Source organism: Leiobunum rupestre, chromosome 2, assembly GCF_980474605.1.
Source record: "Leiobunum rupestre chromosome 2, qqLeiRupe1.1.hap1, whole genome shotgun sequence".
Taxonomy (NCBI): domain Eukaryota; kingdom Metazoa; phylum Arthropoda; class Arachnida; order Opiliones; family Sclerosomatidae; genus Leiobunum; species Leiobunum rupestre.
This window is the reverse complement of record NC_143385.1, coordinates 42,733,475-42,805,563: the sequence shown is the minus strand read 5'-3', so window position 1 is coordinate 42,805,563 and position 72,089 is coordinate 42,733,475. Positions and strand designations below refer to the sequence as shown.

The window sequence follows — 72,089 nt, the reverse complement described above, 5'->3', positions numbered from 1 at the left end:
ATTCAGAGCTTTATTTTATTTAGAACTTTAATTTATTTAGAACTTTAATTTATTAACGCAGTTTGTAGTTTTGTAAAGTCACTGGAATTCCAAAACATTTAATAAAAGTGTACACTGTTAAAAATAAAGGTTTATAAAACGACCAAAATTGGACCTTTTATTTATTTCAAACCATGTGGTTTCTAAAAACGGTCTAATCAATTATTTTAGACCCATTTTACTCTTTCATGTTGAATACAATACCTTTTGGGGTATTGAAAGGGAACGAGCACTAAGAATAAACCTTTTCCAGTCCTGGTGGTAAAGGTATAAAAAGTTATGTTCTAACATTTAGAACTTTTGAATACCCATTTATTTCCCTTAAACGAAGAAAAAAATGATATGGACCAATTTCTTTTAATATTTTCTTTAAAATAACATAATGCGAAGAAATTCCAATCACCAGGAATATTTCACTAAGGTTAAGTCTATAAAAATTTGATAACAGATTTTAAATATAGGCGATATTGATTAAGGCGTCAAACTATGATAACCCAAATATCGGGACCAAGGAATTCTTACTATGTGTATATCAAAAACTTCAATGATACCTTACGTGATAATCTCCTTTCGTTCAACGATTACAGAACGCTCATTCCCCCGAGCGAAAAGTAGCCTAATCTGGCCATGTTAATGGTTAATATATTGAGTCGTATTGAATAATAAAAAAATTAATCAAATAAGGGCATATAAAGGACTGAAAATAAAGTTAAAAAGGATTAACTTCTTACTGTTTATGAAGTAAAATGGATAAAAGAGTGTAAAATAAGTACTTAAACACTCCACGAAAGGACTGAATTTGGGGAGCAGAAGGTTTAAATATGTTTTATGATAAAACCCTGAATGGTCTTAAACATTGGAAAAAGTGTTAACCCCTTTAGAGGTCTAAAATGAAACCTTTATTTTTAACAGTGTAGTTTTGATTTACACCGTCTCGAATCTAAAAGACCCCGCACACGGCTCTTTGGAAAATGGCCTTCGGCCAATTTTTCTAAAAAGTGTTTGCTGGGCTCAACGACCAAAACTCCACATTTCAACCGCTAGAGACGCGCTATGGTATATCAAATATCGATATTGTTTTTCTATGATTTAGAACGCGAATTTCAAATCAAAACTGATAATGAAAGGTTTTATAGCGTATCCCATTTAATAGGCCGTGTGCGGGGTCCTTTATCATGTTTGAAATATATTTTTGGCTTATCATTTGATCATCCAGTATATTTTTGGTTTACTACTTTTGGTTGTGCTTACCAAATTGGAAAAGGGTTTGATGAAGAAAACGGCGCTTTCTCCGCTTTGAAGGGCAACTTTGGTGCAAAATGTGACGGAGTCGATGATGTAAGGGTGGGAGAAACCAACGACCTGGAAACGGTCGTACGTAATCGAAAATGCTGAAAATGAAATATCAGTCTCCTGCGAAAAATTAAATAAAATGAGATTAACAATTAAACATAATAAAATAAAATAAAATAAAATAAAATAGCTATAAAATTAAAAAAAATCAATGCACAGGGAATAAAAATATATCACACGGAACAAAATTTCAAATAAACTAAATTAGTTTTTAAACAAAACTGAAATAAAAATGAAATATTAAAAATAATAAAAACGATACATTAGGAACAAGGTGCTACCCGCTTTAGATTTTACTGTACATAATTTACAAAATGAGTGTCCGGCTAAAGCCAGTACAAAATTATTGAGTAATTTCGAAGTGATATCTGTATAAATTTTAAATAAAGTGTAAACTAGTTACGCCAATTGGTGAAGCTCTCGAATTCGGTTTGGAATGCGTAAGTGTCTACCAGTGCCAAATTTCGCTTTGTGCTAAAAGTTTTCGAGAAGGGTAATAACAGGGCAACAGTCTACGCTTTTCTGCCCTGTAATTTGTGGACTACAGTTCTTTAAATCTAGCACTATAGTCTGCTTTCCAGAACTACTAGTATTTTCTGTAGTACCTAAAATCATGCAATCGGAAACCGTCTGCTTTTATAAATGTATTCGTGAAAGCTTCAATTAAACTCCTAAGTCAGTTCGTGCATCATAAATTATAGCAAAATGTAGAAAAGATGAGATCACGTTACGGTTTATATTTGAATGAATAATGTCAGTGTGTATTAATCTTTCCAACTAACATCAAAATGGTTTTAACACAAAGGTTTATAATTTCCCAAATTAAATTACGAAAACGTAACACCCATTAGATTTCACTTACATTTTCGATCATCATTCTGATCATCCCTGTCCATTCTCCGTCGGCGTGTCGTTTTATTCCAAATTGATTATCCGCAGGAGAGTGAAAAACCAACCTAAAATTGAAAAACAACAAACACAAATGTGAAGTTCCTTAATAACACAAAGAAAACCGTTTCTTTTTCAAAGAAAAAACCATTTTTTTTTCTAATTTACATAACTTCATGGGTTTTGATTTCAACTAAATATGTCAACATTATTTAAATTTAAACATGAAATTTTGTTAAAAATAGAGTTGCTTCAATCAATTGGAAATAGTTTCACATAGGCCATTTAGATTATGGATTTATCTCATTTTTTCGAAAATGGTAAGAGATTAATAACAGTGGTTATAAAACAAATATTGAGTTAGAAATAGCATAACAAAGTCAGATAATACCTTTGACCCAGGCGCCTGATAAGATTTTCCAAAAAAGTAGATTCATAACCAAGGGCTCTCTCGAACGCACCATTTTGGTTGACACGAATTGTGGTGTAAGGATTCTTAATTAACAAAAAATATAATATATTTTTTTAAATTTGTGATCTTAAACATTAGAATAAATTTATACTAACGTGCCTTTGCATAAGCTACACTGATATTGGAATATTCGCAAGGACAATTCATAACAAACTCTTCCAAAACTTACAAATACGATTTTCAAATATGCTGACATGCAGTTTCGTTAAGGACATTATTGCTTAGACATTTCCTAACAAGATTAAGGTATAAGCTAGATTGAATAGTGGCTTGATAAAAAAATATATTGTCGGTGTTGCTTTATCCAGGTAAATATTGAAATAAAGAAAGAAAATTGTATTGTTAAAGAAAACGCTAATGACCGAGAAAGTTCTATAACTTCATACCTATATTGCATTTTTTATAAGATATACAACTGTTTCTTATAAACATGCGTCAGCAATCATATTATGGCAAATAAACAACGAAATTGCCTTCCATCGAGGTAAGACCAAATATTCGAACGTAAAGACTGTACTAAATAGCTGTTTATGTAAAGAACACATTTAGGATTAAGTACTAAGATATCTCATACAAATGCATTATCTAAAACTACTTTCTTTGTTTATTTGTCTAAATAGCATTGAAAAATTCGAGATTTCATCGCGTGTTTGCAACCGATAATATTTAAGCATAAAAAACCGCGTTATGTCAATATAGTGCCCAGGGTTTTGTCAACATTTTGACAGTAATCGATACGTTATTTTAGCCTTACATCAATTGAAATCTCACAAAGTGAAACCAATTAAGGCTAACAAGTAGCTTCGCAACCTAATTCGATCTTTTTTGACATAAAAAAATGTAGTTAATAGAGAGGTTAATCCAGTGCCCGAAAACATGTAGGGTGAAATTGTGAGTTATAAAACGGTACAGTGAAAAGTTAAATAGAGTAGAAAAAAGTAACCCTCACAAAACATTATTGAAAAGATTTCGAAAAAGAGTTGACTGTAACAAAACGCGCCAAATCTTAGGGAAGGCGAGACGAATTTACGGTACGCAGGCAAAGGACTCAAATTTGTATTTATAAATATCATAATAAAACTGTCAATGCTACCGTGTGCTTACTTATGTAGAGTATAAAGTATAGGCAGGCTTGAACAGTGTTCTGCAAAAAGTTAATGGAGAAAACTTCACCCCCTCTTTAGCAGGGCCATGAAACTTTCAAATGCTGTTGATTTTTTTGTAGAAAGTCTGTAATAGCTTTAATTCCTTCAGACTAATGCAGTCCTTTTACTGTTTTTAAATCCCGATAACAGACAATCATAAATTATTAACAAACATTCGAATATTGGCAGTCTACTTTGATTCATACGGATGGAAAATCAAGCCCAAAATTGTTTTACGTACTGGTTAATGTTAAAAAAGGACACATATTTCTCAAAAATTGACTCTTAAGAAACGAACCAGCAGAAAGAAATAATATCAATTTCTTAAAGTGTGTGTTTTCTCTATTTGAATAGCCTTTGTGTTCTATACATCTTGGAATAATTTCTAAAAGCATTCATTTCGAAATGTACAGAAACCGGATCAACGCTTATGTAAATTTTCTTTTATCTAGTTTTTTGGCGAGAGAAACATTTTTAAACATTTTACCCTTGACTCTCTTAAATCTCTTATATGTCCGAAAATATGAATATTATACAGTGCTTGATTATGTTCAGAAAGGGTTGTTATTTTATAAACTACAATAGATAGAGCTTTAGTACTTATTGTAGCGGTCGCTACTATGTTTTTTATCGTTTGGAAATATTATTTGTATTATACTTTTTATTACCAGTTCCACCAGCGTAAATAAACCGTTAACATTTGAAATAAAACTCAGATTTTAAAAACCACAAAACCTTCTCGCTTCCTTCCTCCTACGGACGTCGCAATAGTATAAAGTAGAAAATAACTTAATGTTTTCAAAAATTGTTTGTTTTGAGCAATAGATAATAGGCAGAAACCGTCAATTTAACAGTTGTAGAACAAACTTAAAAACGTGCAAACAAAGTTGGTTTGGTTGATATGAGATAATGAAAAATAAACAATTTTTCATAAGAAGAAAAATAAATATCCAAAAATGTTAGAAATTTATTTGGTGTGTGCCTTATTGCACTTTGTTGTGATGAAGTAATACCCAGTGATTCACTCGACATCAACAGAAACCTACAATAAGCTCATACGCATTTCCTATTAAAGCTTGTTCAGGAGCATGAGCATGATAAATGAAATTAAAATTAAATGACTCCCTCTATATTTTACTTCATATTTTGCTCCTTCGCTTATCTGCCTCTGTATTTTACTTCATCGTTTGCTCCTGCCCTGATCTGCCTCTGTATTTTACTTAATCTTTTGGAGTAAATACCGCAAGTGCTTCGTATTCAACAAAGTGTATATACCAGACGAAAAAACGTTTCATAATATTAAACACTTTGTGTCTGGTCCTTTGCTTTCCAAAATTTGACTTAAATTAAGCGCTTTTTTAACAGTTGAAAACAGGAAATGACACGATATCGTACCATCAAAGGACGCGAGATAGCAGTGCACTTTTGAAGGTGTGATTTCGCTCGTTTTGTTTCCATAATGCTGTTTTAAATAAAGGCGTTTAACCTTAGGTTAAGGCATAAAATCTTAGTGATTGTTAAAAAAAGAAATAAATTTAAAATTAACCCAATTTCTATAAAATAAACACGATTTGGAAATTTCCTTAAATGCTAAATGATCACTACATTATCGAACTTAACCAACAGTGCCGAATATGTTTGTGTTTTAGGGCGAGTATAAGCACTTTGTGTAGCAAGGATTAAGTTCGGGATGGGGCGCATTTTAGAAAAAAAAAGTCAACGTGAAAGGGAACTAAGTATTAGTGAAACCAAATACACTTTAAATGGTAGTATTACGAGAAACAAATCAATTTAAAATTTTACTGAATTATCTTAAGAAAATATCTTTAAAAAGTACTTAGGTTTTTGTACTTAAAAAACAACATTTCAAGATTTCCTCTTTTTGAAAGCCTAGTTTCAAAATTCTGTTTTTAGTAAAAGCCGTGCTTTTGCATTTTCTTAAAAATAACGGCCCCATTAAGATGGCCTGCTCTTTTTTTTTCGGGAAATTTATCTTTATATCTTGTGCACCCACAATGCGACAAATACGAAAACGAAAAAAAGAGATGTGACTTAACCATTATCTAGATAAAGTGAAAAATAAAGGGGGATGCTAAGTTAACGACAGCCCCTATAATTTCGTTAATCACCCTTACTATATTGAGAGGTCATGGCAAATTAATGCGACAACCTTTAATAATAATAATAAGACAAGCTTCTTTAGGAGATAATAGATAAAAGAAAAAAGGGGGATAATTTCCTGGCAGCCCCCGAATATAAAAAATAAGAGATAAAAAAATTACGTCAGTTAACTCGGACTAAAGCGACAATCATTCTTCAAAATGTGACTTCAATAGAAAAGGTTCTTTGTAACTAGAATGTAATGTAACCAGTAAAAGATAACAAGTTGGCAAGCTTGCCATAATATACCTCTCCTCGGAAGAATTTTCCCTAGGGTGTATTAACTACTGAACACGGTACTCCATGATATTCCGCCATCAAAAGCGGCCCCCAAAATATTATCCCGGTGCTATCCCAACCAGCAGATTATTTTTTATTTTGATTATAAATATTACAAATGTTATTGTATTAAACAAATTTCCAAAATCAATAGAACAAAAAACCAACTTTAGACCCAAAACGTTATTAAATTACCAAAGCAACAAAATGAGAAATAGAAAATACAAATTTAAAATTATTAGAACGCTCACGAAAGGTAAAATATACGTGCAAGAATCTATTTCACAGAGAAAGACAACCCATTGTATTAAAGGTCTTAAACAATCAAATTTATATGAAAAAACCAAAGTTAAAGCGAAAACAAAAACTTTAAGTGAAAGCACTAATAAAAAATGCGTGGGCTCATGACAACAACCCAACGAAGCCGATAAAAATTAATGCAAATAAAAACTCCAATAAAAAATAACCAATAGAATACTTAGGAATCAAGAAAAAGTCAATCTAAATACCCACAGTAATAAACATTGTATTAACAGAAATATGCAATAAAAAATATTATAATAATAACCCAATCGAACAACAAGGTAATTCAAATTCTTAGAAATCCAGAAAATGCCAATCCATATACCCACGGTAATGAAAATTGTAATAGAAAAAAAAACAAAAACACCTTACCGTTATCAATTCCCGGCTTATAACGCACACAAAAAAACCTTAATAATAATAATAATAATAATAATCAGCTAGGCTAATACCCAAGACACCACCTTAGGCCTAAGTGATCAAGCGACTTTTGAAGCCTTTAATTCAGGTGGCCGGATTACAATGCGTAGGAGGGTGGTGGCAAGCCATCATGCCACTCAAGCCAACAGCTCTCTACACTAATTATTACCGTTAACCTCAACAAGTTTTTATGGAAGGGGAATAGCGAAGGTTAAACCACAGCGCATATCTCAAAATATAATACCAACGTTACCACATTAATGAAAATGCATCACACATTTAAAGCCGAAAAGAAAACACAAAAAATTAAAAATCTCGTTGTATAATTCTTGAAATTGTATTCATAAATGACTTTTAATGGTTCAAAAGTACTGGTAGACAAAAAACTGCTGCTTCAAGGAGTTTTCTGCTGTGTTCAGAAGTAACGGGCCCACCATTCAAGAGCTGTTCATTGAAAATGGTACCGCATGCGTGAATCAAGAGCTCCACCGGATAACAGCAAAAGAAGGCCTAAAGCAATTTCAAAACCGTACATACCAGTTGAAACCGGAGTGGCTTAAAGAGAGAAAGAGACGTTCATGATCATGGAGTCTGTTCGAGCCATCTTACAGACCAAATCATATTATATTCTCAAGCCGTATAAATACCACGACATATAAACCGCACAGGTCCGTCACGTACCGCTGTTAAGACGCTTTTTGAACTGTGAACCGGAAAACAAAATCCTTCCATAGAGCACTTGATAATCTTTGGGACCAATTGCTTCCGTCAAATCCAAAGGGAAACTCTCAAAGAAGGAGTATAAGGGAGCCCTTGTTGATTACGAGGCAGACGCTGCAACATACCGAGTCAATATGTTACGTCAGGTTAAGATAGAAGAAAAGTACCACGTCAAATAAATCCCCAAACTCTTGATGAAGATAAGTCGGAGCGAGCAAGTGTCTAACGTCAACCACAAAGACTCTGAAGATGTGTCCATCCATGGTGAGCAGATAATCGAAGATGTAGCCTTTTTTTGTTCCAGGAACTCCCAACACTTTTTGTTCTCTTGGTTACAAGGTCTTCTTGTTTTGAGAAGACCTTCCAATTACAGACAAATATTACCCGTTTACGCCAGGGTTTGAGTTCTCATGCGCACAAAAAAGTCGTCATCGAGAGCAAGTGTTGTAGATTAATACGATAATAACTTTTCAGTATGGCTCGGAATATCTATAAATTAAACTTATTTTATATTGTTACGTGATATATGAAGAGATATGCTAATATTTGAACAAATACAGAAGATATTAATTTAACTTAATATATATTTAGAAATAAATATCTAAGAATATTCGATGGCAATGTTGGGTTTTTTTATACATTATTTTATATTAGATAACGATGAATTATACTACAAAATAAAACAAACAAGTGTTTTAATACTTTTAATAACTTTGTGGTGATCTTTTGTATGTTTTGTGAACATAAACTTAGATCTACATATGTATATTTTGTAACGTTTTGAATAGACCCCACAAATATAACTATCTCTAGTCTTAACTTTATAAATGTCCCCTGCTGTGTTGGCTCTCTCTTCCCCTGGGTTTTACCCTAGTACGCTCTCTGGTACAACCGCGGAACTCCCTGGCTCTCTGGTATTGCCCAATGTTTGAAAATAAACTTTCCATTTCATCGTGCGAGAACCGATGAAACCCCGTATACCCTTTGACCAGGGTCAGTTGATAAAAAAGGGTGACACGTGTTTCTCAGGACAGACCGTTTTGAACGAGAGACGTCTTCGGACAGTGGGCCGGTTCCTTTGGGCTAATTCAGCCAACAACAAGTCTTTTGCTTTCTCGTTCGCGTTCGCTCGCTACGGAGTCTTCAAGAAGACCGTGACTACGTTAAAATGTTTCGCGTCGTGCCTTGCGGACCCTCCAGTTCATCGGACATCACCGACATCCTCGACGGCATCGCCATTCACCAATTTCGTAAGAAATGTATTATAAACGTTTACCAGAGAGGCAAAACACCCCCCTTTTTAGTTAACTTTAAGAGAGAGAGTTAAGTCTTAAATTGTTTGACCAGTATGCTTTGCATTGCCATTAAATTCATTTATATATATATAATCAAAGTGCTTTAATTTAATTTGTTAGTAATGTGACAATTTAAACCTAAATATAAATTAATCCCCTAGACATCGAACCAAGAATTAAATTAATTTTCCCTTATCATAAAAATTGTCACAATTTATTAAAGGAAAAAATTCAGTTACGCTGATAGTGAGAGCGCATGGTTACAAAAAACAACCGAATGTTCGGAATTGGTATACAGCTCTGAAAATTGGTATACACGTGCTTTGAACTATACTCTTGACTACCTACTTTTTATTTTTCAAAAACCTACTGGAAAACGTTTATAAGCAAAAAACCCGCTTGTTGCCGAGGACGCGCGCATCTTCGTTTGTGAGTGGTACGTGTCATAGTACTACATGAAACCTGATATGGAATCACATCGATATATTTCCTTACTTGACGTTTTTTTACGATTTTACCTTTTTCTCTAAACGGAAAAATGATAAATCTCCTGTAGCTTGGGTGGTAAAGGTGATAAAGTTATGAATTTTTATGGAGATGCGTGTCAAAATTATTTTAAATTAAGGTTAAGAATAATTTGAAGACTTATCTATTTACTTATAATTTCAAAAAATTTACAATTGAAGATAAAAATATTGCAACAATTTTTAAAGTAGAAATTTCGTCTAAAATTTTTAAAAATCAAAAGCTGAAAATCTAAAATTTGTATTTCAGAATATTAAAAACATAACTTTAAAAACAGATAAGCTATAGATCTAATTAAGTTAAGCAACACTGACCGGGTAATTCTTTAAATAAGATGACGTGTACTCCTAAACATTATTAATATTTATTTGTTTGCAGACACCGGAAGGTGAATGCCGGTATCTGTATAAATAAGTACTTAAAATATCGAAATATCTATATTTCACCATTATTCGGGGATAGAATTTGTGAGGGTAAAAAACACCGATATCAAGCTAATTTACTGACTGAAGTCTGTGCTTCCAGTCTATTTGTAATCAATATACAATGCTCGATTAGATCAGATTTAACGAAAAAGGAATAAAACTTAAAATTTAAATAGTTCCAGGGTGTTTATATTCTATGTTTATCCCTTATATTTACTATTTTGAGGAACACTAAAGTGTCAACGAAAAAGCGAAAAATGATTAAAATTAAACCCAGACTATTTATCACGTTTTAATGTTTTTATTTGCATGTCAAAGTGTGGGTATTTTTCAATTTCGAAAGCTTTACTAGTCACTCATTCTCGTGAATTCGAGTTCATGTGATGTTTACGCTATCTTGACAGTAATTTGCCATTTTAACAGTACATGAAGCGTCAATCCTAGGTTTCGTGCTCCAGAGATTCAAAGCGTCGATAAAAACGTTAACATTTATCAATTTCACGGCTTTATTTAGACAGGCAATCACTTTTGAGACGAAAATATTATCCTCTTATGCAAACCAATAAAAAAATTCGGCTTTACCATTAGTGTTCGTAACGGATGCGTATCCGCGGATCGGGTCCTCTACGGATCGGGTCTCTTACGGATCGGGTCCTCTACGGATCGGGTCCTCTACGGATCGGGTCCTCTACGGATCGGGTCCTCTACGGATCGGGTCTCTTACGGAGCGGGTCCTCTACGGATCGGGTCTCTTACGGATCGGGTCCTATACGGATCGGGTCTCTTACGGATCGGGTCTCTTACGGATCGGGTTCTCTACGGATCGGGTCCTCTACGGATCGGGTCCTCTACGGATCGGGTCCTCTACGGATCGGGTCTCTTACGGAGCGGGTCCTCTACGGATCGGGTCCTATACGGATCGGGTCCTCTACGGATCGGGTCTCTTACGGAGCGGGTTCTCTACGGATCGGGTCCTCTACGGATCGGGTCCTCTACGGATCGGGTCCTCTACGGATCGGGTCCTCTACGGATCGGGTCTCTTACGGAGCGGGTCCTCTACGGATCGGGTCCTATACGGATCGGGTCCTATACGGATCGGGTCCTATACGGATCGGGTCTCTTACGGATCGGGTCTCTTACGGATCGGGTTCTCTACGGATCGGGTCTCTTACGGATCGGGTCCTCTCCGGGTCTGATACACGACAGGTTTGCTAAGTGTGGCCCAACGAACATTCTAGATTCAAATGGGCAACCAACCTATCCGATACTCAATTCTCTATTGTTAAATAAAAATAAGTGCAACTAAGACAAAATTAATGGGATTAAGTAACAATCGATGCAATTGAATGAAAATCAATGCGGTTAAGTAAAAATTAATAGAATAAGGTAAAAAGTGAGGCAATTGAGAAAAATTCAATGCAACTCGGTAAAATTCAATGCAGTTGAGTAAAATGCAATGCTATTAGACTAAAATGAGTTCTAATGTAATATTATTGCTTATATTAATGTTTTAGACACAAAAGAATACCGATTAACAAAGTCGGAATAAATAATGTATTACAAATCGATACAATTAATCTTAATTAATAATAAATATATGAAAATGTAACAAAATTAATTCAAAAATTTCGTTGAGACTACTCGACCTTTCATCAGCTGCAATGGCATCCTAATTCATAAAAAATGAATTTATAATACAAGATGTTTACTAACACATATGTATAGGAAACAAGTCTTTATTAACGTTCACAATCATTAATACATCTGGGTTAAATCACAAGTATAAATTTGAAATAGATCAATAATCAATGATCTAAAGTGTAGCATAAATCTCGCCCCAACTTTGCTGCGACAGCGCCACCAAAATTTAAAACGCTTCTCCCCTTCATCTTTAACCACATTTTAAGGCACATTGACTTTCTTATCGACGACTCTGACAAACACTGCCTTCGTGGACTTAATAAATCCGGTCCACCAGAGAAAAACGATTCCACTGGGACCCCTGATCCAGAAGCACTAAGATAATCACGTGCCATTTTAGACAGGTTTGGAAAGAGCACTCTCTGTGCCTAAAGTAGAAAATATTATCATCAATAAGTCATCCACATTGAAAATATGCTAATATTTATTTTCAACTAACTTTCCACCATTCTAATGCTGTGATGTCAGGATCATCTAGAGCATCCTCTTTTAAATAACGCTCTAATTCATCTTTAGGTGCTCTGTTGGTCTCTTTCATTTTTCGAGCCCACAATTCTCTTGGTTTTGACTTCGGTGGTGTAGGATCTTCATTAGACGGATCTTCAAGATGGGGTTTGTAGAATTTATTCCAACATTCTGCAATTCGTCTGTTCATTAAAATATTTATTACAATTATTATTTACAAGTATTTATAAAGCAGTAAAAGTTGGGCATTGAAAAGATAGTTTGATAATGGTTTCAGCCTTAACTTTTCTTTTGAACCAATGCATTTTGCATCTTGGATCCATAACTGAAACATAAACATAACTTTAAAAGACCTAATTTTAAATTTGTAAAAATAATTTTAGCTAAAGAAATTGTGGTGTTTACCAGAACCAGCAATGTAAACAAATCTGTCCGTTGAGGGATAATAATCATCTAACTTTTGATAAGCTGCATCTGCAGCCGTAGTTAGCCAAGATGGATGGTCCAATGTTGCTCTCTTTTTTAGTCGGGATTTAGGATAAGATTTATACTTCTACAAATGTTCGAAAAGGTCCACGTACGTAAGATTGCATGACGAAATTGTTGGAAATGTTTCGTAGGATATTCCAACTGTAGCAGTTTTGAACGGCTAATAAAAATTCAAACGACATTAACAAAATGATTAATCGACAGCTGATAAAAGTTAAAGTGCAAGAACTAACTTTTAACAAATCTCTCATAGATGTAATTACAGTCCATTCAGCATTTGTAAGTACATAGTTTTTTGTGGCATCTTCTTCAGAAAGTGTTGCATCGAACGGCTACAAATATAAATCAATTTTAAAATTTGACAAATGTAATTAAAAATGTATGTCCAACCTACAATTTTCATGTCTACACATCTGTCCATCATATCATAAGTTGAATTCCATCGTGTTTTGACATCCAACACAAGTTCTGCATGGGAGATTTTTCCGTCATCACATGCACGTTTAAACATTTGACGCTTTTGGGGAGACAGTCGTATAGTTTTCACACCTTTTCTAAGCTGGTTTTATAACACAATTAAAAAATATTTCTTTAAATCTTGGGAAAATATTTATATAGGCATTTATATTTAAATAAAATAAACAATTTAAAATAAATAAATAAATAAAGCATTAACATTTAAAAAGAATGAGGAGAATTTAAAGCCTGCATACCTTTGCCAAAATGGGAATATCAATTTCGTCCTCGCTTTTCTCTTGTGAGATATCAACTTCCTGAACATTAATATGCTTGAGCGATTTAAGAGCTGCCTGACAAGATAAATTAATTATGTGGGCCAAGCATCTAACATGGTTTTGCTTGGAATCAAACTGGTAGTTCTACAGAGCAGAGTAAAAATCAATTAATGTTTCTACATATGATTAGATTAGGTTAGATATACACAAGTAATTATTCTTACTTGTTGTTCCATATAATTACTTAAAGAAGCCATCATTGTATCGTTATTTGTGGCGTTATCAGTTGTGACGGGAAACAATTTTTCTAATATTCCAAAATCTTCTAACACTGAAATAAAAGCATCAGCCATTCTGGGTCCAGTGTGAGATCTTCTAATAACGTCAAATCTAGCACTGTTGTCTGCAGATCCCAGTCTGAATTGATGAAGTGCACCAAAACTCCTAGAAAAGGATGCATGTTTCTGGATGTCCAACAATCGGTGATGAATGACACCTTCCCAGGAACATCCTTAAGTACAACAAGGATAATGATAATATATACATATGAAATCTTAAAGGGATAATGCAATCGGAAAATACAGTACCTTCAAGCTATTCAGCTTCCAAACTACACCTTTTTCCACTTTACAGTCATTAGAAAATATTTAAACTCAAATTTAAAAAAAATAAAAACTTCGCTCAAAAAAGCAGACGTCGCCAACGCGAAATCGCCGTGTGTTTTTGAAAATCCCGCAATAAGTTCGGACGCCCAATTACAGACGATTTAAAAGTTCAAAGTCGCCTCTCATTGGGCGTCCGAACTTATTGCGGGATTTTCAAAAACACACGGCGATTTCGCGTTCGCGACGTCTGCTTTTTTGGCGTAGTTTTTATTTTTTTTAAATTTGAGTTTACATTTTATCTAATATGTGTAAATTGGAAAAAGATGTAGTTTTGGAAGCTGAATAGCTTGAAGGTACTGTATTTTCCAATTGCATTATCCCTTTAAATGACATAAAAATAAAAGGTGGTTTTAAGCTATTTTTTAACTTGTACAAACCTTTAATATTTCCTTCAAATGTGCCTTTTCAATATCGTAGGCAGTCATAACTCTGTTCTTCATTGTACCAGCAGAAATATTTGCTGCATTAGGGTTACAGTAACTGACGAATTCTTGAAATGCAGGTTTCTCGACAATCAGAAACGGTAAGTTTTCTGACACTACCAAATTAACTAGTCTTTTCTCATAATGTTCTTGATCCAACTCATTTCTCTAAATACATCATCAATAACAATTAATGCAAAATTCACTACAACAGAAAAATGATATTGATTACAAATTCTTACAATTATTTCGGAAGGAGCACTGGCCCCAAAGCTAATCACATCTGGATGCTTCTTTTTTAAGTGTTTTAGCAAATTACTTGTGCTTCCATCTTTACCCTTAGCGTATGTGTTCCTACAAAATGAAAAAATGTATTAACACAATGAAAGAAACACTGGACAAGATAAAGAAGATCACTTACAGACAGTGCTTGCATTTCAATTTAGTAAAATCCCTATCGTAGGGTTCAAAATGATCATGGACACCCGATTTTCGACGTTTTCTTGGAGGATCACTGTCCAAACTGCCACTTAAATTTGAAGAACTACCAGCGGTTTGTGAAGACATTTTAAGCACAACTGTGCACTTCACAAATTCAATGTTGACAGAAGGAGAATATTTAAACGACTGAATTTTAAGAACCGTTTAAGCATTGGTACGTGCGTACTGAAATAAGACTTCTTCGAAATTCTTAATCCTTACCACCGCAGGTGAGAGATATGTGAAGTGCATTAAATATTTCCTTATTTTAGGTCTTAACCAACAATAACTTTGCTATCTGTTTTTAAAATACGGTTGATAATAAAGTAAATGTTTGGTTTATGTTTGGTTATTTATTCCGACTTTGTTAATCGGTATTATTTTGTGTCTAAAACATTAATATAAGCAATAATATTACATTAGAACTCATTTTAGTCTAATAGCATTGCATTTTACTCAACTGCAATGAATTTTTCTCAATTGCATCACTTTTTACCTTATTCTATTAATTTTTACTTAACCGCATTGATTTTCATTCAATTGCGTCGATTGTTACTTAATCCCATTAATTTTGTCTTAGTTGCACTTATTTTTATTTAACAATAGAGAATTGAGTCTCGGATAGGTTGGATGTCGTATTGCCCATTTGAATCTAGAATGTTCGTTGGGCCACACTTAGGAAACCTGTCGTGTATCAGACCCGGAGAGTACCCTGATCCGTAAGTGACCCGATCCGTAGAGGACCCGATCCGTAAGAGACCCAGATCCGTAAGAGACCCGATCCGTAAGAGACCCGATCCGTAAGAGACCCGATCCGTAAGATACCCGATCCGTAGAGGACCCGATCCGCGGATACGCATCCGTTACGAACACTATTTACCATAAAGTATAATTTGTTATATTTTCTAGAAACTTTATCTGTAACTTTCATAATATGATTAAAGGGATAAAATTTAAATTTAACCATCTTTAATAGGTATCAAACTGTATTTATCTACAAAATCACCGATTATGATAAAATAAAAATTTCTAAAAGATTGAATTGTTTAATGACAACATTGCCGGTGGAACTGGCTGTTTTCAAATGTATATTATTAACAATTTTGGTTCTAATTAGACAACAGTGTCCTATAAACATTGGTCCATAAGTGCTTCGATTCAGAAATATGGGCACCAAACAGAACTTCCTGTTAAATATAACGAAAAATATACTTCCGGGTACCAAATTGTAGTTATAAAATCATCAGTGATAAAACTAATAACAAATGGCAAGAGTTCATTAATGAGTTTTTGAATTCAAGCTGTTTCAAAGTATTGATACTGTTTGGAAAAAAGTAAAAATTAGATTCATCGCAAATGATTTTAATTAACCGAATAAAGGTACATAGAATTTTTTTTGTTCAGAATTTTATAAGAATTGTTTAAAATGTTACAAGACAGAGCTTTTTCTCCAAAAGTATTTTTCAATGAGAAACATTATATTTTGTTCAAAAAAAATTTGTATGACTTAGATAAAGTTATATTTTTACCGACAGGTAGTATACAACATATTTTATTGACTTATTTTAGGGCATACTCTTAAACCAACAGATAATCTTTTTGCAGTCGAATAATGCTTGCTTTATGTTTTACATGATAAAACCTAGGAGCAACAAACACAGCACCCCACACAAGGAGAACGCAACCCGTCAAAAGTCGTGCATTTTCTTGTGTACAGTTTTCATTAGCTAGATGCTTTAGCGCCTGCTGCCGTCGGAAGGGGGAAATTCAGATATTGTCTCCCCCCCCGCCCGTAAAACGTTCAGTGTAAAGAATCGTCGCTTGAAATTTGTACACAACACTGCGTTAGCGTGTTTTAAGACTAGCTGCGTTCTCTTTGTGTTTGTTGTTCCTAGATAAAACAAACCAGTAGGTTTACTATATCTCTTTTTGTAAAGCCTTGTTTAAAACATGCATAACAAACTTCAATCCGACCAATATTAGATTTTTAAATTCCCATAAAAAACTGACAACTGTACAACCTCCATGCAGATGTAAGCTACATAAACAACAAAATAATCATTCTCCGTTTTCAATCAAGGGCATAAATGAAATAACGTTATGATACTGAACTTAAGTGTGAGAGTTATTTAGGTGCTGGAAATTTAACCAAAACTACTTTTTATCGTTGAATCTGTATTGATGGAAACACAAACTGTATTCATTCGCTTAGCTAATAAAAGAACATTCGATTTCTATATCACAAACTACGATGCAATATCAAATAAATGTCGAAACCGGAAAGTTCAAATCAAATAAATCAAATAATTTTATTTTAAATGTGTTACATATTTTTGTAGTAAGAGGGCCAAGTCAGCATGTGACTTATAGCCCGTTCTAAAACTGTATAAAATGGGGTAGAATTTATAATTTTTTTAAAAATAAGTGTAATTTTTCATAAAAATTGGATGTAGGGAATTAGTTTTTTTGAGAATTTGAAGAAACACTTTGAAACAAACAGAATTGGATGCAAACCAAGTTTGTCGTTTTTCTATTTGAAACCCGTTTTGGACCTTCTTAGGTTGATCTTTCTGATAATTGGTTTGAAAAATAGTTTAAAAAAACGTTACTAATGAAAAATTGATGTCCGCTGAAAAACCGGTTTTATAACGCTTGATAAATGTAACTTAACTTACCATTATAACAAAGAAACCACTAATTTCCCGCAACGCATATTAAAAATAAATATGAAGAAAATAAATCCATATAATCAATCCCTCGAATGCGTCAAATCAGTAGAATAAAACTATTGAATCAGCTTGCGCATTACTCAATAGAATGTAAGATGATGACTTAAAAATAGACTCTAACCACTCCAACATGCCTTCGATGATATCAAGACAAAGCTTTTAAGATAACCATCAAATCACTTTCAACAGATTCAACACCCAAATTTTTTAAGAACGAAATATTACATTTAGAGATAACTTGAACAATTGTTTAAACTGCTCTTAACATCAAGTACATGTTTTTAACATTAAAGGTACTACATGTACATGAACTGGTATTAGAAGCCACTGTTCACTTTTTATTCAGAATATGAAACGCTATATAAATTATTTAATAAAAAGTATTTATAAATGCTTAATTTTAAAATAAGTTTCGAAGATTTCTATAAGCTTAAAATTATATGAAAACACTGAATATTTAAAATTGTCGAAACACCTTAAAATATAATGTTATTTGGAAATAAAATAAACACCGGGTTTCTCCGTTTAAGTGCAATTCAAATTGGTTTCGTATTCTCCTTCTAGCAAAGTGTCGCGGTTTAAAAAATTTATATAAACCAATGAGATATTAAAACAATTTAAGCAGAGGTTTTGTTTTATATCTAGGCAACTTAATCATTTTAAATTAAAATGTTTAATCTCAAAAAGCTTCTACAGATAAATACGAAAATATGTATCATTAAAAGTAACTCTGAAAATACTTAGCAATTTAATTAAAAAAAACCTTGAAAATAACGTGGAATAAGCTCTTTTGAATACACGGCTTAAAAAGAAATAATTTAGCTTATCGTTATTTCCGATTATTTATTGTTTTCAAAATAAATTTGGTTTTTAACTGAACGAACTTAACCCCAGAATTATTTAATTTTCTTAAATATTTTATATTAATACTAATATTTGTAACAATTATAACATTTTATATATTGATTATTCTTACGGAGGTCAACTTTGAACTTAATGATGCGTATTGAGTTTAGTGAAAAAGAAACTTATATATTATGGCTAGATGGAAAAATTTATTTCACATTTACTGTTAAGGGACTTATTTTTTTAAGGAAAAAACTATTGACAAGTTTGATCAGAGACTGAATTCTTTTATGTGTAAGGAGAGCTCAAAAGATCCAGAATGCTACAACAAATTTCTAAATACTCACAAACCAGTGATTTTCTACATTCTCGGACATAATGACATTTTTTTCCGTTCCGGAAGTCGATTTAAAGTAAGACTACATCCTTTTTCAATGCGAACCAATGGTAAGTATATTCATTATACCCCAATTAGTTATTATGACAAATTCGTTAACCATGGGAAACAAATTGAAAAAACGCTTTTTATGTGACCAAACTCACTTCTATATCATTTTTAAAGCAACTGGACTTGTTTACTTTTTAGTATATTTTAAATATTAAAAATTACTTCTAAGGAAAGAGTTTAAGATAATAAAGGACAACTTTTTTTGTGCCAACTGTTTAAACAACGGTCGTTTCCAAATGTTGTCAGCATTGAGTTACAGTAGCTCATTTTTAGATATCTCATAAGCTTATAAGACACTGAAACTCTAACCAAAATTATAATATTTAAATATAACCCCATGAAGCGGCTATCGACAGTGTCTCACAATTGTAACACACTGTTCAACGATTTTTGTCTAAATTCAATCGTATTATAAAGTCGGGTTAAGTCTAATCAACGGTCTAGCTGAACGATATTCTGCCTCAGAAAAGTGTTAATAGATTACCAAAAATAGAAATGGAAATCGAATGAAGATTTTGTCACATAATCGTTTATAAGCCACAAGATTAGGCTCACGATTTTTATACCATACCCATCTCTGCAAGCCATACATTTTGTTGTTTATCTAAAGCTAACGTTTCTTCTATTTTATAATAACCTCGGCATGTCTGGTTGGCGTCACTGTCATACGACGATTTCGGAAACGATATTTTAAGGCTGGTAAAGGTTAGTCCATTGTGAAACACACTTAAAGGTGAACAAAATCTAACAAGCGCTCACGACTTAAGTCATTACATTTTAAAGAAAACAGAAAGTGACGAGCCGTTATATTTAAAAATAACACAAAAACTTTAACGTATAGGAAATACAGGAAATTGTTTGAACTTTAAATTTCTGAGTAATCTGATGAAAGGGGATATACTGATTTTTTACTCAAAATAATAAACTATCTTTATTGTGTGAAATGTGTACTCAAAGTTAGCATAGTAGGCTATCCTGACCCAAAACAGCTACCACGACATCAATTCTAGTCACAGATCACGAGACAAACACAACAAGATTAATCTTCTAAATATCATGGAAGTTTTATTCACTTGTCTGACAAACTCTTTAACATGACAAAGAAAAAAGTCCATACCTACGAGCAATTAAAAACAATCATAAACATTAAAGATTTAAAAGTCATGGCTTTGATATGATAATATAAAATTCATAAACGAGACAGGATACTACATGACTATAATTTTTTGGTCTAATTAAAATTGATTTAAAAAGTGATTTAAAATCATTTTAAAATAGAGCCATTTTAAACGTTTTATTTTAAAATGTTTTTAAATCAATTTTTAAATCAATTTTATTTATTAAAATTATAGTCATTTAGTATCGTGTCTCGTTTATGAATTATATATTATAATTAAAAGAACTTGAAGATGTAACCAAGTTCTTAAGAAAAGTATGGCTTTTTTATTTCATTATTTGGATACTTTGATTTACAAGCAATAACTGAATTCAATCATAAAATCTTTCTCGTACGCACAGCCTCAGTTGCAAGAAAAGTTCGGGTCGGATGTCGCGACACGGTACTGTTAACGATATTTTAAGGCGCTCGAGCCTACGGGGCTATCGGGCGATGACGGTAAATGGCCCGATGGCTTGTCGTTGGTTCCGTGGTCCGATGGGAAGTCCTTGGTATGGGACTTCACGCGTAACGACCCCCTAGCTCCTTCATATTTGGCTTCTTCTTCCTCGGCTCCTCTCTGGGCCGCAACCCAGGCCGAATTAAAGAAGAAAGCGAAGTACCAAGGCTTAGAGAGTCGTTATATGTTTAGGGCAGTGGCAATTGAAACTCTGGGCTCTTTTGGTCGGGAAGGGTCGACTCTAGTGCATTCTATTGGTCGACGAATTCGTGAGGTAACCAGTGAACCGCGATCCGTTGAGTACCTGATGCAGAGAATCGCGATTGCCGTTCAAAGAGGTAACGCTGCATTAGTTTTGAACACGTTCCCTCCGGGTGCCTCCCTAGCCGATTGTTTGGCCACTTTGCCTTAAATGTTCTTGTCGCATTGTTAATTACAATGCGACAAGAACATTTAACTGTGTAACTGTGCAAATAAATAAAGATAAGATTTTCTTTTTAAATCATAATTTCAGAAAAATAAAATAGATTTTATCTCTTGTGTTCGAAGTTAGAAAGGGATTTGGGTCAAAGATGAATCTGCAATAGCTAACGTCGATGTAAAAGAGGAGATATTCGATTCATGACGGTTATAATAAATCGCAAACGAGACGTGAAAATAAAATTAAAATAACTGATACTTCATGGCTTTAAAAAGATTATTTTAATGTTATAAACTTTAAAATTGCGAGCTTTCGGGTACGTGACCCCTTGTCAAGCACTAGTGCCCTTTGTGTCCTTTGCAAATGGTCTACATTACTCTCATATAAGTCATCCAGTACTCTTTTCATTCTCACACCTTGAGTCAGTTTATAGCTGCAATCATTTGACTATCTGATTTCGGTATTCTAATATGACATAGTTATTGGTTTGCGTAAATCACGTATTTCCCCATCATTTCCATTATTGATTAAAACAAAATTATACAACTTTCTCCTCTAAATAATCAACATCGTCGTAAAGTTGCAGTATCAAGTTCATAATCTCTGTTTATGCATTACATATCTTTGGTCCTAGGCACCACCCTGAATGTGTATTCCCAGCACTTCATAGAAAATTTATCGTAAAATTATAATTATTAAAGTTTGCCCAACACATAATGAAGACAAGTTTCAATATATGCAATTTTTTCCTCAACTGAACGTATAAGATTGTTAAGAGAAGTTCCTTTAATAAGATTTGTTTCCCATGACCAGCTCAGGGCGAGTCTCTTATCTCCCTACAACCTCTCCTGGTGCTAGACGTTAAAGAAGACAATTCGCCCTTACAAAAACTTTCTTAAGAATTCTTAATAATTTGTAAAGGGAAATTAAACGGAATTTCGTAAGAGATTATTTTGGGAAATATTGGGAAGTTTGACACTTTTTTCCCAAGCACTTCCCAAAGATATTCCCAAGGTTTTCCAAAGATATTCCCACGGTTTCGCACAGAAATTCTCAAGAAATTACCAAGGTTTTCCAAAGATATTTGCAAGGTTTCCCATGAAATTCCCAAAGTATTCCCAAGAAATCCCCAAGGTTTTCCATAAGTAAATGCGAACCACCAACGTGCGTTATTCATATTTCTTCTAAGCGGCGGATTGGAAGAAGCAGACGATAATATAACAGGGCTACCAGACACGTTTAGTTGTTTTACACATAGAAATCAGAAGGTAACCAGAACGATTTTTCTTATGGCGGAATGCCCACCGATTAGAACCGTAGCTTTGGCGAATGATGAATCTTGATATTTAAAGGTAATAAACAATTTATAATTAAATGAAATGTGGTTTTGGATGGAAATTAAGGTTTCGTGATATAACATAAATTTATTTAAAGTTTCTAAAAATCTCTATTAAATTCGGTTAAAACGTACCTTTACACCACTTTATATTCGTTAATTATATCTTTCTTTTCATTGTCGGCTTATGTACTATAGTTGTAAATTTTACGATTGCCATTAATTTTATACTGTCAAACAATGTCCGTATACGATTATCTCATAAGATACCTTGGATTTTATTAATGATTATTTAGAAACATTTTTTCCAAAAAAATTGTTTCCTATACACTTCCCACAGATCTTCTTAACAATTCCTTATGATTACCTAACAGGTTTTTGTTAAAAGTTCCCTTAGGTTTTCCAAAAAATCCTTAAGAAAATGTTTCCCTACAATTACCTAACCGATTTTAATCACAAATTCCATTGGTTTTCCCAAAGAGTTCTTAAGAAATTGTTTCCAAATAACTACTTAAGAGACTTTATCAAAAACTCCCTTAGTTTTTCCAAAGAAACCTTATGAAATCTACATAATGTCTATTTTCAGGAACTTTATTTCTATCCTCATTTAGTTTTTTGTAAAGTAGTATGGTTTTATTAAATTACTGGCAACTTTCTCGCAAAAATACGCATCAACGCTTATATGGTCTTCTGCGTGGCGTTCTGTGGTATTCAAACCAAAGGATTTTCCAATGTTATTTAAATCTTTGGGAACTGTAAAATGTGTCCTTTGCAAATGGTCTACATTACTCTCATATAAGTCATCCAGTACTCTTTTCATTCTCACACCTTGAGTCAGTTTATAGCTTCAATCATTTGACTATCTGATTTCGGTATTCTTGTATGACATAGTTTCACATTATGACCTTAGTGAGTGTTACATTTGTAGATAAGAAGTTTTCCATTTCCAAGTTGAATATACACTTTTAGCGTAGCAGTACATTGACTTTAGAAGTTCCCATAGCTTTTGATTGTCGCTGCCCTAGTGTAGTTTTCCTGTATTGTCCAGCTCTGTTACAGTACCAATACTCAACTTTTTCAGTCTTCCTGTAGCTAGTTTTGTTTTTCAAATGCTATACATAATATTTCTTCTCGGAGTCATCTTTCCATGACCAAGGGTCTGAAATAATTTTTTTTTGGTTTTCGGTGTTTGCTAAATTTAATTTTAAATGTGTATTTCCAGTTACCGGCGTAATCAATAAAACAGTGCTCCTTATCTTCAAAAATTATTTTATGAACATTAGTTAAATGTTTTTTTTAAATTATTTTATGGTTTTAAAGGAATCAGTGCAATTAGACTCCTTACATTTTACTCTAAATTCCTTATTTGCTTCCATATTTAATTAAAGAGGTATTATAAATTATAATAATAAGGTCTAAAATGATTTTTTTACCGAATTAACTATTTATAGTTCTTTTCCTCCATATTTATTTAAAAATATGTATGCAGCATTTATATTCTAGCATTAGAAATTATTATGTATTAATTTTATTAAATAAAGTATTTATAGTTGTAAGTTCCTTCATATTAATTATAAATAATATTAAACAAACAGACATACTTCACAAAAATTGCGCCAAAAAATGTGAAGAACACCTTGGTTTGTATTTTTTTAAGTTTCAGTAGGTTTATATACTTTTACCATGAGTTGAAAAACTTTCTCTTAACATACCAGTAGAAAGACAACTTGAAACGTTTCAAGAGCTAGCGTGATTTGACATTTCACCCTCGCATAATATAAGTGATGTTATATATCATTTTGAAACTATTCAAGTTCGGCGACATTTTATATTACAAGAAGTAGTATAAAATGTCGCCGAAATCGCTAGGAAATATTTTGTAAACTTCTGATGATGATAGGCCAAGCCTATTGAAACCGGTCAGGTCATTATAAATAATTCATCTTTTAATAAAAATAAATATGCAAATATAACGCAGTTTTTTTTTATCATCAATTAATCAAATATATATTAACAGGAAGTTGGCTGCTTGCATAACACAGCCGCCATGCATTCTGCCTACTCCCAGTCAAAAACCGAATAAACCGAACATTAATAATTTTATACTATATAATACTTATGGTATTATTTCAAAATTTATTATTAATTTATTTATTACATTTATCCTAGCCGTGTTTTATTTTTAAAAATTGAAAATTGGGCAGTCAAAGGGCTACAACAGCTTGATATCTTAGCTTAGGGGTTGTTAATTTTAGAAGCTTAGGATTTATCAAATTAGTTAAATTTGGATCATTCATATCCCACTTTTAAACCCGAATAGAATACGATATTATTGAGACCAGCTTTAAAATTTAAGACTTCTAAATATTCGTGTAAATTGTCTCCATCCAAAATCCAGAACTGACAATGTTCTTGATATTGTCCGGTTTATACATCACAGAGTGGCAAACTATTCCACTTTCACTCATTGTGAGGCATACCGGATCTCGTTCATCATCAAATATCCTTAACCCTTATAAATGTATGCTTATGTTATGGAAATGTATTCACGAAATACGTACCTTATTGGCAACTTGCAGGACGTAATTAATCCGGCCTGGGATTCAAACAATCCTTTAAGTAAGACGATGAACAAATACAAGAAAATTACGCTTCCTAGGGCCGTAATTTACATAATGAAATTATTCTTTTCGTAGTAATAGTCTGGAAGAGTGTGAAAAATTGTACAACGAGAATAATAATTGTATTCTGGACGATTTAAGTTAAGAAACTAAGTTTAATGTTTAATAGTGTGTCAAATTAATTGTATTAAAAATAAAATAAATATTATTATCAAATATCTTTTTGAACGTACAAATTAGACTAATAATAAAATGTAATATAATTATTTGTGCAAATTAATTTTACAATATGGCTATTCTGCTATAATTCGTTAAAGCTATATTTTCGACAGGAATTAAGAAATTAATTTCCAAGTTTATGAACCAACTTTCTTAAAAGGTTGCAAAGGGAAACTTTAAAATTTGTGAAATTGATTTTTAGTGTACCGTTTACCAAGATCATTATAATTCACATGCTTACATAATTTATTACAAGGTTTGAAAACTGTTTTAACATGAACTTTGCTGAGTTAATTGCCTATTTAATTCCGATCTTTTTTGATATAAGAGGTTAGCGAAAATGGTTTTTATTTTTGTTAAAAGGGAGATTTGAATTAATTTAAATTTTCTTTGCTCTTTACTTCAGATAAAATTTTTATCTATTCAAAAATTTACAATTAGCTTTTTTAGATTTCATGCTTTTATAAATTAAAATCAATTAAGATGGTTAAAAAATATGAACTAAATCACGTCGTTTAAAAAAACATTTAAACGGAAGTTTCTAATATATTTTTTACGTTTCTTTTCAATGGATTAAGAACCAATTATTAACGAGATTTGGCTTGATAAGAAGAATACTGGAATTAGTTTATCAATTCCAATCAATTAAAATAAGGGAAATAACCCTTAAAAATTATAAATGTATCGCTGACTTTTATATACATAAAAACTTTGAAATCATAAATTGGTTCGTTTAAAGAGTTTTAAAAAAATGCAACTGGGATTAAGGGTTACGGTTTAAAAAACACTTACTTATTAACAAGAAACTATATCTAACAAACAACGAGAGCTTATAATACGGTAATAGTTAGTATAGGGAGCTGTTGGCTTGCAGGGCTTGCCACCACCCTCCTACGCATTGTAACATGGCCACCTGAATTAAAGGCTTTATAAGTCGCTTGATGACTTAGGCCTAGGGTGGTGCCTTGGGTATTAGCCTAGCTTATTATTATTATTATTATTAAGTCTGTGTCGAGCAGCTCCATTTATCCGGCGTTTCTTCCCACCAAAACCAGGTATATGGCGCCACCCTGTGGCCAGAGCTCCATCTATAGCAACCCCGCGGTTTTCGATTCCACAGCCCCAGTCAAGGCCCCCATTACATCATCGCCCCACACAAATGAAAAACCCACGGGTAAGAGAAAAAATCAAAAAAAAACCTAAGCTTAGGAAAACCCAAAAAGCCCCTGTACTCGGTATCACCACAATGCGTCTCTCAATTCCTCAAACGGAGAGCCCCCTACTGCCCAGGCAGAAAAAGCGAAAATTATTGATACTGAGATCCCCGCAAACCTCCGGTAGTGACATAGAAAGCTTACCACCTCAGGCCGAGATCGTAGTATTAATAGCAAATGGATTCAGTGGCAAATCCGCATCCCATGCTTATCATTTCCCCCAGGATCCTATTAACCCGCCCTGTTAGATAAGACTGAGGATGACAAGGAGTCGTAAACTTTATATGGATATGCAAAAGGCGACACACATTAATGTCACTAGCCCACAACCCAGAAATAAACTCTGGACCGTTGTCAGACAATAAAGCCCGCATGATACCATGGCATGGGACATGTTAAACCAGGACTTTGCTGACGGTGATGGACGTGATATTGCGTACAGGAAAGAACTCCACGTAATTCGTAAAGTTATCCACAATCACCAGCATGAATTGTTTCTGATTCTTTGTAACAGGAAGAGTCCCCATCATATCGATTTACACCAGATCCACAGAATACAGCTTCGTGGAATATAGACCCGACATTTTAGTATTTTGGGTTTTATAGTGATGACAGATCTGACATGCTTTCACGTTATCGCGAACCACACTGTAAAGCCCTGTAAAACCACTATCGCCCTGTTCACCCAGAGACACAGAGGACCCCTCTCCTTGAGCTAAAACACCGTCCGGTACCTCAACCACAGACCAAATCAAAGATGATTCTACCCCATCCAAAGATCCATGTCCCCCAGTTCCCCCATTAACAAGCTTAGTAAGCAAGAACGGAGCATCACCCCCCCCCTGGATAAGATAAAGCAACTGAAGCGAATGGCCGCCCAGATATTAGAGTCAATAAATCCCCATCTACCTCCCTCAGCGCAGGATTTACCCCAAGACGCTGTCTACGTAGCTCTAAATCAATCGCCTTCCTTCGCATGGCCTGATAATAAGTATCCCCATCAGACCTAGATGCCCTCGTATACCAGAACCGATCACCATCAGATAATTAGCGATCTCTGCGCCACTGGCCCCTCTCCCTTTGCCCGTTTTCCCCAGGCAGCCAACACCTCCCTCTATCCCGAGATGACCGGGTTCCCCTAGGACAGGATCCCGGAATGGAATCTGCTCAGTGATTCCCCACCCAAATACAAAAGATTAAACTCAAAGTCACAAACACGGCTACAAACCACAGATAAATAATAAAAAAAAACAATAAAAACTAAAACTAAGAAAATTTATTTTAACAAATAAAAGATCAATGAACGCAATAAAACCAACTTCGAGAACAAAAGGACGAAAGTCCTCAAAGCTAAACTCGACAGCCTCGGAGCAAGCACAAGAAAATCCCAACTCACCACCACAAAAACACCTTTACTTACAATCATTTAACGAACAGAAATTTCATATATTTGTTGTCAATACTCCAAAAAATATATTTTAAGGAGAATAATCTTGTTTATATGGCTTAGAGAAACAACTTTATTTGTGATTTTCAGACTGTTTTTCTAAATTTTAGAAATTCTTTACTATTAACTACTGAACAATTTTAAATTACAGATTGAAACATTTTTTTTAATTCGAGGAACATTTAATGTAAAATCAAGTTTTGAATGGTTCCTTAAGTTAGAACACTCAACTTAAGGTGTATTAAGAGGTGATACGGTAGACTATTTTATAATATGTGTAGCTTCAGTCAGAAGAGAACCAACCTGGCTGATCTAGATGCTGTATATCCGTAGTGACAATTTTCATATAATCATTGTTAGAGTCAATTATAGCTCTATATCCCTAACTATAACTCTAAATTTTGTATTTATCAAGTCAGTAATTAATTAATTACCACAGTTTAGTAATGGAATATTATATGTGCCACTGGACATTTTTTTCCGTACGGGGTGGTCCCACAGTGTGGTCGACAAAGTAGAAGGCATAATATAAAAACTTTTGATGCGATGGATTCAAGCTACATTTTCTTGCCACAAAGCGAGCTTCCAAAATTGTTTTCACTTGTTTACTCTATCTAAATTTAAAGAGTTCAAGCCTTTTAATCCAAAGAAAAGTTATGAAATTTAGAAATGAAAGTACGTTGCGGTTTTTCATGTGAAATTTCATTTCAAAATGATAAGAATGTTGTTAAATTCTAAAAAAATCATTTGTTAAAATCTTACTCTTTATTTATTTTCTTCTTGAATAATTAATTTGAAATATTTCGCAAACGGCTGAGATAAAAGAAACTAGAATTCCAAAATAATAAACCTTCAAAAAGTTATAAAACCCAAGGTCGCCGACGTCTGAATTCTCATCGATTTGGAGAGGTTTGTTGGTGAAACAATTTCTCTTTATGGCAAAATTATGGTGATAGATTCCCCCTTGAAAAATATTCATTTCTGCCACAGTACGAATTCTCATAGAAAAAAGAAAAAAATTCAATCAGTTTTTTTAATTTTACCATTTTAAAATTAATCTATATTAAAATACGTAAAATTATTTTGAATTACTTGATGTTCATTTTCTCAAGAATTACACTTTTTACGGTGTGATTTAGGTGCATTTGAAACGCATTCGGATGTTCTTTGATAACAGAAGAGCTTTGATAAAACAGGGGTGTGTTATCGTTTTGCGCGAATGAGCAGAAATCCGTTACGTCATCAAGAGTGTCTTCCCATTGTACGAAAACTAGCTTGCCCAAAGAAACATCAGCGAGATTCACGTAAACAAGAGATTGATCATATTCTTTCTTCCTTTTTATTAGATTCCCTCCAAATTTGCTGGACTGTGACTGTAGTGAGTAAAGGGAAATTTTGGGACATTTAAAAATTAAAAGCTTTTAACTCATAAAAATAATAATAAGACCCCTTTGCGAGCAGAGAAATGCAGACTATAATGATTTCAAGGAGACAAATTTATAACTAGCGCACCCGTCAAAATTCAACGCTGGACGAAAACTACGCAATAGCTTAGGAAGCGGGTTTATTATTTCTGAGAAGGAGCTCTACCTTGCGAAGATTTGTAAATAACAATCAATTGTTTTGTTATATATTGTTACAAAGATAACTGATATCATTATCAATAAACTAAGGAAATAAATAATTAATGACGCGACGCATGTATCGGCATCTAGGCGAGAATGCCACCCTTCTGAAACGCTTAATCGTAAGCGCGTTTTAATCTTTTGGTGCATAAGGTGGTTTCGAGGACTACGTTTATTTTATCCTCTAGATAACTGATTTGAAAATAAGTTTGAAATCTACTATTTGTACTACCCCAAATATGATGATGATCGAATTTATGCAATTCGTTTTGTTAATGAAATGATTATCCCAAATCAAATACTTTAATTACTTTTTGTAAGATACCTGTTGTGTTCAACAAATAATAATTCAGAAATTAGTAATAACGTTTATTACGATGATGGTATATTTACATGATATATTTACATCTATACTGGAAGTAGATAGTTATCCATGCCAGAGTACTGTGTGATCTGCCTGCCGTACAATATGGAGCCGACTATTTATGTAGTTCATTTCAGATAAGGTGGGTGCACTTACAGATAAGAGAATGGGTGCAATGGTTTTTTAGTAAACACAACATCACCTTCTCTTTTCGTTTTTCTTTTATTATAGTCCCAGTCTAATAACTGGTTTATGTTGTCGGTGTGAACGTCGTAGTTGAATGTCTTCTGAGTTTGTGTTACTCTAGGAATGTTGACATGACGCTTCTGGAACCAGCGTTGGTTGCGAAGGTTGCTATGACGTCTCTAAAACCGAAGTTGGCTGCGTTGGACTTCTGGTTGATGTGGATACGACAGGTGCAACTGCGTTATTGTTAGTGGTGCTTGATGAGACAGGTGCAACGGCATTGGTCTGGGTAGTTGTCGATGAAACAGGTGCAGGGAACCCATCGAAGTCGTTCGGAATTGCGTCTGGTAAAGTATCTGTTACTGTGGTGGCTGCGGACTTCGTAAAACGTCGTTTTAGTTGGTTGCGATGTTTACGTACGATCTGGTTTCCATGGGTTACTTCATACATCGCCTTGCCATAGTTTCAAATGAAGACTGCGTCTCCTGTCTGTGCTTGGTGGTTTTTTTCTGGAGAGAAGTGAAATTGCGTGAATTTTTTTCGGACGTGTCGCTGTTTATCTGATTTATCATGGTGCTGACATTCTTGCTTGTTCCATGGCTTGGGCTATGGACATGGCCTTGTTGAGAGTTAAAGATTCTTGCGCCAACAGTCATTTTTGTAGGGAACCATCTCTACAACCACACACCAGTCGGTCTCTCAGCATGTGGTCCAACGAAGCTGCGTAGTTGCAAAATGCGCTCATCCGCCGTAGCTCCGATATATATTTGGCAATTGTCTCTCCTAGTTTTCGATCTCTTGAGTTGAATTTAAAACGTTCTACGATCTCTGATGGTACTGGATTGAAATACTCGCCGAGTACCCGGACCAACTCGTTGTATTGTTTGTGGGTCTCGCAGGTCTTACGGCATTCCGAAGTGTTGCTTACGCTGTCGGTCCAATAACAGTTAACAGCGTCGCTTTCTTTTTCGCCTCGTCATCGATGCTGTTTGCGATGATCTACTGCTCCAACGTCTCTGCATGAAGTGTCCATGACTCTGACTGGTCGTCGAATTGTCCGAACCGACTGGTTACTGACATAGCTACTTTGGTGCTTGTCGTCCAAACGCCTGGACTATGGTAGCAATCTTCTCTTCGGTAAGACTAGCCTTTCGGTGATGACGATGGTAAAAGTTGTAGACTCGAACAATCAGCAGGGTCCCATCCCCGTCACCAATTTGTTGTGTTCAAAAAATAATCATTCAGAAATAAGAAATAACGTTTATTACGATGATGGTATATTAACATCAATACGGGAAGTAGATTGTTATACATTCCAGAGTTCTCAGTGATGTGCCTACCGTACAATATTGAGCCGACTATTTATGTAGTTTATTTCAGATAAGGTGGGCGCACGTAAAGATAAGTGAATAGGTGAAATGGTTTTTTAGTAAACACAAAAATACCAAAATTGACTACTATTTATACAAAGGACTAAAAATATCAATGCAATCTACAGATATAACGCAATAAGTTCAAAATAGTAATAGCAATGGGTAATATTTTACGATAATATATTTTTTTTAAATTTTTTAACTTCTTCAAATGTAATAAACTCATTTTCCCAAAACAAATTGTAAATAACCCCAAATTAAATGCATTTAGGAAAGATAAAAAACATTTCTCCAAATGAAACCAATTTACTCTTTTAGAATTGCATTATCGTAAATTTACTGCCATATTTCAAAACCAAAATCCATTTACCCATATTTATATTAGCAATTTCATTTATAAAAATTACTTGAAATAACAGTTAATATTTTAATTAACCCATACTACTTTCAATTTATTCCAATACGCTTATGAAGTTAGCTTCGAAATGTTTTTAAATCAAATAGTGATTATCTAGCGAGAATCAATAGCAGGAGTTTAAATAAGGAGAAACAGTTGAGTAAACCTAATATGATTAAGTCAGAAAGATATAATACCTACCTCGAAGAATTCATCCATAGCACTTGATTTCCAATGAAAATATTTTAAATTTTCAACTTTAAGTATATCCTCTATATTGTTTATGAAAATTGAGTCACCAAAAATAACGTGTGCAGTTATGCAGCAGAAAAGTAACGAGTTGCTTAAAAAACAGACGACAAACCAAATATTTAGCATGATGGCAGAAATACGGTTGTTTATTTTATTGATGAAATCTATTTTAAATTGAGAAATTTAATTATTTTAATTTAAAAGAAATCAGTACATTTTTGCCATTAGGAGTCTGTTTTGTAAAATATTTTGTAACATATAAGTATATTAGGTTTTAATCATGTTTGCTATGTCTGAAAAAACCTTCATCGAGATATAGTTAAAAATTTTAATTTTGAATTAACAGTGATAATAGTAGCTTTTTGGTAGCATGGATAGAAAATTTTAGCTTGAAAATAAAAAAATCAAAATATACAGGGTGTTAAGAATTGCTCTGACTGGGCATTTTTTTCAAAAACTGCAAGAGATAGAGTTGCGAGAAATTTTCAGGGTAGTATATCTAGCGTGGGATCGCTTTAAATCCTAAATGAGCTGACAACAAGTTATCAATAAATTAGCCTTCGCATTTTTGTACGTAAATGAAAGAAATCACGTTAAAAGATTTAATTCCTTAAAAAAAGTTCATGTAATTTACCAAAACGCCAATTTAGGCCTAGAGGCCTAAAAACGTATCAGTAGGCCAACTACGCACAAAGGTCAAGTTTTCAAGTAGTATTTAATGTGTAATCTTTTAGTTTTCTACCATTCTCTAACGTTTATTGAATCTTATCATCGTGATCAGCGTGCTTTTATGGTCGAGTTATTTTACGGTGAAGCCAATCGTAACGCACAAAAGATTAGTGAATTGTTCACCGTTCAATATCCAGATAGAAGACCAAGACTTCAGACTTACGGAAACGTCAATCCCAGATTTCGTGGGCCAGGTCGTCCGAACGTCAACATGGAAGACACCGTTCTAGCTTTTTTGTTGCGTCTCCTCGAACAAGCGTCAGAGGTGCAAGCGACGATCTCGGATTATCGAAGAACTACGTGTGGACCACTCTTCACAATCACAACTTCCATCTTTTTGAACGACCCTCCCCCAAGCTCTGCACGAAGGAGATATGGAACGTAGATTTGATTTCTGCAACTGGCTAATAACCATGTCTGATGAGAACCGAAATTTCATGAATCAAATGCTGCTGACCGACGAGTGTTCCTTTGGGAGATATGGGCCTTTCAACCATCAAAACACGCTCATGTGGTTTGACGAAAATCCTCACTTGGGTTTTCCTCACCATCATCAATAACAACTCCGACTGAATGTTTGGGCGGGTTTGCTCGGGAATCGAGTTATTGGCCCATTTTTCCTCCCAGCTCGTCTTAATGGACAACGCTACTTGGCACTTTTGCAGAACGAAATAGCAGAAGCTTTAGAAGATATTCCGCTGGAAGCTTACAAACAAATGTGGTACCAACATGACGGCGCACTACCCCACGTACCTAGATGTGTAGTTGAGCATCTTAACAACGAGATCCCTTAGCGTTGGGTTGGCAGGAACCGGTCAGGTTCGATGGCCTGCGAGGTCTCCGGACCTAACTCCGATGGACTTTTTCTTGTCGGGGTTCATCAAAGCACAAGTTTACGTGACGCCCTTTGAGAACATCGAAGATTTGCGTCACCGAATCATTGCAACCTTCAAACTTGTCACTCCTGATATGATCAGACGCTCGTTTCAAAACACGCTTCATCGTGCCCAAACATGTATCGCGGCAAACGGAGGTATCATAGAACTTGTAAAATTCTTATGTTTATTCGAATAAAATGTTCAATTAAATCTTTCAGACATTTCTTTCATTTACGTACAAAAATGCGAAGGCTATTGGCCCCTATGGGCAGCTGTTTTTCATCAGCTCATATCTTCGGGAAATAGTGTTATTTTTCAATGAGACCAACTTCTTTGAACATTTTCGACAGCAATCTACAAATTTATCATTAAAACGTTTTCTCAGCACCCCGATTTTTCTGAAATTCAGAATTTAAAGGGATCCCGCACTAGAAATAATACCCTGAAAATTTCGCAACTCTCTCTCTTGCAGTTTCTGAAAAAAATGCCCAGTCAGAGTAATTCAAAACAGCCTGTATATCTTAAATCTTATATTAGATCTGAAATATTCATAATTAAATAGCTATTTGCAGCTATATGGCCCAAAGCAGATAAATTTTCATCAATTAAGGTGCTTTAACTTCGTAGGCCTCTATTCAAAATGAGTGTGAAAACCCATAAGTCATTATTAAAAAATTATTTTTAAGCATGGGGGAATGTAATCCGGCCACCAGTTTAAAGGCATAATAAGTAGCTAGATGACTTGGGCCTAAGGTGGTGCCTTGGGTATTAGACTAGTATCAAATTGGATTAGGATTGAATGGACACGTTTCTCTGTCTTTCTTTCTAAGTAAAAAATTAAAAATTAACTATAAAATGCAAACCGTATGTTTTACTCACGATTTCTTGCCATATATGTGTAGCTTAAATAAACCTGTAGTATTAAGCTCAAAATAGTTCCTTAATACTAAATTTTAGCACGTGTTTTAAAATAAACGGATAATTTCCTACCTATTTAACCTTATATTTTTATAATATGCATGTATTTACTTACTATTTTGAAATATCGGAGCGCAGTACATCCAGAAATGGGACGTAAAAGTGTTAAAATCTGTTGGTTTGTTTTCAAGCCACGAACAGATAGCTGACAAGGTCACAACGGTACCAGAAAGCCATAGTAAATACTAAAAGAAATAACTCGTTATCATGGTTTATATCTTTGACAAAATGAGAGGTTTGATGTCAAGTAGTTGTATATATTTATTTTTTAAGTGAGGAAATCGTTGGAATATACGCACCCAGGCTGGAATGTGAACTAGTTGGGAGAAAAAACCTTCGTGTCGGACGCTGCAGGGCTTCGAGTAAATGTAACTATTTGAGAAGTACAACTCAGCCGTATGCGAGTACTCTTTAAATCGTTTTTCCGTTAGGGAATGAGGATAGATATTTATGTCATAATTTTCCTAAAATGAAAAGTGTTACTATTTTTTATAAAAATAAAGGGAAAAAGTGTATTTACGTTTCCTCTTTCGTAACTAAAGCTACATCGAAATAAAAAGAAATAATTTTTATCAAGACAATGTTAATAAAATAAATTAAAATCAATAAATTTAAATAAATTTTATAAAAATGGTCTTTTTAAAATCGTGTTTTTGCGCGTATAACAATTTATTTATCTGCATAAAGCTAATAGCAAATAAATTTACAGAAGTTTTAATTTAAAGTCGTTATTCAAGAGTTTGGACTTGTAAGTAGCCCAAAATATAATATTCCACTTTTTTAAAGAAACGGGATAGAAATTTTAATCCGCCATAGCTCAAATAAAATACGCGTTCGTGAGATAATTTTGTTTGTGCTAAACAAATTTTACGATTCATTGCAATAAAAATACTTTCAATGTCTTATTTCACTAACTTGAAAGATGTTGCAAAATAATTAAACAAATCTACAATGAATCCTGCGTACCCTTCAAACAAGGGTGCGGTCTCGTTAACCGTTTTCGTTACGTAAAAAAGTGGTTCTATCTGAAACGAAAACAAAGATTAAAATTAACCCATTCGATTTTCAAGTGGAGCAACAATGAATCTATCCTTAATCTGCGAGCTGCCAAAATCTAAGTAAGATTTTGACTGTTTATTCAATGATTTTATCACCGGTATCTATTTAAAATCTTCCTTTTTTGAGTGACTAATTGTTTATCTTAAGATATTAACTTCATCAATTCGATTTAAAATTCAATTTGGCGCTTAATTTTTTATATTTTATTTTGTATAACGTTTCATTAAAATATATTTCAAGAACTAACTATTGAATAAAAAAACATATTTACTGGAAAATTGCAAAGTAATTTAATGGTTTGAGAAGTTTTCATCATTATGAAATTATTCTGTTAATGCTGAAATAGCATTAGTAATCAAATATATTATCAAGAAACCTTTTATACGCTACTTTGATGAAAAAATCCTTTTAACATATTTAACCCTTACAGTTATGCAAAGTCTACAATTTTCGTAATTATTGACAAATTATAGAAACCACAATTTGGGATTTATTCGAAAATGTTTCTAGTATTGCATTTTAAAGGGAATATAACCTCAGGTATTTGGTGTGGAACACCAACGTTTGCAGCTCTCGCCGCTCTTGCCTTTGGCTTTAGAAATGTTTGGCGCCACTGTACAGGGAAATTTGGAAGATTGAAGGGGTCTTCCATAAAGATTACTTTTCAGGTTATATTCCCTTTAATAAGCGAAACGAATAACGGGTTTACTAAACAGTAACGAAATAACTTTGTACTCACGACTGGTTTATATACCTCGAAGAAAATCTAGTTCTGTAAATATTTTAATAAGGATGTTAAAGAAGAAAACATAAGTTTTAAATATTATGGATACGAGCTATTTTATTAACTTTGTTTCGACACCTTTTAGTATATAAGAAAATCCATTTAATGTAACTGAATTTGAATAATTTATAAGTAATAGTCCAAGAAATAGGAAATGACACAGTCTTGAAAGTTTAAGATAATTTGTTTTATTATCCTTGTAATAACGACGACATCCTTACGAATAAATTAAAAGTATTTAAATATATACATAATAATATATTCTAACTTGTAAGTGCTAAATCTTAATTTCGATTTATTCAATCCTTCTCTTCACTTGTCATTTCCATAGCTACTTTTTGTTACACTTCTTGTATCCATGGATACAATTTGTTAGGCTTCTGTTTCATAGCAACAACATGTTAAAAATTTATGCTTATTGGAATTTAATCCTCAAAACTTTCAAGACAACTGAAAAGTGTAAAATAAAGATCTATTCTTTATTTTACACTTTTCAGGGAAACTGATAAAGTGGGAAAAGTTTGTCGACGCATTTCACTCAAAGTTCGAACAAATATCCTTCTCTTTTTGAGATTTTTATTCTTAGAGCAAACACTACTGAGACCATAATATGCCTCAAACTTTACACTTATAACATAAACTATATACACTCTTAAAAGAAGACGATCAAAGTTGAGCAGTTAAGTGTGCAAAGTCTCACCACACAGGTAGCACACATTTTGAACGCTATTTATTGCGTGCTACATCGCACGCTAAAACGGTGTCCAATGTTGATCCCTTAGTTGTTGAATGTTGCACGCTTAAGTGTTCAATAGTGAACTCTTTGCTCTCCTTAAATTAACGAATTGGTTGACAAATTTAATCGCCGGGTGTGCAAGAGCAAACGAAATGGTTGACAATATTAAACGCATTAGTTATCACAATCAAACGCATTGGTTAGCAGAACCAAACGTGTTAGTTACCAAAATCAAACGCATTGGTTAGCAGAATCAAACGTGTTAGTTACCAAAATCAAACGCATTAGTTATCAAAATCACACGCATTGGTTAGCAGAATCAAACGTGTTAGTTACCAAAATCATACGCATTAGTTGGCAGAATCACACGCATTAGTTGGCAGAATCAAACGTGTTAGTTGGCAGAATCACACGCATTGGTTAGCAGAATCAAACGTGTTAGTTACCAAAATCAAACGCATTGGTTAGCAGAATCAAACGTGTTAGTTACCAAAATCAAACGCATTAGTTGGCAGAATCACACGCATTGGTTAGCAGAATCAAACGCATTAGTTATCAAAATCACACGCGTTAGTTATCAAATTCACACGCATTAGTTACCAAAATCAAACGCATTGGTTAGCAGAATCAAACGTGTTAGTTACCAAAATCAAACGCATTAGTTGGCAGAATCAAACGCATTGGTTAGCAGAATCAAACGTGTTAGTTACCAAAATCAAACGCATTAGTTGGCAGAATCACACGCATTAGTTATCAAAATCACACGCGTTAGTTATCAAATTCACACGCATTAGTTACCAAAATCAAACGCATTGGTTAGCAGAATCAAACGTGTTAGTTACCAAAATCAAACGCATTAGTTATCAACATCACACGCGTTAGTTATCAAATTCACACGCATTAGTTACCAAAATCAAACGCATTGGTTAGCAGAATCAAACGTGTTAGTTACCAAAATCATACGCATTAGTTGGCAGAATCACACGCATTAGTTAGCAGAATCAAACGTGTTAGTTACCAAAATCAAACGCATTAGTTGGCAGAATCACACGCGTTAGTTGGCAGAATCAAGCGGTAAAATTGACAGAATAAGACGTTCTGACGGGCGCATTCGAACATGTTAGTTGGTGAAATAGAACCCTTTTATGGCTAAAGTGAACGCGTGGTTGGCAAAATCGCACGCTAAATAGAACGCTATAGTTGGCGAAATTAAACTCTTAAGAAATTTTAACGAATTCGTAAAACAACGAAACTTCCTTTGACTTTATAAATAATAACGAAAGTTCTAATACAGTCAAAGGCAGTTACGTTATTTTGCAAATTCGTTAAAATGTCTCTGGTAGATGCCCTTAGATTGTAAAATTTAAAGTCTAAGGTTAAATAATTTTAACGATAGGATTCGTTAGATTGAACAGTAGGGGTAAGCATTCATTTTGAACCAAAAATATTATAAATACACGTAATATTAAAGGTATCGATTTACAAATATAAAAATATTTATTAAATTTTACGAAAGTTTGTTTATAGTATTTATGATAGGCGTTGACACCTTTTCACACTCAATTTTAAATACAACTTTTTGCAAATATTCCATTGTCTTCGACAGTTTCTTGGGGTACTGCAATTGGAAAGTGTAGAACCCAGAAAAAATTGAGGCAATTGCGTTTTCTATAGTAGACACTTCGAAGCTGACCTTCTCTATAAGAATTTCAAATGACGATGTGAATAAATCGTCGCTTGAAAATTTAATGACAGGATCCTATAAAAGAATAAGAAATAAAAGTGTTAAAAATTGTATTTAAGCAAATTGAGTAAAAAACATTTTCCTTACATTTTGTGTGTACCAATGATTTACGCACTCGTTAAATAACGTAGGTAACGTTATTAGGCACGCTTTTAGTTCGTGCTCTAAAAAGAAATCGAAATTAAGTAAAATGAAATGATAATGAAAAACGTAGTTTTAATGAGTTCCACAGTTACATACCCTCGAAATCCACTTCAGATAATACTTCTTTCTTAGTTTTCAACGCTTTTAAGATATTTACGCAAGATTTTCGGCTCTTGATAATATTTAGGATCTTTTTGGTTAGGGGTTTAAAGTGATTATATATTAGTTTATCAGCAGATGGTCTGATATTTTGAATAGAATTGAGTTCCTTCACTAACTAGAAAAACAAATACAAAGAATTTATATTAATCATTTACCAAAATTAAAACAAATCCTGCTGTTTACCTGGTTTTTCTGTATCAAAAGTGGAAACCTTTCGGTCACCGATGAAACCGAGTTAGTATATGCAAAATTTTGCCTCCATTGAGCAGTACGAAACATTTTTTCCTCTAAAATGGCAGCATTTGGATGAGATTTCTCCAATTCCTTGGATAAGGCCTGAAGATGAGATTGAACGCTGTAATCATCGTCTGAAATGCGTGCGAGTGCCTTCACACATATTAATAAATAAATATATATATATATATATATATATATATATATATATATATATATATATATACATACATACATATATATATAAATCACGAAGTAATTTAGAAAAAAATGTTAATTTTACAGAAGATGATCTTTTTTGGTTCCAACGATTTTTCTTCTGAATTTTCTACATGTTCTTTTGGTTTCCTTTTACCTCCAAAAATATTTCTCATTTCAACAACTTTTTCATCGTTCGCTGGTAAAGCCCGTCTGTCATGTCTTATTTTTGTTTTAAGTGCTGTAATCCACGTGTCCTACGAATTCCAAAAGATATTTATAAATTAAGTGCCCTACAGAAAAATTGGAAAACCATAAAATACTTACATATCCTCGTTGATTTGGCATGCGATCTTTCAGAAACTTGTGTTTTTGAATTAAAGCCACACCAACTCGGTCCAGTTTACCTCTTTCAAAATACGTGCCATATTGCTGCACATCTTCGAAGAGGATGCTAATAATCTTTGGTTTGTATATATTCCCAAACACGGCGGTATCTTTCGCATCAATCAGCCGCATTATAGACGGTGGAAATTCAGGTACTTGGTAAACCAGCGGCATTTTGCGGCAATTTGAACTAGAACTTGAAATATCAGAAATGCCAGATTCGGTTGTTTCTACAGTTTCCCTTTGATGAGAAGACGTACTAGGAGCAAGCCTATAAAATATACCCAATATGAAAATTACTGGAAAAAAGTAAATGATATATATTACTTACAGATCAATCTGTTTTGACATTTCCTCTTCCATGCAGATTAATAATAGTTTTGTCATAGAAGGCGGTAGTCCTTTATTTAAGTCGTGATCCAACCAATCTTGGAAATCTTCATTAAATACTTGAATGGTCTTGATTTGTTGGTTGAAAAGTTTTTCAAGTTGAGCCAAAAAATCTTCAATAGTGCACGAATCTTCGCACTGGAAAAGCTTTTTGTTTCCTTTACAAGTGACGTGAAACTTTAGAGTGGTCATCTAAAATCATGGCAATTTATTGCTTGTGAGCTATTTTGTGGTTCAGTAATATAACATCATTTTCATCCAATTTAAAACTACTAAGTGCATAGTAATCCAGCTTTTCACCAGGTCGTATTACCTCCCAATCATTTATTTCCCGAACAACATAAGCATTGTAATGATTTAAATATTTGGAGCTGTATAATAATCTACCGCACAAGTGCCAATTGTCATTAAATTCCACAATGAAATATATTTTAAAAAAGAGGGGAAGTTCTTCAGGCACTGTGTTTACTGGAAAGATATATCCCGCTTTGTAGTGAACACCCGCGTAGTTAATTTCTGAAGCAATTTGCTGTACATCAGAGTTTAATTTGATAAATTGTCCTAGTGGTATTCTTAAGAGTTCAGGAAGCTGACTAAATTTCACTTTACTTAATTTTACTAGGTCACCATTTTCAAATCCTTTATCAGAACTTTGCTCCCAGCACTGCAGCATCTGGTGCCTTTTAGATATAGTTGAACACACATTTCTAAAATTACGCGATATAGACGCTACTGTCTTAAAATACTGGTGTTTGGCTTCAAACCTCATACACCATAAGCGAATAAGAGGGCCATATTTTTTAATTAATCTAGGATAGTGTATTATATAATGTATTTTTGGTATAAAGCGCGAATTTGGAGTTTCTTTAAGTAAACACATAAAATCGTTGATCATTTCGTAGAGATACGCTAGCCATCTGCAGTCTATTATTGGTGCTGTTATTATCTCTCCAATCGCAATTAAGAGTAGTAACAATTTCCAAACTTCATCATCTATTGGTACACTCGAACCAAAAAGTAATTGGAAAAGGTAAAGCAAAGTTTTATTTTTGAACAGCTGTACCCGTCAAAGTAGCTGAACCTACTAGTCTTGCTTTCGTAATTGGTACACTTTTGTTTTTAATATGTAATTCGCCGTAAGGAAAATATTCAATCTTTCTATTAATTTCATCGAGTGAAATAAAATGTGAGTTGATCATGTGATTGAAAACTAATTTTAGAATTAATGGAGCAACTCCTTCGTAAAAGTCGTGCATTAAATCGGGCGGTAGACTTTCAGTAACATAAAAATTTTCAAGTATTGAAAACGGAGATGGGCTTGTAACACCATATATTGACGAGTTATCTGGGTTTTCTAGCACTGCCTCTAAATGATAATTGTGTATTTCTTGGGTTCTAATTATCAATTCATTTTCAACGAAAATTGAAGATATATTTTCTTTTTTAATCATACATTGCCGGCAAATTCTACCCGAAAAGAAACATGTTGAAAAACCTCCAACACTGTGACTCGAAAGATTATCAGCAGATATTGTGGCTAATGCTCCTTTAACTTTTTGGTTTCTTATTTCAAAGCCATTGTTTTGAAGTTCTTCAAGGTCATTTAAAAGTGGTTTTAAGACTTTAGAATATCCGTATTGCTTTAAAATTGGATACTTTACTGCTAAAGCCAAGTTAATACTACTAAGTTTACTTCTACGGGAAGGATTAAAATTTCCTACCATGAAATATATTAAAGTAACCTTATGCTTGCCCTTTTTAGAGCCTAGAGGATTGTTTAACTGTACTTCGTCCAGGTAAAAATGAAGCCTTAAAGCATTTGGATCTTTAGAAAATTGTGGATGGTTTTTACATATTTCACCGTCATCATAATCAAATAGTAAATTAGGGTCACATCGTGGTTTTTCTCTTAGATATTCGTCCCATACATCATCATGAGATAAAAGCTTTTTTAAAACAGAAATTATTGGAACATAACTAAGCGTATTTTTAAAAGTTTTACCATTAATGTTTTTGGTTCCTAATATATAATCAACTGGCTCAACATAATTCAAATGTTCCTTGCAATATTTTTCTAATTTGTAATTACTTTTTATAACTCCCACCACAGAGTCTGTAATTACTCGAGCTTGGTTATCAAAATCATTTTCGCTATTATTGAGCTCTATTTGGTTATTTCTATTTAAACTTCTGAATGTCTCTAAACAATTTTCGATTAAGCCTGTTAAACTATTTGATACACTGCTTGTTACGCAAGCTGGCAACTTATGCTTTTCACGAAGTTCTAACATAAAAAGGGCCGCATTTTTATCTAATGAATCTTTGTTCAGTTCAGCTGTTTCTTCTACTTGTTCAAAATTATTTGGATCGTTAAGTATTGGGTTTTCAGCTGGAATTATATCATGATCTTCTTCATTAATCGTACCGTTATTTACAACATCGCCCTTTTTTTCTACAAAAACCCCTCCAGAAAAATGTTTCGTGTATAAATGGCTTCTAAGAGAAACATATTTAGTGAAAGGGCTAGAACATGATTCGTAACAACATTTAAACCTCACATTCGCCTCATGCGCGTGACAAATACGTGTATGTTTTAACCATTTTGAGACCGTATGACGTTTTACCACTTCAGTGCAAACAGTACAAGAATAAACCATGTTAAATGTGACCACTCTATATCTGTTTTGCAATATATTTCTGAAAGTAAAGTAATTTTCCAGTCACCTGACAGCTATAAAAAATGTAAGCTTATATAATAGATTCTTTTTGAGAGGAGTATTCACAGAGGCTGACATTTTCTGACTCCATAGGAGGGGACCAGGTGGGCGGAACGGGAAGAGCGAATATTTCTACAGTGGAGCGGAGTCAGGCGATGTCAACCGCCTGTGGAAATTGTGGGAGGTAAGAAATACGTATTTAGTAAAAACAGAATTTCGAAATCCGTGCTACATTGCATGAAAACACTCGGGTTTGAGTAAAAACGTATTTTCTCTCAATCGTATTTCGTAAAGCCGTTTTTGCTAAGAACTAAAACGCACATTTTTTCACAAATTTTAATTTAAATTAAATTATTTCTCATTAATTAGCAAAGCAACGCTTACTTTAAAATCATTTAAATTAAATATTTAGTTATTATATTACTTAACCAATTTCCTGCATTCAATTAAACATACTGACGCTTTATAATCTAGATATTTAATTTTATATTAGTTAAAAAGTAATAATTTGGTAGTAAATAGTTAGAAATAACGCATTATTTTAACGCTTATTACGTTTAATTTAATTTATTTTTCAACACACTGAAAAATACAGGGGCGGACTGTTAACCTTGGGGGCCGTGGGCTAACACTTATTTGGGACCCAAATTTATATATATTTCTATAAGATATATATATGGTTTTGTTTTCTGTTTATCTTCGGTTAAGCTATTATTTCTTTCGCTTATTACTGTTTCTTCATCATTTATACTCTCATTTTTATTTTCCAATACCAAAAACAAATTGGCACATTTTTCTATTTGTAATTTTCCTTTATACTGTCCACCAGACATTTTTTCGGTATTTATTTATTTTAATCTGTAAGCAATGAAAACATGAAATCGATTTCGGCTTTTAGTATAGCATAAACCAATAATCATCCGTCTTTTGTCATCACGTACCCTACTGCATCAGAAAAAATATAGAACTGTTCCGCTAACGACAACGTTTCGAGGGAAATTAGGTTTAGTTTCACTTTCAAGTATGTAACAAAAAAACTGTTCAACAAAAGGTATTTAACATAAATTATGATACCTAATTAAGCTATGATCAAAACTTTGAATTTACTTTTCGGTAAATATTATAAAACTTAGAAAACATTTTGCATTAAGCTGTTAAGACCACTAACCAGTGTAGTTTTACCCATACAACTCTGGGACTTTTGATTACAAACGCTAAGTTCAGGGTTATTAAACTATGAAAGCCTATTACTTAAGTATTATCAATGCCATAATAAATTAATGGCGTAATAAAAAATACAAAAATTCATACTGTTAATCGGCCAGATGAGTGAACTAGCGAGTATCCATAATTCAACTATTCTTTCCGTTAATCTACTTCCATCTACTTTCACTTTTGACCCGGTCACGGCCCACTGCGCATGCAAGGGCTGTACACGATCGGATAAAATTTCGACGGACTCGATCGGGCGTTCTACATTTCGGTTTTAAATATTTTAGTAGCCATCGGACTCACGACAGCAAAATTAGTATTTGAATAACACTAATACAGATGCATTTATATTATGTTTTATTATTTACTTTATGCATTTTGAAGGGTAAATTTGTTTTTTTTTATTATTTTTACGGCGAAGGGGGCTCTTTAATAGAGCGGTGGCCCTGGGCTACAGCCCCAAATGACTATGCCTAAATCCGCCCCCAGGACAAATAAGGTTATGATTTCAAACCTTTGATGGTTTAAACTTTTGTTACAAACTCAGTGGAAAAACCCTAGTAAATTCTAATGGTTATAATTGAAACCAGATTTGCAAATTAAACCTAAAAATGGTCTAATATTGAGATATTTGCAAATCAATTGTTAATTACACTACATTCACTAGCGACATTGAACTAGTTTAAACGAAGATAAACATCGAGATTTGATTGGACAATTTATTCAAATACCAAATTATTAAACAGTATAGCTATGTATCCACTATTTAAAACGTTATTTAAAAAATAATATATTCCCGATAAAATAACCGAAACATGAATTAAAACTTAAAGTCCACCTGCACCCAAAAATTAAAATTTAATATTTTATTATATTATATTTAGTTGTCAACACTGTCAAAATTCCATATTAAAATATTAATTATTTTTATAAGTTATTCCACGAAAACACGAAATCTTGAATGTATGACGTTGAAGAAACCAAACAAAATATATTTCACTCAAACCGCCAAATTTGCTAGCTCATGATTAAGTATGGCAACGTTTGGCTACACCCTAGAAATTAAAAAGCCAAATATCCAGGGCAAGTTATATCGCGTTGTACGGTGAAAACATACTAAACGTTAAAAAATAGAGGGCTCTGATTACCGTATCATGGTTTTAAATTCCAGGGGATGAAACTATCTTTAGCCCATCTGTATTAAAGAAACATTTCTAACAGGGAATAATTTTTACACGGTTGGCGCTGCTGTAGTCTAAATGAGTACATTAGCGATACGAATTAAATGTTATTTATATTCAGCCTGCCAAATGAGCTAGCATCTGTGCCGTCACTGATGCTACAAATAAAGTTATGCACACTTTTAAAAACGGAAATTAATTATTATAAAAAATAGGAAACAGTGCGGGTCATAGAAATCAGAAGGTAACTAAAACGATTTTTGCTATGGCGGAATCCACCGATGGCGGCCCCTCCCGCTAGTTTTGTTACTAAGAAAGTTTACCTTCGTTAGGAATAATGGATATTGTTAAAAGAGGGGGTTACTGACTAATCCGCCAGTTTCAAATCGGCGGGTGCCAGCCATTTCGATTAAGCGTTCTAGTCTGCCGTGATTTGCACAAAGGCATTAACGACCAAAACGTCATTTTAAGAAAAACTCAGTTTTGTTGCTTTTTTTTATCAATGAAAAACTTTCCCTCAGAATTTTCTGGAAAATATCCTATCTAGTAGTATTTTTTCTGCTCTTTTTAAATTTATAGTTCCTGATTGAAACTAGCGGTTCCTTTATCCCGATTTTTAAGTTAAATTCCGATGTGCATGGTATTTTTTGAGTTTTAAATGTTCACAAAGGCAATAATGCTTTTGCGCAAATTATTTAAAGGTAATCTCATATTACTTAAATTATTCGCACAAAAGCATTTAATGCTGATTGGATAAACCCATAAAATGCTTTTGTGCTAAGTAAAGGATGGCGCTTAATGCCTATTTGCGAAGTAGTTCCGTGAAAGTACCGAAATAATGCTTTTGTGACAAGCGTATATCTTAAAACCTAAGAGGGCTAGAAACAAACTGATTTCAGATTCAGAATCAGCACCACCAACTTACCCAGATAAAACTAAAACATTAAAATGTCAAAAATGGTCGTTAATGCTTTTGTGCAAATCACGGCAGTAGTTAGCTATCCGATTTCTATGGTGCAGGTGGACTTTAAACACTGACGAATTTGAGGTTTCTATTTCTAAATCGTTAACCTTAAGCTCGAGTTATTTAATTACATATTTTTTCAAGTAACATCTAGAAATAAGCGAGTAACATGTAGAACCACGGCCAACTTAGATATGTCCTCGCTCGCTCAGATCTAAGTTGGCCGTGGTAGAACTAAATGTAAGCGAAAGTTTTACATAATAAAATTCATTAACAATAGACAAACAAATAATCTAGAGCTCTGATTGGCTGTTGACGAAAGCTTTTAATTTTAATAAATTTAACTTTGTTAAAAATATCTACCTTACCATTAAATAATAAGACTACTTTTTACTTTTAAAAAAATAACAAATGCAATAACTTACCTTCGATTTAAACTGGGTCTTCTAAAGTTGAATCGAGTGATTCGAGTCGTTTCTTGGACCGTTACTTTTTCCTTTAACCTCGTGCGTGGCTTTGCCGAAATTTCCGTTGACCGTCTTTTCGCGATTATTTGATTTTAACCTTTAGACCCCCGTAGAATATTTTGAGATGCGTGCCCATCGAACCGGTATTAGAAATAAAATATTTTAGTCTTAAAAATATCCTTCTTTGAATAAAATAATTTTATGTACATGTACATTACCTGTAGTTGTAGTTATACGACAAGGCCTAAAAACTAAATTATCGCCACGACGGCACGTACGTACAAGCCGACTTGCCAATAGCTGGAGTAATGTTCCTCATTTTTATTGGGGGACGAAGCGTCGCATAAATAGTAGAATATCATAAGCGCCTATTTTAGGAAAATGTTTGAAATTCTTGGTGTAGTGGGTAAAAACGTATATGCAATATTTTGGAAAAGGTACTATTTAATCAATATTAGCTCCGAAGTAGAAAATTTATGGCAGGAACTAAATTTAATTGGCTTTATTTTGGAAAATATGTCACTTTTGTGGCAGGAATTACATTTACATAGCAAAAATTAAATTTTTTTTTAAAAACATATTGCTATAAGGTGTAATTGTTGCTATTTAAATTAAATTTCTGCCACAAAAATAACACCTTTTCCAAAATAATGCTATTTACATTTAGTTCCTGTCACAAAGGTGCCATTTTTGTAGCAGGAATTAAATTTAAATAGAAATATTTTTGAAAATGTGTAATTGTTGCTATTTAAATTTAATTCCTGCCACAAAAATTACATCGTTTCTAAAATTAAGCTATTTAAATTTAGTTCCTGGGAACGCATTCTTGCACTTAAATAACGATTTTCCCTATAATATACTTCTTTTTCCCCCACCTAAGTCCCCGGGTCCCGTTAGATGATGGAAAAGTTAAAGCATTTTTGCTCTTAAATAACATATTTTCCGAAGATAATTACGCAAAACTCTCGATTATTTTTATCGCTATTGTATCGTCTTAAAACGTTTATTTATTAGTCCGAGTTTTGTGTTGGTTTTTTTAATATTTTTGGTATCTTTTAGGATTAGCTTTTTGCCCCTCTTTCGTGATAGACTTTTCTACTTTTTCGCGATTTCAAATGTTATTTATTAGCCGTATAACCCACTGCATCAAGAATTTAAAAAATTTCTTTAAAATAGTATGATTTAAACCATTCCAATGTATTACTCGTGGTTGCTACTGCACCAAACCTTTGTAAACGATTTTCGTTTTGCTAGGCACGATTTCCATTTAAAATTTTCACACTGAAAGCCAGTAAATAATATACATGTAATAATAATTTCGTACTAAAAAATACTCAAACCAGCATTAATCGAAATAATTTATCGGAATCTGCCTCAACTTTTCTAAATCCATGGCAACGATGCCAAAATCCACTAATTGTGCGACGCTGCTCTGCTAAAGAGAAAACGGTTGCTTGAGTAGCCAATCTAAATAAAGAGCATTACTACGGACAAATACTTTCACGAGACGAGGCAATTAGCCATTTAGGTTACCATAGAGCCTTCTAGCGGCCACAGCAAGACGTTTGCCTAGCTGCTGGATTTCCGTCTGCTAAGGTCGTCTACTCCCATTATACGCAGTATTTTACCAACCTTGGTCTACTCCCAGTCTAGCAGAGGCCTAGTGTGTTTAGCAGACAGAAATCCAGTAGCTACGCGAGCTTGTCGCGTTGGCCGCTAGGTGGCTCTATGGTAACCTAAATGGCTAATTCCAAAGCCGTTTCCGTTTTTCTCTCTCCGCTGTCTGCTACAGAAAGCCTTAGCGCGCGCGGCGCAGTGTTGCCAGACCTTTTGAAAATTATTAACTATTTCCAATTTTACAACGCGAGCGCAGTGCACCCAACAGCCTAAAAATCATGGCACTACCCATAGAAATCAATTTAGGCCGAATTTAAAGCTCAAAACACTATTATTATACTTTAATAATGAAAATTAATTCGGCGGCGAAATATCGTTTAGCCATGTGTCCAAGAGAGGAGGGAGAAAGTGGGGATGGTAAGGAGAGAGAGTGTTCATTTTCGGATGCTGCTACTTTTTTTACTTACGATTGCACACTTCTTGTCTTTTTCAATGAGTTTGAACGCTTGTCTCTGGTTGAACGCTAAAATATGTCGATGTGTCCAACTATGAACGCTAGCGTTCAAAGTTGCACACCCTTTGAACGCTTTTTTCTGAGAGTGTAATAAGAAGTTATGCAAATCAGTTTTGCTTGACACTTTTACCTAACACGGTGTAGCCCCGTAATTTTTTAAGTGTAATTATTTTTGAAATCCAAAATTAAGCGTTTATATTGTCTATTTCAACGTTTGGTTTTCTTAACAAATTTCAAAACTCGAACAAAAAAAACTTTGTAATAATATTTGGTTGTAGCCATCCACCAGAAAACCTGTTTCAGTTTTTGAACTCTTTTCGATCGGAAGCAAACATTCCCGAAAGACGATGTTCTGGCTGGACCAAGCTGGCGGGACAGCTCTGGTTTTGCAAAATCACCGTCTGGCTACAACTCTTCCAATTTACTCAATGGAGGTTGCAGAATCGAATAGTCTTTGGATGTACCGTCTAACATTCAAGCCGATACTTAAACTTTAAGTTTAATTGATTAAAAAAAACCTTTTTTTGTTTATAAATTAGGAAATACGTACTACATTGGTAATCGGGGGGGGGGCTGTAATAATTCTTGCTCATACACACATATATATCCACTACAAAAGTGGCTAGCGACACTTTCCCAAGCTAAACTCAAACTGAATGTTCTTTCAGATACCTTGCTGGGAAAAGAAAACTCCCTGTTAAGGAGAAGGTCGTTAAAGTTTTGGAAGAAAAAGTGGGCTCTTCTGTCCACCGAGGGATTGCGTCCAGCAAGGGGTGAGAAGAATTTGAGAAAAGAAGAACCGTAGCATTGGAATCAATGGCTTATTCCCAGAGAATCCTTGCAGATGCAGTTCAGCACTTCATAGTTGGGCGTCAGCAGTCTAATGATGTACCAGACGAACTCCCTTAACATAATTGCGTTAAATCTTTACTGCCAGTTAAAAAATAGTGCTGAAAATCATTCAAAGTCTTATTCGATATCAAAAACAATTTTCGACCTTATGAATGATACTAGCACTGTTATGCCAAATGTCTTTCCTTGGGGTAATGGGAATACCTCTTTAAACACGTAACTCGCCATTATTTCTACCTCCTGGGTGGTGTGGAATAAAGTATTATAATCATAACTGTTCAGTGATTCTACATTAACTCATCAACCACACCCAGATCTACAAGTCATTTCCATACGGCAATGATTATCATAATCTGCAGTGTTTAGCTCGTCGACAACAGCCTGGCGTTCATTAGCAATTCGTGCAAATTCAAAAGCTTGGGTAAAAAATAACACTTAAGTAGTATATACATTACCATAAATTATGTAACAACAATAAATATGGCAATTAGTAATAATTATCACCAAATTGTTTCTCTGAGTTATTGTGTAATGAAGGTAGGGCTCAGCGATCGGATAACGGTTATCTACTAGTCAATGCACTCCATTGTGGAGTGATTAATTATTTAATACCACATTTAAGTTTAGATAAATTTACCAACTTTATCCATGAAAGTGTAATCGGTAAAGAAAATTTCCCTTTTTATTTGCCACTATTGTTGTGTTGGAATTAAACAAATTGGATAACTTTTACTGTTTCGGGCAAAACGAACCTACTTCCTGACAAACCATAGTCAAATAATTCGATCGTCTTTAGTCTGATGTTTTATTTAAAATATTAATTTGAATTATTTTTTTAAACAGATTTTATAGATATAATCGACTTAGCTATCTTATATATATTTTTAAATCAGATAATTCACCGTTGTCGAGCTTGTAAAGTAAACACGGGCGAAACAAACGTTTTTACTATAATTATCCATTTGTTCGGACGAAGTGTAACGGTTCACCACGCTAGCAGTAAAATATTGTAGAACTATTCTTTGATGTTTGTAGTATAGCCTCTCTGAGACAAGTGTGGGAAACAAGTTTATCCAAACCCCGGTGGTTTCCTTCAACTCTGAACCTTTAATGGGCCGGATTAAGCATTTATAAGTCCGTCCATGGGCATTATTGGTGGTAATTTCCTTCTGCCCACCACTGACAGTTGATATTTGTTGTTTATAAAGTTTATAGCAACATTAGTAGCAGACGATGGCCGGCGTTATCTAAGTGAAAAAACAAGTTTGCTCGGAACGTGCAAATGTTTGAACTGCTCAAAAAATAAGCTAAATTATTGATGGTGTTATTGAAATAATAAAACGATTTTCAATAAATGCCAATAAATGCACAGCCATCTATCGCCTTAAATATTACTTTTAGGATGTTACCTTTCACAACAAAAGGGAGCCTAAATTTACGTCATAGGTGATAGATGTTGCGTTAAGGCATGAAGTCAAAGTACCATCCTGCCGTAATGGTTTGCTTTTTCACTTAACATTATTAGAAGTCACTAATTTCTTATGACATTTCAATACAATATTTTTTATGTAATATAGGTCCCAATAGATTAAAATAGAGATAAAAAACTGCTACGCATATTTTACGATTATTATTTCCAAATCAAATTGTAAATATAGCCAATTATCTGTTCAATAAACATTACGATAAACAAAGATAAAAAACCACATTATATGTTTAACGATAATTTTTTAAATCCAATTATAATGAAATTATTTATAAAAACAATTATCTGTTCCCTAAACAAAACGGTAAATATTGGGTTACAAAACCACATAATATCTTTAAAAATTATTTTTTTCAATTAAATTTTTATGAAATTAATTATTTCCCAAAACGAAACCATTAAATTTAAGATAAGAAACCGCATAATACCTATTACGATTATTTTTTTATTATCAAATTGCAATGATATTATTTGAAAAAAATATTAACCATTCTCCAAGCAGAACGGTGAGAATGCGGTTAAAACTAAGGTATTTTTCGGTTTGCCAAAAATAACCGCGTATATAACGGATAACGGTTGGATAATGCCGAGCCCTAAATGAAGGTTAAGTTCAGCATGGAAACGAAGCTCCTTTCTAGGGCCAATGATGATCTGCTGGTCTCAATGACAATAGGTGGAAGGTTATCTTCCGGAAGGCTATCAAGTATCAACACAATATCTGACAAACTTTTAAGCTACAGTGAACGTGTTCCTACTCAGTCGTGAAAGTGCGCAGACCCTAGGGTTCTACCCTTTGTACATTTAAGTCCCTGGAGTAGGATTTAGGCTCTCCATTAACGTGGATGATGTTGCTTTCTTGATGGCCACTTGCTGCTCGGGCAGCCAAGCCACTCTCCAAATGGATCTGGACCAAATAGTGTCTGGGAATTCCCACTGGAAACTTCAAATGAACTCTAAATTTGCAAGATCATCTGCCTACATCACCCGATGAACCTAGCCTAATAAGTATGGGTAACGGGTTGCTGGGTTGTCTCGGTGTCACTCTCACTCCCCTGAGATGTCCATATTTCGTGGATTGTTTTGAAGGTACACCAAGCTCTTGACTTCCATAGCCTTTATCTCCACGGCTATTCCTTCTTTATGAAAATTTTTGGCAAATAAAATCATTTTCACCAATCTTGAAGCCCTTCTCGTCTGGTCCGGTCCTAAAATATTACAGCAGAAATCCACAACCTTGATATGGTCCTGAGGAAAGCAATCCACTGTGCCACATCTATTGGGTACTAGTCGTTTTATGTCACCGTCACTTGCATTCTTCGCAATTAACACACCTTTGCGTCGTGCAATCGTATCAAGCAGCTTGTGACCAAAACATTGATAACACAAAGCTATTGAGGCTATGTTCCACTTTACCTACTCAAGCACCAAGTGCACGAAAGCACTAATATTTCGAGGTAAGGTACTTCTTGTCTTTCCTCATTTCTCTAAAACTGTTACTTGCGGAATTATCTCCAAAGAAGTAGCCACAAAGCATTTGCTCTTCAGTAAACTTCTGGCAGATGCCGCAATGTTCCATATGTAAGAGTCGTGTGTGCCTCTAGACCATCGAGCAACAACGTCAACAAATTTCCACTATTACCACAAATCTTACAACAAGTACATTAAAAGTCATACACCATTTTTCGAAGTATGGAAAGCTAATACCAATTGCACGTTTATGGAATATTGCCCTTTTCTATCCATATAATCGTGTTTGTTGGCATTAGGCCGACTTTAATGCTGACGTATGTACAATCGATGGCTCCAAGTACGCTTCGCAATTGGAATTTATTTAAAATTGTCATCGGAATTTTTTTATAAATGTTATGTACATAAGCTTTTAATGGGTATCCTTGTTTTACCTTTACTGCTGAAACTTCTTCACCTTCTTGGGGAAATGAAGAAAGTCTTCGCTTTACAATTATTATGCCATTTGTTACTCTTTTAATAGCACGATTTACTGTTGCTTGGCTTGATCCGTGATCTTAATTGATAGCTATTCAATAACAGTGCATTAAGCACTTCTTCCTCGATATACTCATTTTGCAGAGTGTCTTTAAAATCATTGCACACCTTGCGATAGGGCTCGGCATTATCCAACCGCTATCCACCGAATTTGCGGTTATTTGTGATTAATTGTAAAAAGTGGTTATTTTTAAATATTTTTGTCCCATTGCAATAAGGGAAAAGATAATTTTGCTATTTAGCAATCAATCTCTTTGAAATATAAATTCGAAACAAATATATCATAAAAAACATTTGGACTGCTTATCTTTACCTTCTTTTGCGGTTAATCACGTTTGTAAAATGAATATTTTTTAAACGTTTTGTCAACCAACGTCGTGTTCTTAATCGCAGAGATTAATTCCTAACTTTTGATTAGAGCAACTTCGAAAAAACGTATTAACATATAATCAAAATATTGCTTATAGGTCGGAATCTGTAATAAATTAACTGCTTCTTTTGATTATGAACCTCATTTGGCGATTATTCGCGGAAGCTACGGTTAACCACTGTATTAAGAGCTTATCGCCGAGGGTTAACGCGTTCAAATAGCCGGAAGGGGGAAACTGAGCAACTGCCCCCTTTTCATGAGCTTTGCTCTGTAAAAAGTACTTCTGGGCGAGCGACTGTACCATACTAACCTTACATTTATGTGACGTTTGCCCCTCTCCCTCCCCCTGGTTAAATTGTTAGCAAAAATTAAAAGGAAATTTTCTGTAACATTAAAGTGAAACTACCGTAAATTCAATGGTAATATTGAAAGTGTGGTAGTTTCGCTATAAACTGCGGTAATAACGCTTTGTTACAGGAAATTTCCCAGTAGTTTTCTTCCAGTAGCTCAACGGTACTTTTTAACAGCGTAGCACTTTAAGACGCGAAAAAAGACCAAAGAACTGTAAGGAAACCGTATTCAGGAAAGATTTGTCGGTTAGTCGTGAATCCCTATCGGCCGAAGTACAGCGTATTTTCCCGAATTAAACTTAGTTTTCACCCCTGTTTCATTTTTGTTCTTTTAACTTGATAGCGTTTTCAAAGTTCACATTCTTGACCATTGGTGGTATTCGTGTTTTTTACTTTCACAGCATAGCACGATTGCTGTGCTAGAAACAAGTCTTTAATTGGAAGGGACCATAACTGTTTAATTGGCGGTTATTTCATTGTTAACGGAAACTCACTACAAACGTTTTTTCAGAATTAGATTTATCTTTGTGTTTAATTTTCGATGTAATTGTTAGTCCATGGAAGGCCTGATTGTAAATTTATCTTGTATCTTCATTTCTCCACCAAAGCTTCAAAGAAATCATAGCCGTGATAGTTTCCGCTTGTAAACTTCCTCTTTTCGGGGTTACTAAATCAGTACCAGCAGAGAAAACTCTCTCGGATGGTACGGATGTCGCTGGTATCGCGAGATAATCTCGGGCCATTTGTGCAACTGCCGGCTCATTTATTTCGTTTGCCTAGAATAAATTTACTATAATTACCGATTTATCTTTATGGCATCTAAGCCAATAAACTTATTTGAAATAGATTGTACTAAGAACAAATTCAGGTTCCCAAGAATATCGGTGTATAGCAGTGGTCGCTGGTACGCATTCCCTCGGTTTGTAGCGGAAATTCGTCATTTTGTTAACATCCGTCTATACAAATACTATACAGTCTATAGACTATGTATATACGAATTACTAGATAGCTGACGATCCTGCATTATACAATTTGCGATCGCGAGGCCCATTTGCAGTTTGCGAATTTGTAAGATCACTAGATAAACCCTACCAAAATTAAATGTTCTTAGCACAATCTTTCACTAGTAGTTCAATACGTATCTTCCACCATTCTAATATATTAGTTCTAGGTGGTTGTAAATCGTCTTTGAAGAACTTCAGAAGTTGAGAACCACGCGCCAGCCTAGCTGATCGCTTTGGATAAAACGCGAATATTCCTTCAGCGTCTTCAACTACTGTTGTTGGTATCGGTCTTTTTTCATAAAATGTATTGAAAACGTTCAAAACCATAGATTACATTTTTTTCACAGTTAGGTTTCCCATAGTGCTTTTCTACAAAATCCATTTTCAAAGTTGGGTCCAGAGCTGCGTACAAAAACATACGAATACTTAGTTCAAAAGCCCATTATAGATTTTCTGGAGCGTCTTTTGGTGCCAGAGGAATTTTGTGTTTGCTCTTAAGCGACTGTAGTGTAAATAGGCTGTAGAAGCGCCTAAATTCTAGTATAGTGTGTCGCGAAATACAGACAAATTTTTCATCCATTTGGCAGTCGCGAATTTCGCATTTCACCTCGTTACCGACCGATTCCCAAACGCGGGGTTTTTCCACAAATTGCAACACCTACTTCTCTAATGTCGAACAATTTCGTCAAATCGGTGGAAAAACCCAACGTTTCGCAATCGGTCCGTGAAGTGGCAAAATTCGAAATTTGTGACTGGAAACTTATGAATAAAATTTAGGCCCTTCCAAAATTGATTTTCACTATAAACCCTTATAGGGAAGTTTCTAGTTTACGATAGACGGGGGTAGTGGTTAAGGGCCACATTGGATAACTTCGATTTGTTTACTTTTAATCACAAAAGATAACTATTTAAGGGACTTTTAAGTGATAATTTTTCCACGTTGTTGAAGTACAAATAGGAAATAAACCATCGTGTTTTGCAGAATTATCGATTTGGATGCCGGCCAACGTCCGCTATTGTTGATAAAAACCCAGAGGTCACGTGCAACAAGTGGCGAACCAAAGAATATAAAGCCCCGGACGAACTGGCTCGCTCTCTCTCTCTCTCTCCATAGAGCTTGACACACCTGTGCGGGCCAAAAACGGTAAAATTCCATGAATCCACGGTCGCTTTCGCGAGCTCGATGCTCGTAAGCAATGATTACAAAGGCAGCTGTACTTTTTGGTAAATTGGTGAAAATAAAATATTGTGGTTGGTTCCTTCCATCGTAGGTAAAGTCTCCGTACAAAAAATAAAGTGACAATGTTTCTGTGTATTTACCGAATATTGTGCAACGTAAGTGTTATATACATATTAAAAGTCAAGTGAATATTTAGAGGTAATTAGCATTTGTTTTTAGACCAAATTGTGCTTTGTGTGAAATGGGGAAAGCTCAAATCGCTAAGAAAATGCTATGGAAATTGCCATCTTATAAAGGAGTCTTACAAATTCCTAGAAAAACTGAATACAGAATTAGGAATGCCAAAAACAAAAAAGGCAATAATTTAATATTTGAGCCTCACCCTAATATTCCAAATAATGAACCACCTATGGATATATTAAATGAGCCGTCTACATCTAACATTGGTGCTGTTGACAACTATGAAAATAAATCGTCTTCATGTAGTATTAGTTCAAGATCAACAATATCTTCAAAAAGCTCCTTAGATTTCACTCAAGGTATTAAAAATCAACCTGTTCAATATATTAAGAAATAGTTTAAACAGAAATTCACATTTTGAAATTAGAAAGACCTTAAAAAATAAAATGCAAAATTTTGGAATTTTATTATATAGAGTAATATCGGCCTGACGTATGTCGACGTCACCCATGCTTTTTCCTATAGATAAAAAACTGCCCTCAAAATGGCGGCCATAGCCCAACGCTACAGAGCGATACTACTCTATACAGGAAGATAATTTAAACACTTTTAATAGGCCCCTAAGCATTTGACTCACCCACTGTGAATTTAAAGGGCTTATAATTTGGACCAACTGACCCAGTGGGGAAATCTTAGGGCCTATTAGATTAAATGTAAATTATTATATTTTTGGTATTAACTTAGGTAGAATTAAAATTCCAATTGTTTTTATTTTCTATTATGTGATTTAATTTACCTTCTTTAATGGCCACTTATTTCAAGTCTGTTTATTACAGAACAGGCCAGGCTTTTTTTCGTTTGAAGTATTTCTCAGTTCATAGCCGGCTGAATAAAACTAGGCCATGAAATCGCGTGAATTTTTTATTATTTTTAGGTCCGGCGCCCCTGCGCTCAAATTCCCACAGATGACGCTTAATGGTTCTTCAAGTGACGTCAATGAATGACGTTTTTCAAAATTATCCAATAATAATTTTCCGTCATCGCGTTGTAATTTTTATAATTAGCTGTCACTTATTTGTGTCAGTTTTTCATGTTGTATGGACCTTAATTTGTGGTGAGTTTCTTTAAATTTGTATTCAAAAATTATGAAAATAGATAATTATTTATATTATGTTTCAGTTAAAGTCTTGTTGATTTTATTCATTTGGATGAAGTTTAAGTTAAGCCTTTGAATTTGAAACAGAAAATAAATAGATTCTTCCTTCTGAAAGCTAGTCATCAAACTTTAAAAAAATGGTTACTTGCTGTGTAGCAAACTGCACATCAAAACAGGATAAAACTAAAGGAGTAAGTTTCCATCGTGTGCCACAACAAGAACATTTAAGGAGGAAATGGCGAGATGTATTTGCTAATTCACTCCCTATTAATGGGAGAAAACGTAGTGAATATTTTGTTGCTTCAGACTACTCTGTTTCTTCTGCTAGTCGTAAAATTTTGTAACCTAATGCTGTGCCATCTAGGGATGCAACGGATAACCGGAACCGAGAAGAACCGAGTAAATTCTAGGAACCGCAACCGATTATATAATAATTTGATAACCGTATCCGGAACCGGAACCGAGATTTTCATTGTTTTAAACGGTTTTTAAACGATTCTATAACTTAATTTACCAACATTTAGCGCATGTTGAAATTTAGTAATTAAACTTCCTAATTACTATTAGTTTTTCATATAGACTCTTAAACGCGCCTTCCCAATCACCGCCATTACCTTACAGTCTTCAGGGAGGGTGATGAAAAAACCGGTTTTGGGGGGATGAAATTTCTGCGGTAGAGGGCTGGCTCTTTGGTTGTCTGTACGATAATGGCGGCGGACAGTAAACGTTTGTAAAAAGAGTGTATAAGCTCATCTTTATCCTATCTCAGATAACTCTATGTGGGTTTCTACGTAACTGTCAACTGACATACCCTTACGTATTCTCAATTGAAAATGTTCTCGTCCTCCGAATGTTTGCTTTAGAAACTGGCATAATCCGGAAATCCGCGATAGTTTTAGTTTTATTTTCTTCAGTCGGAAAACTCGACACAATTTCACAAATCTAGCAAAGGCCACAATATCTACTGCTACTAGTGTGCCTTCCGAGCAATTATTTAGTGGGGCAATGGGCAAGCATAATTGTTGATCCCCTTCGCAACCGACTTAGAGGAGAAACAGCAGCAAAGCCAGTGGCGTAAATAACGAACAGGGCGGCTCCGCAATGCAGGCGGGGGGGGGGGGGGGGGTTCCATCGATGGGCCCCCAAATTGCCTATGGGACCGTGTACAGTCCAACCGCGCGAGGCCTCGTCTAGTTTTTCTCTTGTCAGCTCAAGTTAATGTTTTACTTGCTTCAAATATGTCTTTATGTTTCAACAGGCGCGCCCCAATCTTTATAAATACAACCATAAAACCGTCGCATAAATATCCAAACAACGTACATAATGAAAGTAACATACTGAAGTTTGAAAAGTATCGAGACACGTGTTTTATAGCAAATTGTTAAACCTTGTAAATTAATAACTAAGTTGTGTTTCGGAATTTAAAGTTTTTAAGGTAAGGATAATTCGTTTCCATAATATAATTGCTGACCTGGGTAGTTTCTGTCTAGAAAATCTAAAATTTCAACTTATGCTTTTGCTTACATTTAACAAATGACAATGCTTATTGAACGAAATAATATGGACTCCATTTAGAACGATATACTCAACGGAAATCAAAACGAGTCATAGAAATCCCGTCTTCATATTTTTCAATGAAATGAGGAAGGGGCGTAGGAACCAGGGGGGCAATGTCCTTCCCTAGAATTTTGCTTTGAGGGCAACTAATATTATTGTTCTTCAACTTTTTGGTCAGTTGAAATCTTCAAAAGCTCAAATTCTCAATTTAAAAGCATATAAAGCTTAGAAGCTCAACTGTGTCTTTTCCCGCCAATTTACATATTAGTCAAACAGTAACACATGCATTCGGTGAAGCTACACTCCTTTAAAACTTCAAAACCATTCTCATTTTTATTATTGTGGATTTGTGTATCTTAAATTCATAAACGATTCTAAAGCCTAAAATACACTTCGTATGATAACTGTTGTTACTGTTAATGCCTTAATGACATTCGCGACCGATTACTCACTCTACATCGGGGCTAAGCACCTAGTACCCCGTTTCGCCCCCTCCAACTTCTAAAACGTTCCTACGCCCCGGAAATGAGAAGCGGAAGGGAAGGCAATGTCTCACCAAAACTTGAAAGTAAATCATTCCCCCCCCCCCTCCATCTTGAAACGATGAAACCGTGGGAATTTTTAAACAGAAGATTTCGTTCTTACCCTACTTTATTGAATAAACAAATAACGCGCTTACAAGAGTTCCATACGAGAGAATAGTGGCAATAATTTTAAAACAGTTTCGCGAGAGGACCCCGAACCCATAGGCACGTCCCTGAGAAAGCTACTATTTTTAAAATATAATTGATCAAAAACAAATTTTATATTCTAAATAAAAAAATGTGGTGGATTTTATTTATCTTTAACTTCATTTGAATTGCTTGTGTATTTAACTTTATTTAATACTAAACACACTGGAACCGTATAGGAACCGTTTAGGAACCGGAACCGATCGGTTCAAAATTTTGAGAACCGGAACCGTAAAATTATAATTTTAAGAACCGGAACCGTAACCGGAACCGATAAAGCAATAATTTAAGAACCGGAACCGGAACCGAGATAGTCCAAAAAAGTCTTTAAAAGAACACCGAAATCTAAGAAGTCGAGATTTGAAAGTAGAAGAAATAAAATTGAAAATACTACAGGATCGCAACTGGCTGAAGTTAAGTCTCCTCAAAGAAAGAACACTTTGAACAGTAACACCGGTTTGAGCCCATTAGCCCTAGAGAGTAATGCACCTTGTTCAGAAACTGAAGGGAAACATAAGCAAAGGCAATTCCCACGTAAAAGGCTTTTTTTGGAGTCTTTCTTGGATTGTAGCGATATCAATATTAGTCCAACAACTTGTAAAAGAACACGAGCTGTACAGAATTTTGAAATGTCAGGAGGTTCTAACAAAGAACCTAATTTAACAAGCAATATTGAACTATTAAAAGAAATTAAGGAATGTCACAATGTCACAATTTCTAGTGATAACAGTATTTGTGTATCTGAAGTACAAGCAATGGAAGGTGATGATGATGACCTTAACACTATTAGTATTTCTACTTCTATTATCTCTAAAAGCGTTGGTATTCAAGTTTCTACTGAAATTAAGAAAATATTTACAAAGCGAAAAATTGTTTCCACCAGAAAACAAGGCCACGCTATCGCAAATCTTCGCAAGAAAGTTTCCAAATTGCAACTAAAAGTTCAAAACCTCTCTAAGAAGCTAAGTTATATGAAAATTAAATCCAAAAGTGAGCTGTTTGTTCAGGTGGAAAAACTCAAGTATTATAGTGATAACAATACTGGTCCTGCTAGCATGAAAGCCAACTTTCTACTAGCTCAACTTAAGACTTTCGGTAAGAAGGAAGCAGCATTTCTGGAGTCTACACTAAGAATTTGCATTTTATGGAATCAGAAGTCTCCGAGAGCATATAGATATGTTAGGGAATTGAAAATTTTACATCTTCCACATCAAAGAACCCTGAAACATTATTTAGGATATACAACAGGAAAGAGTGGCACTTCAAATTTAGTAAAATCAAGATTAAAGTCAGAGTTTCAGCGCCTGAAAAATGAGCATGAGAAATGTGGATCAATCATTGCCGATGAAATGGCTATCAAATCGAAATATATTTATGATCGCAAACTTGATTGGTTTTTTTGGCCAAAATGATCTTAATGCAGAAGACGTGGTGTTACAGATGCATTAGCAACACATTTACTTTGTTTTATTTATCAAGGATTAACAACTGATATTAGAATACCTGTTGCCTATTTCTTTACTTCAAATTTGGATGGTAACAGCCTTCTTAACCTTATGATTAAAGTAATGAAAGAAGTGGAGAGCATGGGTTTTGTTGTTGTACGAATAGTGACAGATAATGCGAAAACTAACGTTGCAGCTTTTAAAAAACTGGGCCACGGTAAGTTAGTTCTAGAAGTTAGCCATCCTTGTGAAAGCCAACGAAAACTACACCTTGCATTTTACAAAAGTCACCTTTTAAAAAACATCCGAAATCAATTTCTCTTCAGAGAGATGGTGTTTATTGGTCTCAATATAACCTCAAACTTTGTGAAGCGTTTATACATCATGCAAAAAAAAACAAATAGTTAAACCTGTGAGGTTCTTAAGTAGGAAACACGTTTATCCTACTTCGATCGAGAAAATTAATGTTGGCCGAGCTGTGTCACTCTTCTCTGTTCAAGTAACTGCTGCTTTAAAAACGTTACTCAAACTCAGGAATTGCCCAGAAAACGAAAGGGAATACCTAGAAGCCACAATTTATCATATGGAACAAATTCGCAAATGGCATGAGATTCACCATATTTACAATTGCACTCAAGGAATTTACTCCAAAAACCAGAACAAACTTCCATTTTGTTCCAGTGACGATGATAGGTATTCAAGAAAATGCCACCCTGAAAATGGACAAGTTCAGTGATGAAACGTTTGACGCCTTACTTTTAACAACAAATTCAACGATTTTAGTCATAAAGTATTTGTTAAAAAGTGGATTTTTCTACGTTTTGACAAGCAAACTATCTAGTGATGGAATAGAAATGTATTTCATCCACCTTGGGCAGATGTCTGGCTACAACGATACTTTGGATACCCGGTCGTGCATTACAGCAATTGAGCAGTCCTTGGAAGTAGGAATTATTAAAGCATCAGGTGATTGCAATGTCACAAGCAATTCAAGTCCTACTGATGGAGCAAGACTGGAGGTAATGCTGCATCAAACAAAAAATAAGGAGGAAGAGGAATCTTTTGTTAAGCAGTCCTTGAGTCGTATACCTCAGATGGTAATGGAAATTGTCAGCCTAATACAGACACCCTAATGGTATATTCATATCTAAAATATACCAGTCTGTCTTTTATATATTTAAAACATTTATTTTTCGTTTCGTAGATTCCTGTTTTAACGGCCAAGTAACTGCTGCAGTGGCTTACATTGCTGGCTACATAACACGAGTATCTGATGAAAACACAGACTGCACAGATGCTTTAGTATTATCCTTAATTAAGTACCAGGACAGGGGATCATTGCGTTATCCTAGTCGCTACTTAATCAACATTTTATGTATAGTTGCTGGTTTTGTTAAAGCCGCAATAAAACACGTACGTTATCAAGAAAGCAAGGAGGCAACTTCTTCATTAATGAAGCTTCTATGTTTTCATATGCCAAGTGATAAGAAATTACCACGTTCTCTATTTAAATTCTATAAACATTTTGAGCACGCTAAATCTCAATACACTTTTCATATGTACTGTCCCAAATGCAGTTGTTACATTGGAATAACGTGTAAACAATGCCAATTTTGTAACTCTTTGGTTTCTAGGGATGCAACGGATAACCGGAACCGAGAAGAACCGAGTAAATTCTAGGAACCGGAACCGGAACCGATAATAAAAAAATTTGAAAACCGTATCCGGAACACGAACCGATATTTGTAAAAAAATGATAACCGAAACCGGAACCGGAACCGAGTTTTTAATTGTTTTAAACGGTTTTTAAACGGTTCTATAACTTAACTTACCAACCAAGTTTAGTAATTAAACTTCCTTATTATCTCAGTCTTTCTCAGATAACTCAAGGTGGGTTTCTACGTAACTGTCAAATGACACACCCTTACGTATTTTCAATTAAAAATGGGATCGGCCTCCAATTGTCTTCTTTAAAAACTGGCATAATCCGGAAATCCGCGATAGTTTTAGTTTTATATTTTTCAGTCGGAAAACTCGACACAATTTCACAAATGTAGCAAAAGCAACAAAAAATATTTGTCGTCTACTGCTACTAGTGTGCCTTCCGAGCAATTATTTAGTGAGGCAATGGGCAAGCATAATATTTGATCGCCTTCGCAACCGACTTAGAGGAGAAACAGCAGAAAAGCCAGTGCCGTAAATAACGCCCCGGCAAACTCCGCAATGTGGGGGGGGGGGGCTTCCATCATTTAAAGACATTTAAAGACTCCAGTGGACGAATCTGTTATGACGTGCTATAGGCGTCGCCAAAAAGGGCATCGTGTGAGCCGCTTCCCTCAGGCCCCTAAACCAAAGGTTAATACGATAGCGACCGTAGATTCTTTTAAAGTTGTACCAGATCCTAAATCTAAGCGTTCTGTTACTTTAAATATAATATATATAATATATATATATATATATATAATATATAATATAATATATATATAAATAATATATATATAATTAATATATATATAATATATATATATAATATATATATATAATATATATATATATAATATATATATATATATATAATATATATATATATATATATAATATATATATATATATATATAATATATATATTAATCAATTCTTGACTTTTACAAAAATTTACAATAAAAATTTGCTCTTTGAAACACTTTTCCTGAGTTTGTCATCGTACTGTGTTAAGAATACCCTTCCATTTCAAGCAATTTCGAGATTCAGAATATCGTTGATTGAATAAAATACGTTGAATTATTTTGTGGGCGATACTCCGATAATGTTATTTCAGACATCTTTCTTCATGACCTCTGTTTAGTTATTTTCAATCGAACCCATATTTTAATTGTCAATTTTCTTCTCTAAAATATTGTACCTGTGATTTTTTTTTAAAACCACAAATTTTTAATATCTCTGAAATTTACAATTTAAAGACTTCCCTACTGAAAACACTGGTATAAATATGTTACATACTCTTTGAAAAACATATCGTGTCACAGAAATTCTAACCTGTGTCCGATAAATTGGAATATTTTCAGTCATAAAAGTATTCGCTTCTATGATCAAAGCAACAGTTTTAAAAGAATAAGTTACTACAGACTAGCGATTGGACATAAAATGTTTAAGAATACAACGTCAAGTAACATGTGCCTTTTTATTTCAAACTATGGAAGTTATATAATCCTTAATACCAAAATGTTACGAATTCCCACCCGCAATATGAGAAACCCCCACGTAACCTGTCGAGAAAAATATCCTACGCGAACGCAACTAGGTTTACTCACTTTAATCGATACCCAACAAAGGATATGCCAACTGTAGATTTTCTTAAGTTTTACAAGGTTTTTGTATTCAAAATGTGTATTCATAAAGCGAACTAATTGAACTCACATCTTTTTGTTGTCCGGAAAAATAAGTTGGCAAGCCAAAATATACCTCTCCTCGGAAGAATTGTCCGTAGCGGTATTAATTTTTCGAGATGACTCTTAAAGATATATCTCCGCAATTTATTTACTAAAAACGTAATCCCGGTTCAATCCCGCCCGGTATAAAATTTTAATTATAATTAAAATAATTGAGACGAAACAACCGAGTATAATTTATTCAGAATATTATAAATTAAGTAGTTACACGTACTAAAACAATGCACAGTTGAATTTAACCCTATTTACGGTACAAGTTTATCAGTTAAATATAATACGAAGCCAATTTTAATGAAAGAAATATCTACAGAGGGTATTTGTATTTTTCTCGCTTACGAAATACTTGCCGCATCTTTAACGCTCATTTTATTTCAAATTAAACATCTTAAATACATATAAAACGAAAGATATATCCAGTTTAAAATATTAGAGTATCAAAAAATAAAAATAACGAATAGAAAAATACACAATAACAACCCAATCAATCAGACTTCAGAAACAAAACTCATAGAAAAATATTATAACGCAGTCAAGCACTCAGACTGCAGAATCAAAATAATTCATAGAAAAATATTATAACGCAGTCAAGCAATAAATTAGTTCAAATACTTAGAAATCAAGCAATAGAAAATATAATAACAAGAAGCGCAACACCTTACCATTCACAATTACGATTTTTCACGTTTTTATAATGAAACCGGATAAGCTTTTGGGCATGACTTACGCTCTTAAAGGTTCCTCTAAGACTGGACGATTTTGCGGGAAAAAGGAAATAAACTTAAAAAATAGTAGATACAAATATAAGACAGAAAAAAACCAACAATACCAAAGATTAGACAAAAAAGAACGTAATCTCGATCAGTTAAAAAACACAACAAAAAAGCGTATCCGAAAAAATAAACCTACTGACAATTAAAGAGTTTAACAACGTCATTTAATTATATATTACAGATTTATAACACAACGTAAAAGGAAACAATAACACAGCGGCAACGAATCAAAGTCCTAAAACCGCGCTCGCGGTTCAATTCCCGACGAAATAAAATATAAGATAATATAATTTATAAATATTTCATTAAATATAAGATTAATATAATTTATAAATATATCATTAAATATAAGATTAATATAATTTATAAATATTTTTAATTGATGTAGAATAAATTATAGTACCTAACGTTATAAGTTTGTAAAGGACATTCGCCAAAACCTTTTTTTAGAAAAACACCGTAATTTAACCAGCGTTGGTGGCTGGGTGGTTAGAGAAAATCTCTTTCACGAGGCAGACCCGGGTTCGATTCCCGGCCGGCGCCAAAAATTCGCAAATTGATACTACGACGAATACCGTGATCAATTGGTGGAAACCCTGCCATTGGACGTTGAGAGGTTGCATATCACTCAGCACTCGGCCCGTCCCAAAGTCATTAAGAAGAAGTTGTAGAGAAAACTCCCGTACAAACACAACAGACTTTGCATCCACAACCATCATAACACAAACACCACAAACTCAACACCCACAACCGTCATAACACGAACTTAACATCCACAACCATTATAACACAAATACAACAAACTCAACACCCACAACCGTCAAAACACGAATTCAACACCCGCAACCGTCATATCACGAACTCAACACCCGCAACCGTCATAACACGAATTCAATATTCACAACCTACGCATAAACATTACAATAACGAAATACCCAATCAAACTGAGTTAAAAACGAAAAGTAAGTTTCAAAGATAATTATTATAACATTGTCACAAGGAAATAGTCTGAAATAAACAAAGTGCATTTTAAACGCCGTTTTTCCCGATAATAATATACAAGTGGTTAAGAATAGAATATGTTTAGCAACAAATTTGTTCCCAATTTTGTACAAACCACGAGTATTAAAGTTGTTTATAGGTTGTTGGTATATTTTATTTGCTTCTAGTAACAGCAAGAAAAGTACCATTTAATTATTTAGTTTTATTAACCAGGTCGATAATTTGTATATTGCTAAGATAACCTTCGTTATGTTAATATTTGTTTCAAAGCATAATGGAAAATATATCAACATTTATAGATAAAATTTTATTTGGTTAAAAACGTTAAATTTAATTTTTTTGGCAATAAATGAGTAGTTTTACGCACTCATATTTTATAAAGGTCAAGCTTTCGCACCTTCATACTCTAAAGGTAAAAAGCACTGTGGCAGAAGTCTGTAGGATAATTGTAGGAATATGAAAATATCCTTCAGTATATGGTATTTATTAATTAAATTTATATAAAGTTTGTTTTTTTTCTGAGACATCACTGAAGCCACTGTTACAAATATCTGACCCTTCTTAGCCGCAGCAAATTTGCACACAGATAGCTATAACATCTTTTTTGTCAGCGAAGCTGAGCTTTTTCATACAATATATATTGTATGAAAACTGGAACTACTTCAGATGTTACCCTTGACAAATGCTGAAATTAACGAAATAATATGAATCATTTACAATACTGTTTTTTTTAAGTACTTTATTTGTATACAAACTTAAACATGAGTAGTTTATTTTTATAATATACTATAGGATAATCCAAAGAATAACGTTTTTTTTTTCATTTTCAGAATGCACATATTTTTTAACTAATAGTAAGTCCTAAGATAGTTAGCTTGGTTAGAAAAGTACATAGCACATTATTTTATTACTTAGATTCATATAATAATTGAAACATTAGTAAATGTCTCGCAGTGGTGGACTGGCCCCTCAAACCTGATAGCGTTATAGTTGTTAAAGCTTGGGCCCATTGTCTTCTGGCAGCCCAAAATATTAGACCCAGTCCGCCACTGATGTCTCGCATTATACTTATAGATGAACACGGATATATAAATTGGGCTTTTACATAAAATAAATTTTGAATTTAATTTCGGGAAAATTCTATGAAATGCAATTTCTCTTAGAAGGCCGAAGAATTCTTAAAATGCGCATTCATCATTTTAGATCAATAGTTACTTTTTCCCATGGGAACTCGTAATTTTATCCCGTTTAGGGAAAAGGGAAATAAACTAAAAACATTTAGTCACGTTGTACACATTGAATGATAAGAATTTATTACATTTTATCTTATAATATTATCTTATGATAAGAATTAATTACATTTTATCTTATAATATTAGCTTATGATAAGAATTGATAACTTAATAATAATAACAATAAATTATATGATAAGAATTAATTACTTAATAATAATAACAATAATGTATATGATACGAATTAATTACTTAATAATAATAACATTAATATATATGATAAGAATTAATTACTTAAAAATAATAATAAGTTTTATTAATTTATTTATTAAATTATTTATTCAAATATATATCTATTATCTACTATTAGAACAAGATGCCCCGGATATTTAAGTACACACAATCCCCCCGTTGTATTAACTATATTTCAAATATATTAAATTTGAACAAATTTCCAATCATTTTGTACTTTAACTTTTAAACCCAAGAGGAATTTTATCGAAATCGAATTTTTCAAGCTACCTGGTTTTGGAAATAAGGTAGCGAAACGTGAACACGTTAATTTAAATACATTTTTATACAAATCGCATTTTTCGAGTTACCAGTTTTTGGAAATAAAGTAACGAAACGCGAACCAGTTAGATGGCACCTTTATAGAGCTCGGCGGAACAGATACATTAACCGCAAAAATTTAAATTATTCATAAAAATTTCGGTTATTAATTATTTATGAATATTATTCGCGGTTATAAAACGAATTAATTTAAGTTTTTATTCGGATAATTTTCGACTATGGATAAAAACAAATAAAACGGATATTTCGTATCCAATCGACGAGCTCTACGCCTGTATCAATTGGCACAAAATTCAAATATGACAATAGTGCGTACGCGGGTTGTGGGGTCCCGATAATCGGCCAAAAATCTCACTTATAATTTAAAATTCTTAATGCAACCGAAATCGTAGTTCATAAATAATCAGTACCAAAAAATATAGTATTCAAACAATTCACTCTTAATTTTAAAAAAGTACATACATTTTAAGACGAAAATCGGCCAAAATCACTTAAATGGGCAAATCCCCACTCCCGGGGCCCCGATCCCAAAAATTATGAAAATCCCGTCGAGGCTATATTAGGGCCTACCGATTGAGATATTAATCGCCTTTGTTCCACTAACGTAACGAGAGCAATCGGGTGTACGGTGGCGGCGGTGGCGGTGGCTACACAGTAGGTGATCTTCTTACCTCTTTAGGTGGTGTGGAAACAGAACAAAGAATTGTCCCACTTATTGTCATACCTCTTTACATAAATCACGAAGAATATAAATCACGAAAGTATTTTTATCACCTCTGGTCACAAAAATATACTCTGGTCATTATTACTGATGAAACCGAAAATATAGGTCCGGCGATAAGTGTAAAATTTTTTATCACTTCCCGTCATATTTCATAGAAATTTTAAAATTTATCAGAGTCGCACTAATTTATTACTTCTGGCCAGAAAAATACCTATTGTCATAAAAAAAATTTTGTGGCACACTTATTTTTGACATCTGGACATAAAAAATATTTAGGGTCACACTTATTTATTACGCGTCTGGTCATACGTTATTCTTATTTCAGGCCGGCTTTCAATGGAATGCGAATATAGCTTCAGCGCGTAAAGAATTCAGGTCTGACGCGAAATGGATATATAACTCACTTAAAATTATCTTTTTTCAACGCGACTGCAACCTAAGCTGGAGTGGGCCTAGAAGTAACAAAAATTGTGGTTTTTGATCTAATCTCACTTTCCTTCTTCCTGTCGTACGACGTGCGTAAAATACGCGTAAAACGTGCGTAAAACGTTGAGTGTCACACTTATTGTTACTGCAGCATACGTAGAAAGCTCGTCGCGAACGGCCTTGAAAAGTGCGAGAGGATAACTGGCGTTTAGAACTCTATAGACACGTGGATTTACAATGACTATGTTTTCATGGAGGTAGGAAATACGGATTTCCTAAATCCGTATTTCTAAATCCGTGCTACGCTGAATGAAAACGCTCGAATTTGAGAAAACACGTATTTTCTGAAACACGGGAAACGCACCTGTATTTCCTTGGTAAATCTGGATTTTCTTCGAATGAAAACGAACGAACACGTGTTTGATACACTGGGGGTTTATTTAGTTGGAAATGTAGTTACTAATAAGTAGTGCTCGGACTTTTTTTTATTCACGAATAAATACTTTTAGCCTTAATTTAAATAGTAATATTTCAAGATGAAATAGCTGAATAAAAGAAAGTGGATACACCTAAAACTTAATAAAAACAATTATTTATTTGAATAAGTAGAATGAGTAGTAGATTAACGAAATCGTTGGTTACATAACAAGTTTATTTCTTCAATACGATGAGGAAAAAAAATATCGCAATTTATGATAATGAATAAATAATTCCGAGCACTACTAAAAGGTTGTGGTTTCACATGTTTTAACCTAGGTTTTAACGACACTTTTTAAATTAAAAAATAAATGTAAGCAGAAATATAAAGATATAAACAATACATTTAATTGTTGACGTGATTAAATTAGTAAATTTTGCGAATAGGTTTTTGTAATCGTACGCGAACATTTCAATGTTTAAATTTTTAATTTTTATTTAAAATAAGCCGCGGAAAAGGGGCGGTAACCTGGTAAATTCCCAGTGACGTAAACTACAGATAAGAACTCGAAAGGGCTCAGGTAACTTGCCCCCCCCCCCAAACGCTGTGTTCAAAAATTAACAAGTTGATTGAAAGGCACCCATTATACACCATTTTGCACCATCCGTAAACCATTACGCACCCCCCATGGTGTTCAGTAAGAAATTGCAATCTCAAAGGGGGGGCAACTTTATCCTAAAACTTGTAAACCAATCAAACGCACCCATAACGCACCATTATGCACCACAGTCGAATCATTACGCACCCTTATCCCTATAGCATTACATCAAATATTAATTGGGGGGGGGGGGCTAGGATAGATCAAAATGTAAAAATTGAGTTATTTCCGTAACTAGTATGGTGCGTAACGATTCGACTGTGGTGCATAATGGTGCGTAATGGGTGCGTTTGAATGGCACCATTTACGATGCCAATGGTGAATGGGGGGCTGGGGTTAACCTAGCCCCCACTTTTTAATTCGACTGTGGTGCATAATGGTGCGTTTGATTGGTTAACAAGTTTTAGGGAAAAATGGAAGTGGGGGGTGGGCTCGGATAAAGTTGCCCCCCCCCCCTTTTGAAATTGCAATTTCTTACTGAACACCATGGGTGCGTAATGGTTTACTAATGGTGCAAAATGGGTGCCTTTCAATCAACTTGTTAATTTTTGAACACAGCGTTTGGGGGGGGGGGGGGACAAGTTAACTGAGCCACTCGAAAGTAGGATTGGGCTCATTTGAAAAAGTTAGTGCTTAGTGGAACCTAATTCTGAATATAGCTTAATTTTAGTAATGGCCAACGAAAGAATGCTTCTCCTTCTTAGGATTGAGTTTTGTGTTCGTTGACGTATTAATTTTCCTAAGCTAATAAATTGGGAAATTAATAAAGCTAAAGCAGTTTTTAGCATTAAACTGGGATCGATTTGCTTGGAGTTTACAGTAATCACGCGCTACTGCAAAATTAAACGACCGGCCAGCTGCCCTTATCCGAAGGAAGTCGAGCGAGTAGTAAGAACATTCCAAGTGTAGAGGTTTCTGGGGTGTGAAACCCGTTTGGAAGTAAAGAGTGGACTTCCATGAAAACGTCGAAATACGAGTTTCTTAAAAAGCTCCCCGCTGAGAACAAAATCAGGATTTCCTCAAATCCGCATTTCCTACCTTCATGAAAACATAGTCAATGTTGGAAGTGGCGGGGGTCCGTATACGCTGTCCAAAAAACATCACTTCGAATTAAAATTAAGCAAGGTAATCGCAAATCCAGGTTATATGGAAACCACAGCTATTCAAAAATATAACTTAAATGACTTAAATTAAGGAACGTTATGTAGACTTTTAGGCGAAAATATAAAACCGCGCAAATTGGGGTCCCGTAAATTACCCGGGAAACTTTACTTAAATTTAATATTTACTGATATAACTGAAGGTGCAGATCCGCTGAATCCTAACCTAACCAAAAATATTGTTTTAACGTTA

The 72,089-nt window shown here is 34.1% G+C and overlaps 2 protein-coding genes across 2 annotated transcripts; both read right to left on the bottom strand.

Annotated features, from left to right (window-relative positions):
- Positions 1-11,829: 11,829 nt before the first annotated feature.
- LOC149957560 (uncharacterized) lies at positions 11,830-15,067 on the bottom strand. Its single transcript, XM_090167092.1, has 10 exons — positions 14,922-15,067; positions 14,743-14,854; positions 14,524-14,668; positions 13,638-13,924; positions 13,393-13,557; positions 13,074-13,238; positions 12,913-13,011; positions 12,772-12,839; positions 12,165-12,372; positions 11,830-12,093 (listed from the first exon to the last, which is right to left on the bottom strand). Exons 1-10 carry the CDS (start codon positions 15,065-15,067, stop codon positions 11,830-11,832), a joined length of 1,659 nt encoding a protein of 552 aa, XP_090023218.1.
- A 23,768-nt stretch (positions 15,068-38,835) lies between these two features.
- On the bottom strand, positions 38,836-40,470 carry LOC149957559 (uncharacterized). The gene is made up of 7 exons (XM_090167091.1): positions 40,439-40,470; positions 40,048-40,378; positions 39,855-39,977; positions 39,472-39,675; positions 39,223-39,403; positions 39,070-39,146; positions 38,836-38,936 (listed from the first exon to the last, which is right to left on the bottom strand). Exons 1-7 carry the CDS (start codon positions 40,468-40,470, stop codon positions 38,907-38,909), a joined length of 978 nt encoding a protein of 325 aa, XP_090023217.1. The 3' UTR covers positions 38,836-38,906.
- Positions 40,471-72,089: the final 31,619 nt, after the last annotated feature.

Bases quoted from the DNA above. Each gene is read 5' to 3' on its own strand.
- LOC149957560 (XM_090167092.1), bottom strand. From the start codon at position 15,067: ATGTCTTCACAAACCGCTGGTAGTTCTTCAAATTTAAGTGGCAGTTTG. The intron at 14,669-14,742 runs GTAAGAATTTGT...TGATGTATTTAG, and splicing joins GTGCTCCTTCCGAAATAATT to AGAAATGAGTTGGATCAAGA. The intron at 13,239-13,392 runs GTATGCAGGCTT...TTATAAAACCAG, and splicing joins ATATTCCCATTTTGGCAAAG to CTTAGAAAAGGTGTGAAAAC.
- LOC149957559 (XM_090167091.1), bottom strand. From the start codon at position 40,470: ATGGAAGAGGAAATGTCAAAACAGATTGATCT. The intron at 39,978-40,047 runs GTAAGTATTTTA...TGGAATTCGTAG, and splicing joins TGCCAAATCAACGAGGATAT to GACACGTGGATTACAGCACT. The intron at 39,147-39,222 runs GTATGTAACTGT...ATTTCTTTTTAG, and splicing joins ATCTGAAGTGGATTTCGAGG to AGCACGAACTAAAAGCGTGC.